Source organism: Arachis hypogaea, chromosome 5 (assembly GCF_003086295.3).
Source record: "Arachis hypogaea cultivar Tifrunner chromosome 5, arahy.Tifrunner.gnm2.J5K5, whole genome shotgun sequence".
Classification (NCBI taxonomy): Eukaryota; Viridiplantae; Streptophyta; class Magnoliopsida; order Fabales; family Fabaceae; genus Arachis; species Arachis hypogaea.
The window spans coordinates 26569232-26641320 of NC_092040.1; the positions used below are offsets into that span (position 1 = coordinate 26569232).

Below are 72089 nucleotides of genomic sequence, written 5' to 3' on the forward strand. Positions count from 1 at the left end.
TCCAACTTCCAATCATTGAAAAGAATGATTATTAACTTCATTACCCAATAATGTGTATAATTCTACCATTTATTATGATTAGCTTGAAATAATTAACAAATTTATATTTCATATAACTGCTGCACTAGCATTATATCCTCTAAAATTCAATGCACAAACCTATCTCTGTAAAAAAATGTGAGTGTACTGCGGTCTAAAACAGGGCTCAAGATTTACATAGGTTTTTTTCCTTGTGACAGTAGTTAACTTTATCTTTATATTAACCATACTAAATCAATTTATCTAAGTACATTATATTATCTATCTTAATCTTATAATACTTCCCGAACATTCCTATAAAGGAATCGATTTGGTGCGTGTGTAACTTACAACTTGCAAGGTACCGAAAATTAAATTGGTTATTGAATTGATAGAGTTAAAAGTTTAAAAATTTAAAGATTTAATTGAATTTTAACTCAGGTTTAGTCGAAGTTAAATTAAGTATAATAAAATAATATATTTATTGTTGAGTTTGAGAAACAATAATATTAATTTGATGATAACAAACATAATATTTGAGTTTAAAAGCCCAAGTGATATTTGACGAGTGTTATTTGTAGAGGTCCATATAAAAAAAAGATATACAGCCTATAAAAAAAAGTTAATCAGTTTTGGACAAAAATAAATGAGCATTGCAACTGCAAGTTGGACAGGAAAAACAGGAAGTATTCTGCATCTTAGTCCAACATCTCATATTCGGTATAGCACAATTTTTTACACTAAATCATTTACATCAAAGTATGATGGAGAGAAATGATTAAATTTGGAGACAAAGGAAAAATTTAATGGTGCACATTTGATCAGTACAACTAAGGACAAAATGCTATCAACAAAAGGAAGAAAAAGAAACATCAAAGACAGCACACTCCTATTCGTGATCCTCTGCCATTTTACACCTTCAATATCCTTAGTACTGCACTCATTTTTTGAAGGAGAATGCAACCACGTTTTCGTTGTTGATGCTCAAAAACTGTCCCCAAGAATAGCTTTAAATTTTAGAAGCAATGCACCTATACAAAAAGAACATTCTGCCAAGAGATGAAGGTAAGAAGTGAGAACAATAAATCTGATTTTTTTTATAACATTTTTCCTACATTCATCTTTTATATTTTGTTCATTAAATATTTTGCATTCCTACTTTAACTTTTTTTTTTTATTTTCATGGTAAAAGGCAAATATGTGAATTATTAGTAAAAGTCATTGAGAAAAAAGACAAAGAGAAATATATTTAGAGAAAAAGTCATCACTACAAGAAAGTTGTCAGATACCATCGATTTTACCAGAAGAATAAATTCGATGGTATAAACCTCGCACAGTAACTATTTAACGGCGAATTTTTTCATCCGCTGCTAATTACCAACCAATTTAGTGGGGGATATAAACTTTTAATTGACAAAATTTCTGGAGCTTGTTACCATCAAATTTTTTTCTCAGTAAATTTGACTATCCGAGGGTAATATATTATTTATTAATAATTAAATTAATAGTTACCAACGAATTTAACCGACGGTAAATTTTAATTTCAATTTTTTTTAATTTGTTTTAAAATTCAATATATAATTTTAAATATTTATATTAAACCGCTGCTTCCACTTTTTACCTAACTTTTGGGCTGAGAAACATAGAATTGTAAATTTTCTGGCTAAGTGGGCTTGACAATTTTGAACCAAAAGGAGCTGGCAAAGCTTGAGAGAATTCCATTTATCAAGCCACAAAATGAGGAGCATGTAGAGTGACTCGATATTGATCTTTTGTACATGGAAATGCTAGTAGTAAAGACTTCGATGGCTGTGTAGTTACTCCAATTTTTGTCAATTGCGCATTGTACTTTTTCATTTTTATCTTTGGAGATCCTTGATGCTCAAAACCATGTTGGACCACATTTGCGATCAACAAAAGGTGCAAAGTTAAGATCTTCATTCTGGAAAAAAAAAGTTGCGTGGTAGAATTTGGTAAACACTGCCCAAAAAAGATCTCTAATTTTGGAACCAGAAAAAGTTGGTTTCAAAGCTGAGAGTTGGATACCTTTAATGGTTGTTGGCTGAGATTGAGATGCCATCGACTTCCATAATTTTTCAAAAATTGTATTCAACCACAATTGGAGGAGCCAGAGTGGTCCTCCTGCACTAAGAGGAGTTTGATTGTGGGGGCTTATGACTATTTGGCCGAGCTCATTGTAAAAATTACCTAAAAGTAATTTGGAGAGACACAAAACTGATGAACTTTCATGGATCAAAGCAGCAAGAGGTTGATAGAGTCATTGCATAGTAACACTACGTGAGCAGAAAATAACAACATTAAGCCAAAAGCATAAGAAAGCTATATGTTCATCATCAGAAACGGGATTGTTACCTTGTCCCATGTTATTTTTTATGAATTTTCTGTAAGATGAGCTTTTCCAATTGATTTTATATTTTTTTGTTGGCTCCATGTTGGGAAAATATTGATCCCTAATGAGGGTAGTCCAGTGATAGCCACTACATCAAATAGAGTCGGATCAACCATTCCACATAGTAAATGCAGATTGTTAGTCGATCGACTCCAAAAATATAGAGTAGCACCAATCATCCAATGATGGTGGTGAGTTGGTATTGAGATAGTCGAAGCAAATCATATATACCACACCAAACCCGAAAATTCTTTTTCTCTGATTCAACCCTTTTGAGCTAGGTTAGGTAGTTGACACTTTTGGATGTTATTTTTAGGTTATTTCGAAATCCTTTTGGTATGATCATCAAAGGGAGCCATGTACATGTATTTCTTTATCAATAGTTCTTGATCAGGAAGAGAAGGAAAAAAAGAAGAACTTTATTAATTTCAGAAGGAGGAAGTATGGGGCTCAAGAAACAATGCATTTGGTTATCAACGGCAAATGGAAAGAGAATTTTTTGTGCATTAGCAGCATCAACTAGGTCTTCAATGATAATGTCGTGGTCTTGAGCTAAAATTTGAAGGTTTACACTCGGATTTTCTTCCAGTGTTTCTTTTCCTTTATTGGAAGAAAAAAGGTTGTTGCTAGTGGCTATGGTGATTCTGAAAAATCACAATAATAATATGAGTGAGGTAAAAGAGAAAATTATTTTCTGATAATATATATATATATATATATATATGTATATATATATATATATATATGAAAACACCCGAGAGAAGAGGAGTTAGTGAAGTTGAATCTTGAGAGTAGTATGAAAAATTTGACAAAAGAAAGCGGTTTTTACTTGGAAAATATAAGGTTATAAAGGGGGAGTAAAATAGTGTTGTGCTAGAAAGAAATGCGTGATGAAGAAGTTTTTGAAAAAGTTTGAAAGATTAGTGAAGTGAGATATTTATAAAGGGAAGCTGAAAAGATAAGGTTGATAAGAAGTTGAATGTCCGGAATTAATAGAAAATGTGCATGATGGGACGCGCATTTAATGGATGTGATGAGTAGAGCAATTTTCTGAGGTGTCAATTATGGACTTCACATATTTCTAGATTTAAATTTTTTTAAAAAAATTATTTTGTATCAATGAACTTTTAATTTACAATAAGTTGAAAGTTATCGATTCAAGGGGCAAACTGTTGGTTAAAAATTTTTGCAAATTGATGAAATGTGTAGATCAAAGAAAAGAGAATCTACCTCAAAGGACGTGGTGTACTTGAGTTGGTCGAAAAGATAGTCATTAAGTGAAATAGGTTTGATCAATAAATCTTGTCAAAACAAGATTATGTAATCAAAGCAATGATAAGGTTAATAATTAAGGTAGTTGAAGGCGGTTATCTATCATTCACGTAGCGTGAACGGTTACACTTAGGTTTCTCGCATATGGAGCACATGAAGGAATTTGGCTGGTCGAAAAGGTCTATAAATAGATAAAGTTTGGAGGGGGATAAATGTTGGAATTCTTCTTTAGAAAATACTCTCACACACTCACATGTCCAGTAACTTTTTGAATCTACCAAGAGCTTCCTTTTTTGTAAGATTCCTTCCATGTCTTTACCTTTTTCTTTTACATTTCTTTGTAACTTTTCATTTCTGCAAATTTATTTTTCTTCGTAAGTTTCTTTTGGTTTTCTTTAAATTCCTGCTATGTACTTGAAATTCAAAGTCCTTCATCTCTGCTGAAGGCATTTTATTGCTTTCTTTTAACTTTAAAGTCATTTACTTCACTTCCTATGTTTTTATTTTCCTTCATTTTTTCTTTATCTTTTCGTCCAAGAATGAAATCTTTGGTGCACGTTTGAAAACTGGTACTCACAAAAGAGGAGTAAATTTCGCTCCCAGATATTAGACATTGAACTAGTCACAAACAACAAAATAACAACAAAGCCTTGTCCCACTAAGTGGGGCCGGCTACATGAATCAAACGACGCTATTGTGCTCTGTCATGTATCATATCTACAAAGAGACCGTTTACATGTAGATCTCGTTTGCCCACCTCATGGATGGTCTTCTTAGGTTTTCCTCTGCCTTTCGCCCCTTGTCCATCTTCCATCTCATCCACCCTCCTGACTAGATGTTCTATCGGTCTTCTTCTCACATGTCCAAACCACCTGAGACACGATTCAACCATCTTTTTCACAATGGGTGCTACTCCAACTCTCTCCCTTATGTCTTCGTTTCTTGTTTTATCCGATCGCGTATGACCACTCATCCATTTCAACATCTTTATCTCTGCCACACTCAGCTTATGTTCGTACTCTCCTTTAGCCACCCAACACTCCGTACCATAAAATATAGCCGGTCTTATACCGATGCCATATAATTTACCTTTAAGTTTTAAAGGCACTTTTTTGTCGCATATAAAACCAGATGCACTCTGCCATTTTGACCAACCTGTTTGGATCCTATGATTTACATCCTGTTCAATCTCTCCATTATCCTGTATGATGCACCCAAGGTACTTAAAACTTTTAACTTTTCGTAGGATATTTTCTCCAATCTTCACCTCTATATTAGGGGTTTTCCCTTCTCAAACTGAATTTACATTCCATATATTCCGTCTTGCTACGGCTTATGCACAACCCATACACTTCTAGAGCTTCTCTCCATAACTCCAACTTCTTATTTAGGTCTTCCCTTGACTCTCCCATAAGGATGATATCATCAGCAAAAAGCATGCACCATGACACAGACTCTTGGATGTACTCTGTAAGTACTTCCAAGACTAATGTAAAAAGGTATGGGCTTAAGGATGATCCCTGGTGTAATCCTATACCAATAGGAAATTCCTCTGTCACACCACCTTGAGTCTTCACGCTAGTTGTGGCCCCATCATACATGTCTTTAATTGCAGGAATATATGAGATCCTTAATCTTCTATTTTCTAAAACCTTCCATAAGACCTCCCTTGGTACTCTATCATACGCTTTTTCCAAATCAATAAACACCATATGTAGATCCCTTTTATTACTATGATACCTCTCCATCATCCTTCTTGATAGGTATATCACTTCAGTGGTAGATCTGCCTGGCATAAATCCAAATTGGTTATCTGTTACTTGTGTCTCGTTTCTCAACCTCCGTTCTATCACCCTTTTCCATAACTTCATGGTATGACTCATAAGCTTGATCCCTCTATAGTTTTCGCAACTTTGTATATCCTCCTTATTCTTGTAGATAGGTACCAAGGTGCTCTTTCTCCACTCGAATCCTTTAATAGTAGTCAAAGTTTTGATCTTCTTCCCTTGTGCATAACCAACCAAGGCTCAGAAGAGTCTTCTGTCCCTCATTAAATAACTCATAGAAGTAGCTCTTCCACGTTTCATTAATCTTCCCCTCTTGGGCCTACACCTCTCCATCCCTATCCATTATGCACTTAACTTGATCGAAATCTCTCGTTCTTCTTTCACGGCTCTTTACGATTCTATATATGCCTTTTTCTCCTTCTTTCGTGTCCAAAGACTGGTAGAGACCCTCATATGTTGCTTCACTTACAGCCACTTTTTTCTCTTTCTTAGCTGCCTTATATTTTTTCCTGTTATCTGCGTTGCGGCATAACGACCACTCTTTAAAGCACTCCTTGTTTATCTTTATCTTTTCTTGTACACTCGCATTCCACCACCAGGACTCCTTGTCTCTTGGTCCTATTCCTTTAGATTCACCAAAGCTTTCTTTCGTTGTTCTTCTAATAACTTCTGCTATCTCCCTCCACATCTCTTCCGCGCTTCCATTCTCATCCCACTTTGTCTCTTTTCCTACCAATCTTAGGAAGCTTAATTGTTCGTCACTTTTCATCCGCCACCACCTCATCCTTGGGTTCTTCGTATGATGTCTTTTTCTCAACTTTTGTTCAACGCAAAAATCCATGACGAGCACCCTATGTTGTGTTATCAAACTCTCTCCCGGGATAATTTTACAATTAATGCAAAATTTTCGGTCAACTCTCATCAACAAGAAGAAGTCGATTTGAGAGCTTCTCATGCCACTCTTATAGGTCATAAGATGTTCATCTCTCTTTTTAAAACATGTATTTGCAATGAGAAGATCAAAAGTTAGGAAAAATCCAAAATAGTTTTACCCTTGACATTGATCACCCCGAAACCATGGCCTCTGTGAATACTCTCATATCTAGTCACTTCTCTCCCAGCATGGCCATTTAAATCTCCTCCTAAGAAAATCTTATCTCCCAAAGGTATGTCTTGAACCAAACTCTCTAGATCCTCCCAAAACCTTATCTTGTGTTGTTCGTCCGAACCTACTTGCGGTGCATAGGCGCTAATCACATGGAAAACACCTCCCTCCACCACAAGTTTGATAGAGATGATTCGATCTCCCACCCTCTTGAGATCCACTACGTCCTTCTTCCACTGCTTATCCGCAATTATTCCAACCCCATTCCTATTATTCACCTTTCCTATATACCAAAGTTTGAAACTAGAAGTATCCAACTCCTTAGCCTTCGCACCAATCCATTTTGTTTCTTGTAGGCACATAATATTAATCTTCCTCCTTGTCATGGTGTCCACCACCTCCATGGACTTTCCTGTTAGAGTACCTATGTTCCATGTCCCAAATCACAACCTTCTGTCGCTCCGACCTTTACCTTTTACTTTGTGAACTAGCTTATTTACCCTCGTCTGTTCACAAAAACGCGAGAATCCTTGCTCATTTAACACTACATCCGGGCACCGATGCAGCGGCTCTTGCTCATTTGACACTGTACTCGAGCCATACAGCGCGTTGCTTCCGGGCAACGACCTAGCTTTAGCGCAATAATGTCTTTGATTCATGTCATGGGGATTCAACTATATTTTTATGTTGGTTATCGAAGACCTAATACAACCCTCCTCCTTTATCTGCGCTTGGGACCAACTATGTACTGCAAGTATAACATAGGTAGAGTTAGATATCGAACTAGTCAGATTTGTTAAAAATCTACATAATACATAGCAGAGTAATTTATTTGCCGTTCATTAGGTCTAACTAATACATAACAAATATAGCTAACTAGTTTGACGTGAGGGCATTTCTCTTTTGAAATTGTAAGTATAAATTACTCTTTGCTTAAAATTTAAGTTATAGAATGATAAGGAATCTTAAGAGAGAGGAAGTCAAGTTTAATTAGTTTCAAAAGCAACTTCTTACCAAATATTACAGAAGGATAACTTACCATGACCTAAAATATTCTCAGGAAACATAAGTAGAAAGAAAATTAATGTACAATATAATGTTAATTAGACCATCAACAGAATTTTCAAGTGATGCTCGAAGTTGATTCTGTCACGAGAAACTGAACCTTGGAGGAACTCGTGAAATAAAAGATGTAAGAGCTTTAGATTGTGTAAATTATAATATATTCTAGGGAACAAGTTAAACTTTAGAATACTCGATTCTCTCCATCTGAATGTAACAGGGCTATTGTCAATATCACTTCCATTTTTTAGTGTTCTATTAACAAAAGTGACGTGTTTCTTAGTATCATTATCTACAGAGAGCTTGAACTCAAAACCAACGATAATGGCAGGAGAACTTGGAAGGTCAACAAACTGCCATGAAATATATATATGTTATAAGGGATTAGCATCGCGTTGTTTTAGTCTCCACTCTCCTGGAATGTATTTGTCTCTGGACCTTTTTTCTATACCTTTACATAAGAATCATAATAGACATAACAATTTCTCTCTCTGTCAGCAAAATTCATTACATTTTTTAATTTTAAATCTACAAAGGATACAATATCAAGCATTTTGAAAGATAGGGAAGTTAGATGTATTTTCTGAAGGATTTAAATGTCCATAAACAAAAAGGTTAAGAATCCATTTATTTTTTACTCTAATTTTAATTGTATGTTAATTTTAATTCTATTATTTTTCTATTTTTGGCATCCAAGTTTTGTATTTGTGAATTTTTGTTGCTTCTTTTGGTTAGCAACTAAAGTTTTTGAAAAAAGAATTCACTTACTTCTGTTTTTGAATACATTATTTTTTAGGTAATTCGGAGCATTCAAACATTAGTAATTATTAGTTGTGGTGTTTATTTATCATTCAAACAAGCTTACATATTAAAATTAACTTTTGTTTTCCTAAGGTAATACTTGAACAATGTATATCACACTTAAAGAGCAATTAGTTTAACTGTTTAACAATGTAAATTGAAAATTAGGTGTAGTTGAAAGCACGGACCAGTAACATTAAAAATTAAAAGAACTTTGTAACGCCCTAACTATCGAAATATCACGCTTACGGCTGCGTCACTCTAATAGTTCGGATATTACGACGACTCTTATAATATTTAATACTAAAATATGAGTTTGTTTAAAACTTAAATCGTATTACCACTCAAAAGACTTTTTAATAGGTAACATACATCCATACAAAAATCAATACTTACAAAGAATACCTATATATGTACATATTAATAATTTTACAAACATTACCTAATACAATTCCTATCCCTCTTACAGAATGTATAAAGATAAAGACGAGAGAAAACATAATATCTAAAACAATACAATACATCATATAAATGGAAAATAAAATAAACTCTTTGTGACTTCCTCGTCGATATCCTGAAAAGAAAACACCTGTAGGGGAATGAGAACATCGTCCTCAAAAGGGTTCTCACTATAGGGTTGCAGAATTACTATAATAAGATACATGAAAATAAAACTGTTACAGTGATTAATAACCGCCTTATGCATCTTTTCAAAACCAAAGATTTACCATTAAAAACCTGAAATCCTTTCTGAAAGAGGAAACTGTTATTTATTCAAAAATTCAAAAGCCTTTCAATAGATTTTTCCTAAACAGCATGAATGACCAACCTGTTCCAAGCATAGGTTCATTAAGTTTATACTGAACTAGTTTAGTTTTTCATACTTTACTAAACTAAAAACATAAACCAAACACAGCCTCCAGCCCATCTCATAATCAACCACGGCCCTAGGCCCATGCAACTCAATCAATAACCAATTCATCACAATCCAACCAATTTTCAGTCACAAACACAAGTAAGAAGGTTCAAACACAATCAAGCAGTTATATCAAGTAGAGCAATTAGCAATTAAACATAACTATTCACAAAGGCAAACCAATTACAATATGCACACTCAAACAATGTCATATAAATGCATATGATGCATGCCTGTCCTACTGGCCATGAGCTCACACGTCAATTATGTTGCCAGACCCGACTCGGATAAGCGGGATTAAACCACCATCCTTATCCGTAGGTTCCACAAGCAAGCGGAATGAAACCACCATCCTTGCCCGGAATACGCAAGCGGGATTAAACCACCGTCCTTGCCAAATAATTTATGAATATGTGAGCGGGATAAAACCACCATCATCACTGCAGGCGGGATAAAACTACCATCCCTGCACAACGGTTTACATATTGAGCAAGCGGGATTATACCACCATCCTTGCCAGGCCAAAAATCCTGATCATATTCTCAGTAATATCCACAATCAATCAGACTCAAAATCTTATATCAATAATCATTCTTGGCCCACTTACTTTCAAATCACAAACGTATTCAGTTCACATCTTGCCAAGAACCATTTTACTAAAATAAGTTTTCTTTTCAAAACTTTCAAACCACTTCAAAACCATGCCAAATTAAAAATCTCTTCTAAACTACTCAAAATCATTCATTTTCAAACCGTTCGCTCAATCACTTTAAAGTCAAAAGTTATTAATTAAAACCCATGGCAAGGTCTCAAGACTTTAGGAAAAAAACAACCGACCTCATTTCCATAAATTCAGTAAAAATTCTTTAAAAATATTGCTTCTTTAATTTGAGTTATTCGAAGGAAGTTTCTAAACCAAATCATGTAATTTCAAACCAAGTTAAAATCCAACACCAATCTCAATTTCATTCTTAAAAACCAATTCTTTCAACTATTTCCAAAAACATCACAAAACAACATCATCCAATCACAGACCATTTTCTTGTAAATTCATTAAAGCTCTTCTGAATGAATTCCTTAAGTCCAATTCAAAACATAAACTCTTTTTATAGATAAAATCGACTTTAGGACAATACTTTTCTTAAGTGATTTAAAATTGTAAAGCAATTCTTTTTCTGAATAAATTGAACTCAAGACACACATTTTTCTCAATTAAATTAAATTCGAAACATATATATTTTCTTAATAAATCAAATAATACAATTTCTCAAATTCAAACTTTCTAAATAACATTTCAAACAAAGTTTTAGATTTTATAGAAAATTCGGCAGTACCTCTCCTAAAACTTGGACTTTGCCACCCTTTGCGGGTCCCAACCAAACCATTCTGCTAGGGGTGTTCATAAAAAAACCAAAATATGGTTAACCGATTAAAAAACTATAACCATATTTTGGTTAACCAGTTTAATAAAACAATTTTAAAAACCATATCCATATCTTTTAAAATTGGTTAACCAAAACCAAATTAAAAAAATCGGTTTTTAACCGGTTAACCAAAACCAAAATCAAATTAAAATCAAAACCTAATTTCAAAACCGAATTACATACTCTTTCTCTCTCTCTCTCCCTCCCTTCTTTCTCTTCTTCTCTCTCCTCTTTCTCTTCCTTCTCTCTCTCTCCTTCTATCTCTCTTTTTCCCTTCTCTCCCACCTCTCTCTCTCTCTCTCATTTTCCTCTTTTTTCTCCTCCTCTTTGTCCTCTCCTTTTCTCTCTCCCCCTCCTCTCTCTCTCTCTCCCCCTCTTCTCTCTCTATTCTCTCTCCCCTTCTCTCTCTTCTTTTCCCCCATATTTCTCTTCCCTCTCCCTTTCTCTCCCCCTTCCTTTCTCCCTTTGTCTCTCTCTCCCTTCTCTCCCCCACTCATTTTTCTTTTTATCTCCTCTCCCCTTTTCTCTCTCCTTTCTCTCTCTGCTTCTCTCTCTCTCCTTCACTTCCATCATCTCTTCCTCCTATCTCTCTCTCTTTCCTCTTTCTCTCCTCCTCTCTCCCTTATATCTCTCTTTCCATTTCTTCCTCTCTTTCTCTCTCTATCTCTCCCCTCTCCCTCCCCTCTCTCTCCTCTCTTTCTCTCTCTATCTCTCTCCTCTTTCTCCACTTTATCTTTCTTTCTCTGTCCTTTGTCTCTCTATCCTTCTCTCCCTCTCTTTCCCCTTCCCTCTTTCTCTCTCTCATTCTCTCTCTCTCTCTTTCTCTCCTTCTCTCTCTGTCTCTCTCTCCTTCTTTCTGCTCTCTCACTAACTATCTCTCTCTCTCCTTACCCTCTTTCTCCCCCTCCATTCTCTCCCTTCCTCTCTCTCTTCCCCTTCCTCTCTCTAATTATCTCTCCCCTTTTTCTATCTCTCTTCCTCCTCTCCTCTCCTTCTCTCTCTCCTTTCTCCTCTTTTTTCCCTTCTCTCTCTCTTCTCTCTCCTTCCCCTCTCTCACTTCTTTCCCTCCTCTTTCTTTCTCTCTCTTTATTTTCTTTTCTCTCTTTCTCTCTCACTCCTCTCTATTTCCTTTTCTTCTTTCTCTCTCTTCTATTTTTTCTCTCTCTTCCTCTTCCTCTCTTCCTTTTTTCTCCTTCTCTTCTTTCTTTTTTTACTCTCTCTTTTTTCTTTCTCTCTCAACCTTCTCTCAATCTCTATCCCTCTTTTATCTCTTTTCTCCTCTTCTTTTTAAAGCGAGAGAGAAGAGAGAGAGGAGGAGAAGTTAGAAGAGGAGAAAGAAAAAATGGAGAGAGATAAGAAGAGAGAAGAAGGATAGGAGAGAGAGAAAAAAAGAGAGAAAAAGAGAAAAAAAAGAGGACAAAGAGAGAGAAAAGAAGAGAGAGAGGAGGAGAAGTTAGAAGAGGAGAAAGAAAAAATGGAGAGAGATAAGAAGAGAGAAGAAGGATAGGAGAGAGAGAAAAAAAGAGAGAAAAAGAGAAAAAAAAGAGGACAAAGAGAGAGAAAGAGAGAGGGGAGAGAGAGATGATGGGGAGAGAGAAGGAGAGAGAGAAAAGAGAGAAGGGGAGAGAAAAGAAGAGAGGGAGAGGAGGGAAGAGAGAAAGAGGGAAGGGGAGAGAGAGGGAGAGAAGGATAGAGAGAAAGAAAGGGGAGGGGAGAAAGAGGGGAAGGGGAGAGAGAGAGAGAGAGAGAGAAGAATGAGAAGAGGAGAGAGAGAGAAATGGGAGAGCGGGGAGAGAGAGAGGAAGAGAAAGAGAAAGAGAAGGGAGGGGGAGAAAGAGAGAGAGAAGGAAGAGAAAAGAGGAGGGGGAGAGAAAAGGAGAAAGATGAACAGAAGGAGATAAGAAAAAGTTACTCGTATCATTTAGAAAGAAAATTATTTATATTAGAAAAAATTATTTATAGAAAATACTGAAAAGAGATAAAAAAGAAAAATGAACGAAAGCAATGGAAGGGATTTCATTATTTACAAATGTTAAAGAAAAAAATTTAGATTAAAAAATTCAATTAAAAAAATGTTTAAAAATTTGGGGTTTTGTATGTAAAAATATTAATTTTTGTGTAAAAATTTATTTTTACATGTAAAAACCAATTTTATGGTATAAAAACCAATTTTTTTAGTGTAAAAACCAATTTTTAGAGTAAAATCGGTTTTGAATTTTACTAACCGGTTAATAACCAGTTTCATCATGTAAAACCAATTTGGTTAATTAACCAATACTATATTTTTGGTTAACCAAAAAGTTGGTTTAATTTTTGGATTAACCAAACCATGAACACCCCTACATTCCGCAACCCTCTTCAACGGGTTCAAAACCAAATCAGTTCAAAATCAAGTTGGTTCCAAAAATGCATATCATTTTCAAATTTCAAGAACACCAATTCAACTCAAACCAACCTCCAACGGATTGAACTCAATTTCAAGACTTTAGAAGAAATAACTTTAAAGAAACACTTTGAAAACAATTTGTTTCACAAAATCGAACGACAATCCAACCAAACAAGCATTCATATCCATCCAAGACAACCAAACAACACATAAGACTTATATAATCACTTAAAAATACATTTCTCACATGGATATCCATATATAATAATTCCAATTTATAAAGTATAATTTTCTGAAAACGGCTCCTACCTCGATAAGTCGAAACCATAACCCACACGTGTCAACTGAACTCTTTTCGCTCAGCTCGAAATCAACGGCAACTTAGGCCTCAGTCCCTAATCACTTTCTCAGCAAATACAACAACTTAAAAGCGACATGCAATGCCCAGAACACGATCCTACGTTACCAGAACATCAGAGTTTATAACAAAACATAACAAAATACTAACACAAGGGTTTTCGAAACATAAACACTTATTGTAATAAGAAAATGAAACAACGACGGTTGTTGAATCGGTTTGGCGACATCCCCGGTAGCCACCTCAAGCAACAGCGGCGAGCCAAAACCTCAGTGACGGCGACTGTAATAACCACGTAGCATAAAAAACTATTCTCAGAATCCAAAAGAACAGAAGCCAGCTTAAAACCTTACCGACAGTGGCGGTGGCAATTCCTGGAACGGTGGCTTCCAACGGTGACTGCGACAGACATGAACGGCGATGGTGGCAGCTGGCGTTTCCTGGCAGCAGAGACTCGGCCACGGCAGTGTGACTTTTAGCAATAGCGGCGACGGAGCACGCGACGACGGCGCCTCCTCTTTCCTCCACATGACCCAAACGGCGGTACGGACAACAGCGGCGGCAGCGAGCTTCACGGATGGCAACCCGCGTCCTCATCTCCTTCGTGTCTCGCTCTCTCTTGTGCGGTCTCCTCGGTCGGTGGCACGATGGCACGGGACGGTGACGAGCTAAATGGCGGCAACTCCCTCTCTTCTTTCCTTCTCCCCCGTCGCAGTTCTCTCATCCCCGGCACCCTCTCTTTCTCAGCTCCTTCTTCTCCCTTCTCTTCCTCAAGCCCTCTTTTCCCTCTTCTACTCTCTCTCTCTCAGATTTCATAATATATATATAAATAATTAAAGGTAACTATTGAGCCAGTAAAATTCATCAAAACTCTTCCACAATAGAAACTTTCATCGTCATCATCGCAAGCACAAACAGCAACACCAAATTTAGTGCGTGTGTGTGCGACTGGATGGAGTACTCCTATATAATAATAATAATAATAATAATAATAATAATAATAATAATAATAATAATAATAATGATTAAATCAATGGTGCAAAAAGGCTATTAACAAAATCCGTTTCAAAAGCTACGCATAATGTCTATATAGGCAATATAGTTAAGAAATCTAACCGTTTAGAATTAGGGTGACCGGCAGTGAAGCGGTGGGATAAAAAGGTTAAGGTTAGAGTAGTTTAGAAAATTTTAATAGAATTAAAGATATAGAATATTAATTAAAAATTTAATTTAATTTTTTAAAATTATTTTAAAAATATTATTTAATTATTAATTTACTAATTGATTTTTCATCAAATATTTAATTTAAAATTAAAAATAAGTAAATTAATTCTTCTTTATTTATAAAATAAGATTAAAAATCTAAATATTTAAAATTAAGACATAAAAAATATTTATTATTTTTCAATTATAAAAATTTTAAATAATAAATAAAAATTTACTTAATTTTATATATAAAATTCTCTAAAAATATAATTTTAAATAAATATAATAAATCATAAATAATTTATTAATAACTTTTTAAAATTCGAGATCTTACCATTATTATTATTATTTTTTTATGAAAATAAATTATGATAAAGTTTGTAGTTCATATGTGATCTTAGATTCTTGGTATAAATTATGACCACTTTTGACGAGTGATGTATTTTTCTAATAGTTTAGTTATTTTGTAAATTATAATATTATTTTTAATATATGCAATATTTAATCTTATCAAATAAGTTCAGTTATCAACAAATTAAATGTGTATTCATGCGGATCTACTTTTGTGCAAATACAAAAAATAAATAAAATAGAATTATCAAATCTACTTTTACTCCAAAATCTATAAAAAAAAATGTTGATCAATCACTACAAAATTAAATTGAGCTATATTTCATTTAAAATGAAAAGCTAAGTTTAATTATTAACTCATCAAAATAAGAATTACATTACAAAGTAAACTATTCAAATTATAATTTTTATTATTATTCTTTTTAAGTCCTTATATCAGTTACAACCCTTCTTTATAATCAGTAACTATATTTGATTTTTAGTGATTTTTTAAATAAATAATAACCTCCTCCAAAATTTATGTCTAAGATGCAAATTATTTTTTCACCCTGTCCATACGCATGCGAAAATTTCTTCTAGTGTATTTAATAAAAGTATAAAACTCACCAAACAGAAGCTTAGAACATACAAGATACAGAATAAGAATCACTTATTATTGGATGGAAGAACAATTATGTTGGTATACACAATTAATTATCTTTATAAAATATATATTAAAATATAAAATTTATATTAAAATAAATAAAATAAAATAAATAATATATAATAACTAATTTTTAATATACACTTAATATTTTTATACGAATAATTTGAAGAATTATTCAAACATTCAATAATCTTACATATAGGCTTTGAAATCAAAATATAGTGTTCCACTCTATTAATATCACAGTACATCATCATATATATAAGCTGCATGCGAAGCTCTAAACAACATATATTATTTAATGAAATTTACCAAACTCACAAGCATAGAATAGACGAAGTATAACCAATTTAGTTGGTTGAGTGGTCAGTTCACTCTTCTATTTAGGTAAGTATTTGGAATTTAAATTCCACTTAAATAAGTGCATAAAATAACTCACAGCAATAAATCCTTAAATAAAATTCAAATCTGTAATTGTTACGGTCCAGCCCAGTTGGTACCTAGGCCGACCGATTCACAGTCTGGACACACCTTCACTACTAGCTGTATGACAGCTGTGAAAAAGGAAGCTTATAGGAAGGAGGCCTTTTTCTGTGGGACCCGTCCTACTGACAGGGTATTTAAGGGGAGGGTCCTACCCCTCCTCCAAGGTACGTCACTCTACCCTCAGCCTTCACATCACCTATACACGTTACTGACTTAAACGTCGGAGTGTCATTGCAGGTGACACTCCCCTCTCCACTTGAAGTGCTCGGAAGCTCGGCTGCTCTTTCGTTCACACCACCAGCTGAAGACAGGCGGGAACCCACCTCCCCATCCCGAGACTTCTATGAATAGTCCGCCACCCGACTTACTGCACATTGGCACCGTCTGTGGGGACTGCCTAAATGGACTTCATACTGGGTCCCGTAGAGCCTGGCGGTGGAGCCGAACCCAGGGGGCAGCCTCCGTGGCTTCTTCCCGGGACCGCACGAGGTCTCCTCTGCGACAACCCAAGCCATCCTCACGATCACAAGAGAGAAGCCCCTTTGGGGGAATAGGCAGCGATAGCGCCAAAATAATGCAGGAACCGCCACATAGGGTGCAGAACCTGGAACGCCAGCTGGCAGATCAAGAACGTCGTCAACATACTCCCCAACCAACCTATTCACGATCTCCCGATAGAAGGGGGAGAACTCCCTAGGGAAATCGTTCTAGGCGTACTCCAAGCCCGCGATCTGGATCGGATAGTCTCCAAGGGAAGAATCGGAAAGCGCCAAAAAGGCGGCGTGACCCCGTAATATACGCCCGACCTGAAAGGAGACCAGCCCCCGAGCGGCATCGGGAGGACAACGAAGAAAGGCCGAAGAGAACGCGACGCCCCGTGATCATGGGTGCAACCCCTTTCCATCATTCAATCCTCGAAGTCCGGCTACCAAAGCACTTTGATAAGCCAACAGATATGAGGTACGATGGGACCCAAGACCCACAAGAGCATCTGACGGCCTTCGAGGTCAGGATGAACTTAGAAGGGGTAGGCGTAGTAGGCTTGGGCGACCACTTTATCAAGACCGATGGGATAATCTCCCTACCAGTATCCATAGGATTGGGACAGGGCAAAAGGCCGGTAATGGCGGAGTTTGTGGTTCTGCGAGACTCCATGGCCTACAACGTCATTCTAGGAAGAAAGACTATCAACGATCTCGGGGCAATGATCAGTACAAAGATGTTGATAATGAAGTTCATCGCGGATGACGGATCCGTGGGATCCATCAAGGGAGACTTGGAGACGACAGTCGCATGCGACAATGCTAGTCTCTCCTTAAGAAAGAAATCCAAAGAGGCATCGGGAGTATTCCTCGTCGACCTAGATGCTAGGGTCGACGACAAGCCTAGACCCGAGCTGGAAGGAAACTTAGAAAAGTTTCTGGTTGGCAACTCCGAGGAGAAGTTCACCTTCGTGAACAGAAACCTCCCTCACAACCTGAAAGAACCTCTAATGGAAATGATCAGGAATAACGGCGACCTATTTGCTTGGACACTGGCCGACATGCCGGGGATAGACCCCCAACTCATGTCGCACCGCCTGGCCGTCAAAACGGAAGCTAAGCCGGTAGCTCAAAGGAGAAGAAAGATATCACAAGAAAGGGCAGAGGAGGTAGCCAGGCAGACGGCCAGCCTTCTTGAAGCAGGATTTATACGAGAACTCGACTACTCGACTTGGCTATCAAACGTAGTTCTAGTCAGAAAGCACAATGAAAAATGGAGGATGTGCGTGGATTATTTCGATCTTAACAAAGCATGTCCCAAGGACTCCTATCCCCTCCCCAACATAGATGCGCTCGTCGACGCAGCGAGCGGGATATCGGTATCTGAGCTTAATGGACGCTTATTCTGGCTAAAATCAGATACTGATGCACCGGCCAGACGAAGAAAAAACGGCGTTCATAACGCCAGGGGAACATACTACTACAAGGTAATGCCGTTCAGGCTGAAGAACGCAGGGGCCACATACCAAAGGTTGATGAACAAGATATTCAGCAATCTTATATGCAAAACAATGAAAGTATACGTAGACGATATCCTGGTAAAGACCACCTGACCAGAGGACCCCATAAGCGATCTAGAAAATGTATTCGCCTCCCTCCGACAACACGGCATGAGGCTAAATCCGCTCAAGTGTGCCTTTGCCATGGAAGCAGAAAAATTCTTGGGGTTTATGATAATCCAAAGATGGGTGGAGGCCAATCCCGAAAAGTGTGGAGCAATACTCTAAATGAAGAGTCCAGGGTGCATCAAAGACGTTTAGAGGTTGACAGGAAGGCTCACCGCATTGTCTCGCTTCCTCGGGGCGTCGGCCTGCTAAAACTCTACCATTCTTCAACTTAATGAGGAAGGGGATAGCATTTGAATGGACCCCGGCGTGTGAAGAAGCGTTCAAGTATTTCAAAGAGATACTTGCAACACCACCTGTTCTCGGGAAGCCCAAGAACTGGAAACCATTATACCTGTACTTGGCCATAACCGATGAAGCGATGGCGGCGGTACTAGTACGAGAAGAAGGAAAGATCCAACAACCAGTCTACTTTGTGAGCAAAGCACTGCAAGGAGCAGAGTTAAGGTACAGCAAATTAGAGAAGCTAGCACTTGCGCTCTGACCTCTTCCTCCAGATTGCGACAGTACTTCCAAGGTCACCAAGTGATCATGAGGATGGATCAGGGATTCTGCCAGGCACTACAGAAACCCGACCTAGCGGGAAGAATGATGACTTAGGCCATTGAACTGTCCCAATACGACCTGCGGTATGAACTTAGGCATGTGATTAAAGCTGAGGCCATGGCTGACTTTCTGGTGGAAATCACTGGAGACCCAGCCGAGACACCGAGTACACGGTGGAAGCTCCACGTGGACGGAGCTTCCAACCAGACATTCGGGGGAGCCAGGATAATCTTGGAAAGCCCGACGAGAGTCGTATATGAACAGCCGACCAAGTTCGAATTCCCAGTAGCAAACAATTAAGAAGAATATGAGGCCCTTCTGGGCGGTTTAGTCCTGGCTAGGGAGGTCGGATCCACGAGATTAGAAGTATGTGGTGATTCACTGGTCGTGACCTCACAGATCAATGGAACATATCAGGCCAGAGACTCGTTATTGCAAAAATATCTGGAGAATGTCAGAGAGTTAACCAGGCAATTTGAGGAGGTTTTGGTGTAGCACATCCCGAGAGAAAGGAACGCGCGAGCAGACCTCTTATCAAAGCTGGCAAGCACAAAACCAGGAGCGGAAAACCAATCTCTCATCCAAGGCTTGATAAAAGAACCAGCAGTCGCCCTCCATTTAACAAAGGTAGATCCTTCTTGGATGGACCTAATCACTGACTTCTTGGAAAGCAGTAAGCTCCCCGAAGACGAGAAGTCGGGAAGAGCATTAAGAAGGGAGGCAGCCAAGTATGCAATTATACAAGGCCAGTTGTTTAAGAAGGGACTCAGCCAACGCTTGCTGAAGTGCCTGCATCCTGACCAAACGGACTATGTGCTCAAGGAGGTCCATGAAGGATGTTGCGGTCACCACATTGGCGGCAAAGCCCTAGCAAGAAAGCTCATCAGAGCCGGCTACTACTGGCCGTCGATGATGACGGATTCTAAAGACTTCATGAGAAAATGCATCAAGTGCCAGGAGAACGCCAATTTTCACAAGGCGCTAGCAATCGAACTAAGTCTGTTGACGTCTTCCCGACCTTTTTCGCACTGGGGAGTCAACCTCTTAGGACCCTTCCCAGTCGGTCCAGGGTAAGTCAAGTACTTAATAGTTGCTATTGACTATTATACCAAGTAGATAGAGGCCGAGCCACTCGCTAGCATATCCTCGTCTAATTGTCGGAAGTTTATGTGGAAGCAAGTAGTAATTCGGTTCGGTATCCCTGAGGTCGTTATCTCCAATAACGGGACGCAATTTACCGATAAGAAGTTCGGAGAGTTCCTCGCTGGTTTGGGTATAAAGCAAAAATTCTCATCCGTGGAACACCCTCAAACCAATGGCCAGGTCGAGGCCGCGAATAAGATCATCCTGCTAGGCCTCAAAAAATGACTTGATAAGAAGAAGGGGACATGGGCTGACGAGCTTGCTTCAGTCCTCTGGTTGTATCGCACAACTCAGCAATCATCTACGGGGGAGACACCATTTCACTTGACATACGGAGTGGACGCAATGATACTTGTAGAAGTCGGCGAACCGAGCCTGCGGCTACTCTTGGGAGAAGTTGAAGAAGCTGTGAAAAAAGACCTAATAGATGAGGTTAGAGAAATGGCCCATTTGTCGGAAGCGACGCTAAAGCAAAGAATGGCCTTGCGCTACAACACCAAAGTGCTCAGGAGAGAATTTGAACAAAATGACCTGGTTTTGCGGCGCAACGACATTGGACTACCGAGTCAAGGGGAAAGTAAGCTGGCGGCGAACTGGGAGGGCCCGTACAGGGTAAAAGAAGTGGTCGGCAGGGGCGCCTACAAGTTGGAAAGACTTGACGACAATGAAGTCCCGAGAACGTGGAATGCGGGTAACTTAAGAAGATTTATTCTTAGACCAAGTGCGCCGAATAGGCGACCTGCCAAGCTCAGTAAGACCCAAGTTGCTTTATGATTAAATAATTTACTTTTGTCAAATACTTATTATCGCTATAGGTCTAATCAACTGCCAATTAATGTTCACTTGTGATTAAATTCACTTTTTCCCTTTATATTCCATGTTAACGAATTTCTTATGATAAGTGATAAATACGGAGACAGCACAGTAACTCGGGACTGATCACCCCTGGGAACCACCCAAATTAACACCATAATAAGCGGCTATAGCAACAATAAAGCCACGACTTGGCCTCGTCAAGTTACCAACGCAACGGTAAATAAACACAAGTGACAAGCCAATACCAACAAAACGGTAACAAAATAGAGCAAAAGTGCATTGCCGACTAAGCAGGGAACAAAAAATAATCATAAGCCGACCAAGCGGCTACCGTATTCAAAACTACAAGGCTCAACATGTAAAATGACAAAGTTCACGGAACTACACGACAAAGTTCAAAAAACCATAAAATTACAAAATTTATACAAGAGTACAAAGATCACTTCTTCGGCATATTGACAATTTTACCATCCCTAATGGTCTTAAAGACCCCAATCGCCGATGTGTCGAAGTCAGGAGCCACGAGCTTCACTTGGGCTTTAAGAGCCTCTTCAGTCATCAATATGGCTCTTTTCCCTTGCTTCACGGTTTCTTTGTACTTCTTCTTAAATTCAGCTGCCTCAGTTTGAGCAGCCTTAGCCGATGAGGCGGCCTCGTCGCGTTCCTTCTCCAATGCAGCCACCCGACCCTGAGCAGCATTGAGTTGACCCTCCAAAGCCAGCTCTCGTTCGGTTAGCCAGAAAACGACTGCATAAGAAGTCTTCAATTTGTCCTCGGCAGCCTTGAGCTTCTTATCTGCGCTGGACAGCGGCTCCCGTAGTGATTCAACTTCCACTTTAAATTTATTATTGGCTTGAACAGAAGGCTCGAGTTTCTTCTGAACAGACTGCATCCTCGCTAGAGCAAACTCTGCCTTCCTCGCTATGGCTGCCTCGCAAAGAAGAGTTCGGTACATCCACCTTGTTTGTGAAGGAAGATCCCCACCATGGAAGAAGTCCTCCATGCCGGAAAGCAGTTGGGTATCATTAAAGTTCCCGGTATCAAAGTTTCTCTCCATCACAGTGAGGGCTCCTTCGGGGCTAGAGGACGACCTCTTCCTCTTCGGGTTGCTCACAACAACCACGTCATCCTCCTCAAAGTGTGGTTGAGAGGTCGAGCCCTCGCCACTACTGACAACTTCACCTTGGGTAGGAGAGGCATGCACCTCGGCAGCATTATGAGGCAACACCTCGACAGCATGGGGGGAAGGCACCGCCCGGTTCTTGTTATTTTCGGGAGGGGCCTCCCGGTTCTCATTGGCCGGCTCTTCGTCGCTATCGCCAGCCAGAAAGGTGTTGTATAAAGCGTCAAGTCCTGTCACCTCGGCAGACATTCCCACTACAACAAAATGACGAAACCTGTTAGTCGTGAAATCGGCATAGCAAATTAAAGCAACAGTAGCACAAGAAACTCAAAGCCACTCACAAATATAATTTCTAGCGACGTCCTGATTACCCATGAGGAGGTGGGGGTTCATATAATTTTTTGAAAAGATGGCTAGCAACACGTCGACAATTTTCTTCTTTTGGGGAGACAACCCCTTATAGGTCACTTTAGTGAAGGCGTTGGCCCCCACCCCGAAACTCCAATAGGTCGGGATGCGCCGTTGCCCTTCCAACGTCAGCCAAAAGGGATGCCGACCTTTAGCGGGACGAACCTTGAAGTATTTGTTTTTGAATCCATGGTATGAATCCTCGAACAAACCAAAGATCCACCGACCTTGAGTAGATCGAAAAGACATAAACCCATTTTTGGCCTTCCCTTCCTTGGAAGGGTTCGTTAGGGTGAAAAGATAAAGGAAAACCTCCACAGAGACTGGCAGGTCTAGATACTCACACACCATCTCGTAACAGTGGATGGAAGCCCAACTGTTCGGATGTAATTGAGACGGCGCTACGTCGCACCTATTGAGCAACCTTATCTGGAAGAGGGAGAAGGGGATGCGAACCCCCAACTGGGTAAACATTGCCTTATAGAACCAAATCAAATCGGCAACCCGGGGGAAGTGTAGGTTAAGCTCATATATCCGCTCGTGAGAAACGGGGACGTAGACCACATAGTTGGGTTCCTCGTCGGTCCCACCACACAGATACTCGGCTTGTCAGAACTCTGAGCTCCTCTTTGCCCATTTGGTTGGGGGAGTCTTTTACGTCCGAGGTTACCCAGGCGTACCGATCGTAGGCCGCTCTCGCGACGGGAACCCGAGCAACAGGGCGTTGGTACCACTCAGTTAGTCTAAGTGACCAGGAGATCGGAGCTAGCCCAGAAACTACATCTTGCCTGCTTTATGACTACAATCAAACAAGGAGCAAAATCTATCGCCAAAGTAAATCCTAATGGAATGGTAACCCCCTAACACGCCTATCTAAATGCTAATAACGCTCGATATACAGAAGCAGCATGCACACAGAAGCAAAGCAAGGAAACGAATGGCATAATAGCAAGGTAAACCCGCAGGGATTAAAAGACAAGAAATAAAGCTTACCAAAACGATTGTATTGATCTGGAGAAGTAGGAAGAACTAATGCAATCAACCCAAGGAATGGCAACAGGAAAGGGGAGAATGTAGAAAGCAAATGCAGAGAGAGTAGGATGATGGTAAGGGGATAAGAAACACAACTGAATGGGGAACTAAGAAACTGACTCAAGAAGCGCGAAAGGCAAGGGTAAAATGGTCTTTACTCGTGGGGTTTTGAAATAACCCACTATAAGCATTAATGGTCTGCGCGAAAAAGCGAGGCGTCAAACGACACACCCCCGCATCGAAGACGCTCACGGCCGTAGAGAGTGCGTCCCGAGCATGAGTAACCGGCAAAGCGGCGACACACCCACAATAAAGTTAAACGCGCCAACTACGGCGCTCACGGCTATAGCTGGCGCGTTGGGGGCACTGTTACGGCTCAGCCCAGCTAGCACCTAGGCCGACCCGGCCCACAGGCTACCCGATCTTCTTGGTCGGGTTCACGCACCTGACTCGACCGGTCCGCAACCCGGACACACCTTCACTACTAGCTGTGTGACAGCTGTGAGGAAGGAAGCTTCTAGGAAGGAGGCCTCCTCCTATAGGGTCCGTCCTACTGACAGGGTATTTAAGGAGAGGGTCCTACCCCTCCCCCAAGGTACGTTACTCTACCCTCAGCCCTCACATCACTTATACACGTTATTGACTTGAGCGTTGGAGTGTTATTGCAGGTGACACCTCCCTCTCCACTTAAAGTGCTCGGAAGTTCGGCTGCTCTTTCGTTCACACCACCAGCTAAAGACAGGCGGGGAACCCACCTCTCCATTTTGAGATCTCTACGAATAGTTCGCTACCCGACTTACCGCACATTAATAAATTAATTATTGACTTGTTGAATTAGAGAATACTGTGGACAAAAAAAAAATAAAATAAATAAGGTATAATAAAAAATTCAGGATCACTTATTGTTTGAAGAATTATTCAAACATTCAATCGTAGAGGAGACATAGGGTTTGAAATTGATAAAAGTGTATGTTCCACTGTATTAATATCACATTATATCAAAGACATCTAATTTAAATGGATCATTTATTTAATTTTATCATTTTTTAACAAACTAATAACCTTAGAAAAGAACATGAAGTGACGACACGTAGCAGTATACAACTGGGTTGTATATTGATGTAAATAGATAGTTGTAAGTAAATAGATTTATCTATGTTTTTAATAATCAACTTACATGTCTAGAGAGCGGAGTTCTAGAGACTAGAATGACTGACATTTGGTTTTTTCATGTTTTTGGACGGCACATTTTGTTTGTATTTTTATTTTTTTTGTTTTTTTGTTTTTTAATTTTGTAAAAAAAAAATAAAAAAATAAACCAGAAAATAGAATTTTATTATTTTTATTTTTAAAATTTTAAAAATAAAAAATACTGAAAATAAAAATAAAAAATAAAAATGCAAATCAAAGGCACCTTTGTATTAGTTGTTTTTTTTTAGTTGCCCACGGTATCTCCCGCTGGGCAATGGATTGCTGCATGCACAAGACGGGATTCGAACCCCGACACTTAGTTAAGCGGACGAGTGAGCTGACCACTCGCCCAACCCAAGTTGGTTTATATTAGTTGTTTTATTGGAAACGTTCAATACTACAAAACGGGCTTTTTATCCAAAAATTGTTTGGTAGATTGGCCTGGACCTAGCGTTATGGCATCAATTGGGCTTGAAAATTCTTTAGAAAAGCGTTTACTGGCCTCAAATATATAGCCATCTTGAGCCTTAAAAACAATTTCCCCATTGATTTTAAGGGTTACAAACATAGACCAAAAACATAAACAGTTACAAACAAAAATTATATCACTCACAGTCTCTGCCATATCAAAAAAAAAAAAACACTCCTCTTCCGTCAGCCAAGAGAGTCCATCCCCAATCACAAACTCCGATTCATTAACACCACAATCCTAACTCATAAATCAAAATGCGTTCTCTCCAAAAAAAAAAAAACCCCATAAAATTGCGTCTGAGTGTTCTGACAAAAAAAAAAAAAAAAGGCGCTTGAGAGTTTATCAAACAACAATGACAATAATAATAATAATAATAATAATAATAATAAATAAATAAATAAATAAATAAATAAATAAAAGATTATTCATTCAGTCAAAGTTTCTTATTTGCATAATCATAATCATTTGTCTTGTATCGTTTACAAATTATAAATGTAAATGTGTAATAAATCCTACAAAGATAACTTCAAAGTCACAATTGACAAAAAGATGTTAAAAGAGAGAACATGACATTAACTATATCTTCTTTTTCTCTCACTATCTGTTAGACCTAATTTCATCATCATCCATCTATATAAAAACTTGGAAATAAATCTTGCAAATATATATTATGTTCACCACACCACCAACAATAACTACTACTACTCCTCACAAGTCACAAATCCCACACCAAACAAATACAATTTTTAAAAAAAATCACAAAATAGCCAAATTGCTAATCAAAATCACCCCTTTGTGAAAAGTCGAAGAACCAAACACGTTCGTTATTAATACAGCCCAACAGTCTTGCCCTAATTTTTCATCTCAAATTATAGATAAAACGATTAACCGCTAACAGGCGGTAAACACAGGAATTGGTAACCGGATAAAGAAGGTCAAATATTACTACCGCCACACCCCTTATGTTTTCTTTTTATTTTTTTCCCCGTGTTTTTTCTTTTATATATATCACATTGTGAACTTCTATTTGTTTGGTTTCTATTTTCTTCGTTCTCTCGTTTATTTTCTTTTCTCTTCTCTCAGTTCTGTTTGTTTGCCCAGAAAATCTTAAGAGAGAAAATAAAATTCTCTACTTCGAATTTCAAACTCTGAGGAAACACTGCTCAACAAAAGCCTTCGTTTTTTCTATTAGCCTTCTCCAACGTAACAAGTTTGCTTCTCGAAGAATCACCGAGGCTCAGGAGAAGCATTCATTCGCTCAAAGCTTTTCCGATATTTATCTTCTTTTATTTTTTTTTCGATTTTTTCTATCTGCTGCTTCGAGACTCGACGATCACTGTGTAAATTCTCTGCTTCCTCCGTTTGAATTCGTCGCTTACGTTGCTTTGCATTGAAGTTAATGCGAATTTTCGCTTTTTCTGATTCCTTTTCTATTCTATTGTAGGATTTTGCTCCTCCTTGGTGATCTCTTCGGGAAGGTTGGAATTCTCTTGCTCCAACGTTAATCCGCAGATCTGCGGTGTTTGCTCGAATGAGAAGCTCAGGGTTGAAGGATTTTGAATTGTAATCGAAGTTTCAAGAAGCATGATTTGGTGCTGATTGCTGAAGAGACTGTGCTCTTGTGTTTGGGTGTTTTTTCAATTTCATGGTTTATTGAATAGGAATGAAGAGGTCTAGGGACGATATTTTCGCGAGTCCTCAACTTAAACGGCCTATAGTGTCTTCTCGAGGAGAAGCGTAAGTTGTTGGTTGTTGGTTTTCGTTCTCATCTTCAACTTTTCCTGTGTTTTGAACTGTACTTGTGCTTTTGTTTGTGCTTTGATCAAGTAATTGCATCTTCGACTTAGTAATGGAGCTTCTCGAGTTTTTACTGCGGTGAAAAGTTTTACTAGTGCCCTCGTGTGTAACCCGGGAAGTCTAGATGATCAATCTTTAGCAAAGCTGTCTCTTTTTTGGTAAATTTTTTGGGTTTTGATGTTTTGACCTAATAAAATGAGATCGGATATTTGTTATCTGCAATCCTGAGTAAATTCTTCTTTTAATGGGTAAATTTGTATTTTTTATGGAAAAAAAATTACTTTCAATTTCTTAAGGTTTTGATTATCATGTATGATCATGTGCTAGAAATTGGGAATACTGTGTCGTTGGTTTATCAATTGTCTAATTGTATTTTGGAATATTTTCGAACGAAGGTCCGGGCAACCCCAGATGATGAATGGAGGTGCTGTTATTCAGAAGCTAACTACAAATGATGCATTGGCATATCTCAAGGCAGTGAAGGATATATTTCAGGATAAGAGGGACAAGTATGATGACTTTTTGGAAGTCATGAAAGATTTTAAGGCTCAAAGGTTTGATCATGTCGTACCACATTGTTGGCATGCTGCTCCGAATGTCTTTTTGTATTATATTGGGGGAGGGGGATACTGTTTTTGCCAGTGGAAACTGACTTGTGTCTGCTTTTGATACTTGTAGAGTTGATACTGCAGGCGTGATAGCAAGGGTTAAACAGCTCTTTAAAGGGCACAGAGACTTGCTTTTGGGATTCAACACCTTCTTGCCAAGGGGTTATGAAATCACACTTCCACTGGAGGATGAACAACCTGCCCCAAAGAAGCCTGTTGAATTTGAAGAAGCGATTAATTTTGTGAACAAAATTAAGGTAAAACGTTCTTGGGCCTGATTGGTTTTCTAATACAGACTCAGTTTCAATACAGAATGGCAGTTCTAGTTGAATCTAATTCATCATTTTCATTCAGACCCGGTTTCAAGGTGATGATCGTGTTTACAAGTCATTTCTGGACATATTAAATATGTACAGGAAGGAAAGCAAGTCTATAACAGATGTCTACCAGGAGGTTTGTTTTGTCTATGCATGTGTTATTATGTTATAGCTAGGAAAATTGTTATATTTGTCTTTCTATCATTTATATTAGTCTTAATATTTCGTTCGATGTTCATTTCAATCATATTTTGGACTTCTTCAGGTTGCTGCACTTTTCCAAGAGCATCCGGATCTTCTTGATGAGTTTACTCATTTTCTCCCGGACACTTCCTCAGCAGCCTCTGCTCATTATATTTCTGCTAGAAATTCTATGCTTCGTGATAGGAGCTCTGCAATGCCAACTGTACGGCAAATGCATGTTGAGAAGGTTATCTCCATATTTTTCTGTCCCTCTTGGTAGTATAAAATGAGATGCTAAGTCAAGGTGCCTGGAGGTTTCAGCACCTTTTGGTGGCTGCATTATTGCCCCTTCCATGAGATGCATACTTCTAGTGTATTATTGTTCAGGCAACATACCTGTAGCACTTAATGATAGCTGTAGAAAGTTAAAAAAATCCATCCCTCTAACTTGCTATGATGTTACATTGGGTAAAATATTATGTTGTTGAGAAGTAACTATTTCTGGGTCATAAGGAATTTTACGGCTAGCAGTTTAGGGTTTTGTAAATTGAACATTGCAGTTGTTTACTTTTTCTTAGGATGTTATGCTGACGTAGTTATAAGTCTTTGGCTGATCTTTCTCCAAGGGATTAAAACCCTGAAGCCAAGTAGCCTTTTGTCTTTTACTATCTTGGTGACTCTGGTCCCACTGATTGCATGTTTGGTTATCAAGCTTACATTCTACTTATCTTGTGTGCCAGAGAGAAAGGACTATGACCTCACATGGTGATCGTGACCTCAGTGTTGACCGTCCTGACCCTGATAATGACAGAGGTTTGATGAGGGCAGAAAAGGATCAGAGGAGACGTCTAGAGAAGGATAAGGAACGCAGAGAGGAGAGAGATAGGAGAGAACGTGACAGAGATGATAGAGATTATGAGCATGATGGTGGTCGAGATAGGGAAAGGTTCTCCCATAAACGGAAATCTGATCGTAGGGCTGAAGACTCTGGAGCCGAACCATTGCTCGATGATGAACATATTGGTATGCGCCCTATGCCATCCACTTGTGATGAAAGAAATACTCTTAAAAGTGAGTATGTTGTCATCATTTTGATCCTGAATCTACTGGTTTTTTTGTTATATTTGTTACCTTTTCCAACCAATGCTATGATAACATTATTTAAACAGTGGAAACATATGCTTTTATGTTTGGTTGAAAATAAATAAATTGATAAAATAAGAAAAAGGTGTCAAACGTGAAACTTCATTACAGCAACTAATGCAAAATATTTCTCATCACTATTCTACTGCATATATTGCTAAAGTTTATAAAAAAGAAGAGTATGGTGTCTCTTGTTGATAGGGTTATCTGTATTGAAGAAGTGTTAAATATTTTCCATTTATGAGATGATTTCATAATCCATTGTCCTTGTTATAAGGGAAAAATAAATTTATTTCAACTTCTTGTTTGTCTTCTATCCTTTGTTGCATAAAACTTTTAACATCTTATTTTCCTTTAGCAGTTTTTTACTTATGTCAAATTTCATTATCTCAGGCATGTATAGCCAGGAGCTTGCTTTCTGTGAAAAGGTCAAAGAGAAATTACGAAATCCTGATGACTACCAGGAATTTTTGAAGTGTTTGCATATTTACAGCAGGGAAATAATTACCAGACATGAATTGCAGTCATTGGTATGGCTTATTATTAATTTTTCTTGTCATCCGCTTTACTGATTTCATTGTCGGATTCTATAAATGCATGTCTTTTATTCAATCTTGCTTTGTTGGTTTAGCTGGATGTGGGCATTTACCGTTATTCCCTAAATAAAATATGTTAAAATATGTAAAAAGAAAAGGGATATCCTCCTATAGCATTGGTGCTTAAAATCGAGTTTATTTGCATGCATTCAATTTGGATTATATTTGGCTCAGCCAGAGTTTAGTTTGGGCCAGAATAGCCTATGCCCTATGGAGCCTCTAAGCCAATGCGGCCAATTTCAAGGAATGACGGTGTCAGATAATGAGAATAGGCATTCAGGTAATTTAAGGCAAGATCAATTTCTCAATATGATACTGCCATGTCTTATATTAAGCAATAGATTGAAGGAGGATCATTTTGGATGGTACATTTGGAGGATCTAATGGAATGAAGGACTTAAAGTGTGTTTTCAGAAATATGAAATGGCTAAAATGGGGGTATTGTGTTGGCATACTAGTATGCTTTAAATGCTGCAGAGGCCATCATAATCATACTTGCAGCAAGTATATGGATAAAATCAGAAACCAGAAACAACAGAATAGCCAATTTCCTTTTCATAACGCCAAAGCAGCAGCTTTCTGTACCACCTATTAAAGTGATCATCTTCCCAGTATCATCTTGATCAATAAAGGAAACCACAAGATTTCACCAAGTGTTTGAGCTTGATTGCATGTAACCAAATCACTTTGTTCATTTTATCAAAACAAACAAGAAGATATGAGCAATGCAGATTGCAGACGGAACCATATTTTTCAACCTGTTTGAGATCTTCCTTCCAATTCACATTTGTTCTTCCCTAATAACCTTACCTGTGCGAGAGCTTATGGTAGATAGTCAAGCAATTTTTGCACTCGATGTAAAGGACAATGGTTCAAGTTGCTTTCAGCAAAGCTGGAAAGGATAACTGCCTCCATCAAGGATTCAGAAGATTTGGTGATTTTTGGATTTTGTATTGTCTGTGAGGGGGCACCTGGCACTCTGTACAATTAGAGCTGTGAAGGAAGCAATTACAACAATTACGGCAGGAATAGATGGTCTAGAATAAATTATGTTTCTTCTGAAGTGTGATAATTGGCCAGCAGTATTATGTTTTTGGTCATTTATTCTTGACAAAGTCTGGTGGCATCCCGTTCTAAATTCTTCACAGATGACCCTGCAGCTGAGGCACCATGAACTACTAATCTTTTCAATGCTGATGATGTCATCTTCAATAATTTGATAAATTTTGATTTAGCTGAAATTTTCAATTAAAAAAACTAGAAGTAATAGAATATATATCCTCTTCGCCGGAAAATCTACTACATATAATGTGGTGTTGCGATTGTAGTTAAATAATTTGGTGCAAGAACTTATGTCCTTGAAGTTAATTATACACTTTATCTTGGCCTACTTCCATTATATTTCTTAGTGCTGCCTATAGATCATATTAAATAACATGCTCTGGAATATAATTGCTAACTCATGGTCACTTATTCTTCAAGGTTGGTGATTTACTGGGGAAATATCCAGATCTTATGGAGGGGTTTAATGAATTTTTGATACAATCTGAAAAGAATGGTAATGTTCAAACTAATTTCATATTTCTATGTTGTTACACTTCCAAGATATTTCTAATCAGTTTCTGTGATACAGATGGTGGATTCCTTGCTGGTGTCATGAATAAAAGTATGTAAAATGGCTTGGAATTTTCTGTTATTATGATAGATTCTACTTATTTATTTTGTAATCTGATACCATGTTTAAGTTTCTTAGCTTTGTCTTTTCGCACAAAACTCACCTTTTATTTTGTGTGTGTGTGTATGTGTGTTTTCATCAGAGTCCTTATGGAGTGACGGACAAAGGCCGAAATCTGTGAAGGTTGAAGACAGAGATCGTGATCGAGACCGTTGTAGGGATGATGGCATGAAAGAAAGGGATCGTGAATTCCGAGAAAGGGACAAATCCACTGCCCCCGCCAACAAGGATGTTTCAGGTCCTAAGATGTCCATATATCCCAGCAAGGATAAGTATTTGTCAAAGCCTATAAATGAGCTGGACCTTTCTAACTGTGATCAATGCACTCCGAGCTATCGTCTATTGCCAAAAAATGTATACTTGATTTACTTGTCTCTCGGTTTTATATTACTTGAATGTGATATCTGTGATTCTCTTGCTGATTGCGTTTCATATGTGTTACCTGTGCTTATGCAGTACCCAATACCTGTAGCTAGCCAGAGAACAGAACTTGGTGCAGAAGTATTAAATGATCACTGGGTGTCTGTTACTTCAGGAAGTGAGGATTATTCCTTTAAACATATGCGCAAAAATCAGTATGAAGAGAGCTTGTTCAGATGTGAAGATGACAGGTCAGACTTGCAGTGATGCTTATTTGATTGGTTGTATTTGCATCAAGGTTATCAAATTGTAATTCAGAACTTGAATTGCTAAGGTTAATCATTGAATTGTGAATCATGAACTGTATTGAATTCCAGGATTCAAGGATACATGCAAAATTAATGCCATACCATAAACTTTCATAAGACCAATAACATATAATCATCACTCATCTCCAAAGTTTTCAAAAACACAATCCTCACAAATAGAAGTCTTACAAAGTGCATAAAATCTTAAGAAAGTAACAGTGTAGTTTCTCTCATATAAGCCAAGACAACAAAGAAAAAAGATGCAGATGAAAGGGAGCTGAAAAAACTGATGTCTCTGTTTGAGGAAAGAATGAAAAAACTTTTAAGGTCACTTATGTTTGCCATGTGAAGACATTGTAGAATCCTGCTAGTGGATTTTTTTTTTTTTGCATTTTTGTTCAAACAATCTAGTTTTAACAATATATTGGTTATAACTAAGAAGTTCTAAATGCACTCGGCTGCCTCTGTTTCTTTCCTAAAAATTGGCGTTTGGAGGATTTTTTTTCCCTTTTTTCTTGGGGTATTGGAGCATATTGGGTGATTCGTGATTCTGAATTGCACAATGATAAGCATGTTTGCCATATCATTTTACCTCTTTTTTAAAATGTTTTTGTCAAGTTATCTACCATTGGCACTTATTGATATCATTTTAATCTATGTTTGCAGGTTTGAACTTGATATGTTGCTAGAGTCTGTAAATGCAACTACTAAGCGAGTGGAAGAGCTGTTAGAAAAGGTCAATAATAATATAATCAAAGGAGACAGTCCAATTCGTATTGAGGAGCACTTAACAGGTTAAGGGCTTTTCTGTTCATCAATATATTTTCATATGGCACAGATGCAATATGAGGTAATTTGATGTTTTCCATATTCTGATGGGGACTTTCTTGCATTACTTTCAGCCTTAAATCTTAGGTGCATTGAACGATTATATGGTGACCATGGGCTAGATGTGATGGATGTGTTACGGAAAAATGCATCTCTGGCTTTGCCAGTGATATTAACCCGCTTGAAGCAGAAACAAGATGAATGGGCAAGGTGTCGTGCTGATTTTAATAAAGTCTGGGCTGAAATATATGCCAAAAATTATCATAAATCTCTTGATCACCGTAGCTTCTACTTTAAACAACAGGATACAAAAAGCTTGAGTACTAAAGGTAACAACTTTTCAGTTCATTTACTTCTAGTAATACAGGGCAATGAGGCTTTTAATGTTCAAAAAAATTAGATGATTTTTTTTTTTATATCTTCTATACCTCTATATCTATACTTCTATACTTCTATACTATATATAATGGGAATATGAGAAACGTTGGTGTCCAACTCTTTTCCCCCCTAAATACCCTTCATTAAATATAGTCTATAAAAACATTTTTTTTTTTTGGCTGTATCAAAGACTTAGAGCTTGTTTGGGTGCCATTAAGTTGTTAGGAAAAGTTTTTTATTTTTTTATTTCTTAGTTTGTTTTGAAAAATTTTAATAGTAAAAATAATTTTTTTTTAGAAGCTACAATTTACATTTCTTTTAATAGATATATATATTTTTTTAATATTGTCGTATCCAGAACATAATTATTAGATAAAAAGATATTTTTACACGAAATAGTGAAACATAAAATTACTTTAACTTTTTTAAAAGATCTTTTAAAAAAAGATCACTTGAAAAGAGAGTGTTTTGTAGAAACTCACTCAAACAAGTCCTTAAACCCAAGACCTTTTGGTTAAGTTATAAACAATTCACCATATCGACAAATTCCATTTTTATTATTTTTACATGCATTTAATAAATAAAAGTGTCATAGTTCTCCATTATCTTGTCTACAAGTTTTCTGCACTCTATGCTTCTCCCTCATTTCACATTTATTTGTAGTTTTTCTAAGGTTGGGAATAAAGTCATGCAGAATAACAATGTGTGTAGTCATAGTCATCTGGGTTAATTTTTGACTCATTGATAATAACATCCCATCTAATACAAAACGACGCTTGCCTATCACCTCGCAGAACTAAAATGCTAAATCATTGATGAGCTTATCATGATGCAGGAATTCATTTTGTTCTTCTGACTCATTCCTTTTTCTAATCTTTTTACAGCATTACTGGCCGAAATCAAAGAAATCAGTGAGAAGAAACGCAAAGAAGATGATGTTCTTCTTGCGATTGCTGCTGGAAATAGACGTCCTGTTCTTCCAAACCTTGAGTTTGAGTACACTGATTCTGATATTCATGAAGATCTGTATCAGCTTGTAAAATATTCTTGTGGAGAAATGTGTACAACTGAACAATTGGATAAAGTTATGAAGGTTTGGACAACATTTTTAGAACCCATTCTGTGTGTTCCTTCTCGGCCTCTGGGTGCCGAGGATACAGAAGATGTTGTCAAGGATAAGAATAATTCTGCCAAAAGTGGCACTGCAAGTGTTGCCGAGAGTGAGGGTAGTGCTGGTGCTGGTGCTGGTGCTATTGTAGTGAATCCTAAGCATATTAACACTTCTAGAAATGGGGATGAGTGTATGCCATTAGATCAATCAAATTCTAGCAAAGTATGGCAATCAAATGGTGACAGTGGTGCAAAAGATGATAAATGTCTTGATTCAGACCGCACTCTGCATAAAACTGAAACTTCAGGCACTAATACACAGCATGGTAAAATTAATACTAGTTCATTCACACCTGATGAAATGTCAGGAGTCAATAAGCAAGACCACTCCAGTGAGCGGTTGGTGAATGCTAATGTTTCACCAGCATTAGGAGTGGAGCTAAGTAATGGAAGAACAAGCATGGATAATGCATCAGGTTAGTATCTTTCTTCTGGGATGGTGATTTTTCTCAAGTCTTACTTCATCTTTTATTTTTGATAATGTCATTTGATGTTACACTTTTACATTCTGATAATGAATGGAACTAAGATACAGCCTTTTCCTTGAAGGAATCATTGCCACTAATCCGTCTAGACCTGGTAATATTTCTGGCGAAGGTGGAGTTGATTTACCTTCATCAGAGGTATGGCTCAATCCTTTGTGCTTCTTGTCTTACTCTCAACTTAAAATTTGTTTTTGCTAGCTTCATGTTATGGATCAACTTAAATTTGCTATCAGTATAATAATTTACAGTATCTGATAACAGTTGATGCCAACCTACTGAAACATGATGAAATACTTATAGCATATAATGCGGGTGAAACATCATAACTTTCTTAATAATGTGGCACTTTCTTGTTCACTTATAGCATATAATTATTATGTAAGTTATTTCTTGAATATGTATGTTTGATGTTTGATCGTTCTGTACATTGCAGTTGTTTGCTTTCCTGAAGATAGTGTTAGGGATACCATTTCCTTGCACTTGTGTTCTGGGATTATTCATGATAACGATTGTTTGAAGTTTTGTAATTAATACTTTCTTATTTATTTATTTTCATGACTTAGGGTGGTGATTCTACCAGACCAGGTACATCCACAAATGGGACCATCACAGAAGGGACCGAAGTTCACAGGTACCCAGAAGAATCAGTTCGGCAGTTAAAAAGTGAAAGAGAAGAGGGCGAGTTGTCCCCAAATGGAGACTTTGAAGAGGATAACTTTGCTGTTTATGGAGATACTGGTTTGGATGCAGTCCATAAGGGGAAGGATGGCGGTTCGAGTCAGCAATACCAAAACAGAAATGGAGAACAAGCTTTAGGTGAAGTTAGAGGAGAGAATGATGTTGATGCTGACGATGAAGGTGAGGAAAGTCCACACAGGTCATCTGAGGACAGTGAGAATGCTTCCGAGAATGTTGATGTTTCTGGAAGCGAGTCTGCTGATGGTGAGGAATCTCGAGAAGAGCATGAGGATGGGGAAAATGATAACAAAGCTGAGAGTGAAGGTGAAGCTGAAGGAATGGCTGATGCCCATGATGTTGAAGGAGATGGAACCTCCTTGCCATTTTCAGAGCGCTTCCTATTAACTGTAAAGCCACTGGCGAAGCATGTTCCCCCAGCGTTACACGAGAAAGAAAGGACTTCTCGAATTTTTTATGGAAATGATTCCTTTTACGTCCTGTTTAGACTTCATCAGGTACGAAATTGTCTTTTTATGGAAATAGGTTATTTTTCATTCATTTTTTGTCATGACTTCAAATATGAAGATGTCTACTTCCCATTTTCCCCTCAAGGTTTCTAAACCTATGTTGATGTCATGATGGTTTCTAGTAGTATAAACAACTGCCTATAATTAAATATTGATATAGCAACTTAGCAAGTTTCGTGTTGCTTTTCTGACAGACATTGTATGAGAGGATACAATCAGCAAAGATTAACTCATCATCTGCTGAAAGGAAATGGGGGGCTTCAAATAATACGGGTTCTACTGATCAATACAACAGGTGATATGCTTTGTAAATTTTGCACTCAGTTAAAAATTAAAATACGAGTATATTTGCGGACTAAGGGACTCTTTTATGTGACAGGTTCATGAATGCGCTCTACAATTTGCTGGATGGTTCATCTGATAATACAAAATTCGAGGATGATTGTCGAGCCATTATTGGAACTCAGTCATATCTCTTATTCACTTTAGACAAGCTGATTTATAAGCTTGTTAAACAGGTCAAGCTCATGAATTGCTCTTTCTCTCATCTATTTTGTTCTATTCTAACTTTCTGTCCCTGAAAATTTCTCCTTTTTATTTCAGCTTCAAAATGTTGCCACTGATGAGATGGATAACAAGCTTCTCCAATTATATGCCTATGAGAAATCAAGAAAACCAGGAAGATTTGTTGACGCAGTTTATCATGAAAATGCCCGTGTTCTTCTTCATGAAGAGAACATATACCGAATTGAATATGTAATGATTTTTGTTTTTTCTTTCTTTTTCTACTTGGATTTGCTGCTGAACTAAATTCAAAATATTTTCTGTTCTGTAATCTTATGTATTGGATTGCAGTCACCTGGACTTAAGAAATTGTCTCTTCAACTGATGGACTATGGACATGATAAGCCTGAAGTGACTGCCGTGTCAATGGACCCCAACTTTTCAGGCTATTTGTACAACGAATTTTTTTCTGTTGTCTCTGACAAAAAGGAAAAGTCTGGAATTTTCTTGAAGAGGTATTTGACAAGCCCAAAGAATTGTTTGGTGCCATTCTTGAAGTAATATATTTTTAAACAAAACTTATTTATTTTACTTTATTCATTTCCGTAGGAACAAACGTAGATATGCCTGTGGTGATGACATTTCAAGTGAGGCTGTGGAAGGACTACAAGTTATTAATGGTCTTGAGTGTAAGATATCTTGCAGTTCATCCAAGGTAATAATCGTTCTACTTTTGAATATTGTTCTTATTTTGCACATTCTGTTGGGTTGTGTTTCCAAAGTTCCACTCATACATTTCCTTGGTATCCATTGCATGTTGTCAGGTGTCATATGTTTTAGATACGGAAGATTCTTTGTTCCGGAAGAGAAAGAATAGGGCAAAGTCTTTAACCATTAGTTCGAGAAGAGCACAACGGTTCCACAAATTGTTTTCCCTTGCATGCTGACATCCATTTTCAGCTGGATAAGGTTTGTGATTTCATATTACTAAATGTATTGTGCTAGACCGACACCTTATTCGTTTCCAGATAGATGCATAATCCTCACGTCCATGAGAAAAACCTCCTAGTTGATATCCTTCTCTTAGAGCTATATCATATCTTAATTCAAAATGCTAGTTTTGTTCCGTAAAAGCAAAAGTTTTAGTTGATGTATGAAGTTCAAGCAAACAGATGATCTAATTAATAGTTGCTCTTCGGTTGTCCTTTTAACTAGCAGCTTTCAATCGTTGCCGGCAAAGCCGCGGTACATGACATTACAACATGATGAGAAAAGCAAAATATGATTTACTGAAATTATTTTTCTCGTGTTCTCACGTTCACTATACGAGCAACCCAATAAAACCTTATAGAATGGAAGGCTCAGGTTGGAGCGTAGTGGAGGAGGAGGAGGAGGAGGAGGAGGAGGAGGATTGTAGAATACTGTAATTTGATGGCCGATAACTCAATAATGTAAATAGCGATAATTTGTGATGTAGTACGAACACATTTTTATTCCATTCATCCATAGTGTTTTTTTATAATTTCAATTGCAATTTTTTTAGTGGTTTCCTTTTTGTTCTTAACCATTTTGCTGCTACAACTTTGTAGAGGTTGTTGATTGTGGGAAGAAAATTTATATCTTCATAGGCTTTTGGGTAACTAAGGCTGCGAATTCAGTGTCTTTAGATACAATGTCTATGTCTTATCTTTCGAACATAATTTTGTCTTAGTATTCCTGCCTCAGTGTCATGTGTTTATAAACAAAATTAAGTCTAACAGCCACTATTCATAAATCTGATACAACTCACAGGCCCTACTTTATATATGTGCTTTGAATGTTTATAGTCAACTCTGAAAGTCTTATTATTTGCGACACTGCTGAGGATAGAACGCTTTCTCTTTCCTTCAATTTTTCTTATGCAAACCAGTTATCTGTTGTGCATCGAATGTGAAATTAAGGAGTTAAAACACATTCTAAAAGTAAAATTCAAGAAGATATTAGATTATATTTTTAAACAATATTAAGGTGCAAGTTATTTTAGCAATGTCATAAATCATGTGGCAAAAATTCAGCTATAGTCAAAGGTATATGAAAAAAACACCTACAATACAAACCGATTTTACATAAACTTGAGTGGGACTTAGAGTGTGGAGTTTTTTTTTTTTTTTTTCTCGGAAGACAGTGGTGGTATTTTATTCAACGGAAAAACAAAAATACAATGACCAAAAATAAAAAAAGAGAAATAGAAAAAGGAGGATTTCCAAATATTTACGAACAAGCAAAATTATAAAGAAAAGTAAACACAACGAAGTAAATAGTGCAAAATATTTTACGGTATCATACGTAACGCAAAATAGGTAGTTTTTGGTTTAATTTAAACGATGTCACTAACTCTTCTTTTGAAAATTCCTGAACATGTTCGAAATTTGCTGACACTTTTCATTTTACATATTCTAAGCTATTATTAAAACCAGCCAAGCTTTATAAGAGCTTATCTCTTGAAGTCCACCTTGTAACACTGAGTTCCTCCTTTAAAAGTAGGTTGACATTCTGGTGTTGAATTGCAAATTGGGTAAGTTGTCAAAGTGGATGAAAATCGTTGGAGAATAAAAAGCAGAACACTAAATTTATTATGTAAAATTTTTCATGCAAAGAGCAGAAACTTGTGAGACATTTTTAGCTTTTATGGTTAGCTTCAAATTGGTATCTATTGCATGAAGTTTAGGCAGGATTTAATGCAAGCGTGATAGCAATCTTGTATGTTAATACAACATTATATGTTTTTGCTCTGTTCATCAACCATCTAGTATCTTTATCTTTTTTTTTTCCAAGGTAATAAAGAGGATTTGCTAAGCAATTTGTAAATAAAAAAGGTCTGAGATTAATGCTTAGTTCTACTGTTTATTTGACAGAAACATGTCTTTTACTCATAACAAATGGTTACTATCTGATAGCAATATCACAGATGGTGGAACATTAAAGGAGTAGCGAAGAGAAAGTCATGGTTCAATGAAGGTTCAGATATCGCTAAAACTTGCCTTCCAACCAACGTCTTTCTCTACAACTCGTTTTCCTTTAAAAATACTTTACCAATTCAAGAAGACAAGGTTCCTACTGCAGCATTATTTACCCAAAAAAGCCTGACATTTTTTAAGCCCGCCTCCTTTGTTAGGCTTAGATATCTTATCACAGCTAATCCACACCATTCACTTTTTGGAAGTTTGCTGCCCCATTAAAATTGAGTTAGTGCACAATGAATTTCATTTAATAAACTGTTTGAAAGTTTAAAACATGACAAAGTATAGATTGGTATGGCTTCACCAATTGCTCGTACTAATACTTATGTTCTTCCATTAAATGACGAGCGCTTTTTTTCTCTTTATGTATTTTTGAGAATCTTATTTTTGATTGAGACGAAGGAGGCTTTCTTAGAGCGGTTGACAAGAACAAGTAAGCCCAACCATTTATTCTGTGCAGCTACGTGAGAAATATTCAGTTGGACTGCTAAACAGGTTTTAATCTACCCTGGAGTGTTATTATTGAAAAACAAGGATGATTCATTAGGATGGATTGTTTGTCCATTGAAGCTCTCATAAGAATCTAATAATTCTAGAAGAGGCACAACTATTTTTCGAGACTTTACCGAACAAAATAAAAATCATGAATAACTGACAAGTAAGTTACAGTTGGGCATCTTCTGTTTGTTTGAATTTTTCAAATGAGACTGTTTTGCTCTATTTTGTGTAGCAAGAAAAAAAATCTTTCTGCGCATAATAACAAAAGAAAAGGGGCCAGACAATCACCTTGACAGATGCCTCTATTTGGTTAAAAAAAATCATAGAATTGACCTTCTATAACAATAAAATAAGAAACGGTTATCATCAATTGGGGAATCCAGTGAATGATTGTCGATTTAAAGCTCAACTACTTGATAATATACTATAGAAAATTCCATTCTACTTTGTCGTAGGCTTTACTCACATCAAGTTTCAGTGTCATTTCATATTCCAAGCTTGCTTTTGTTGTTAAGGTAGTGCATACATTCGTGTGCTATAAGAATGTTATAAAAAACACGCTTATCTTTTAGGAATGCAATCTGAGTAGGGGTTATCATCTTGACCGTACACCGATGGAGTTTCTGGACTAGCACCTTTGAAATGATTTCATAGACAATAGAGGACAAACTTATGGGCTTTACTTGAGTCATATTGCTCGCATCTGGGACCTTTGGCACTAAACAGATATTGGTGTGGTCACCTCTAGTAAAAAAACTCATCACAGTCTGGAACACGTCTTCTTCCACTATATCCCAGTGGAATATAAAAAATTCAACAATTGTACCATCCTCTCCTGGTGTACTTTGAGGGTGGATACTAAAGGTAACTCTTTCCATTTCATCCATAGAAACAGATCTTCTAAGCTTATGGTTCATGTTAGCTATAACCTTAGGCTCAAAGTCTGTGACAAAAGGCTCATGATCCACCTAATTGGAAGACGTGAAAATACTCTTAAAGTGGCCCTCAGTCACCCTAACAATATCTTCTAGTTCTAGATTTAAATTTTTTATGGAAGAAGTTAGTATTTTTGTCTCTTTTCTTTAGCCGTTTGGATCTAGATTTTTCTTTCCAGTAAAGTCTTTCGTACAAATATACTTTTTCAAGTTGCTCTTCAAGCTCAAGTAATTCAGTGCCTCCTATGATGCCAGATGACTGTTTTTGTTCTAGGAGAGTAGTAACTTCTACAATCCCTTTTTCAAAATTAGTAAAGCTATTCTTTTACCAGAGAACCAATCGGTGTCTAACCAATTTAAGATTCTGAAATAATCTGAATATCGCTGAACCTTCTATATGAGTTTTGGGCCTCGCAGATGGAGTTACTAATTTGTTCTTCATCACACTAGTAGGATTGAAACATGAATCTCCTCTTTGATATTTTTTATTGGTTGTTAGTGTCAAAAAAGAGGGGGTGTGATCAAAACCTGATAGTCCAAAGACCGTAGGTTGAAAGTATAATTGGGACCAAGATTCATCAACAAGCACCTTGTTAAGTCTTTTCTGAATTAGTTCACCTTTCCTACGCTTGCTATTCCAAGTGAATGGTCTACCCACCATTTCAAAATCAATCAATGAGTTATCTCCAATAAAGTAATTAAAGGCAACAATAGAAAAATGAGAAGTAGAATTACCACCAAGTTTCTCACTTTGATCAACAATGAAACTGAAATCACCAACAATAACTGATTTACTTTGGAGTTGGGAGAACACCAAAGAGATTTCTTAGAATTGGGATAGCTGAATATTCTCATTGTAGTTTAAATAAATACCTACAAATTTCCATTCAATGTTGAAAGGAACATCTTTTTTCAAAGCAGCAATATAGAACTCAGAATAACTGATAATCTAAACAACAAAACCATCCTTGCATGCCAATGCAAGTCCACCCGCATTACCTGAAGGATCAACAATTTGCCAATTAGAGTAGCCACAAACCTTAAATTTCATTTCCACATGTTGAGATTGGTCTTTTGTTTCGTAAAGAAAAAATAACTCGGAAGAGTGAGATTCAACAATCCCTTTAAAGTTGTGAACTGTTAGGGGTCTCTTTAAACTCTGACAATTCCATGATAACATTCTGATGGGTCTTCGGGTGCCATTTACCGGCTAGCATCCTCCACTCTCTTATCAGCAATTAGCTCTTGTTCAACTTGCATATTCTTGTACACAAGCTCATTTTCTTTATTAGAGACTCTTCGCTTTGTCCCACCTGATTGGTTAAGCGAATTATGACTCTATTTTGCCATCTATTTTAGATGTAGTCTTTTGCTCATTTGATTATCTTCTTGGATTTTATTCATATTCTAACATAATAGGAGAACAAGATTTTGTCATTGACTGCCAAGCTAACTCTGAAATTCGGCTAGGGGACCATATACTCCTTGTTGGGGCTTCATTCCTTTCATGCTTCAAATTCATCTTAGAAAAGCTTTCAAACAACTAAGAAAGGGCAGGTTTTTTCCTTGGTTGTGAAGGCATAGATTATTGATTGCTAAAATTGCTTGTATTATCACTACCGTAATTGTCAATTCTTTTCCCTATCTAATCAGTCTTGACCCAGTTGCCAATGCTTTCCACTTTAATATCACCTGAAGTAGAGTTTGACATGAAGATCTGATAATGCTTTGAATGATGTCCAAGGTGAGCACAATAGGTGCAGAAGACCTCAATACACTCATATCCCAATCCAATTCCCAGCACCTTACCTCCTGGAGCAGCCATCTGAATCGAGTCCTTCACCTTTTTATCACTATTAATCAAAACTCTAGATTTAAGGATTATGGATTCCTTTTCTCTGACGAAGAAAAAGTTAATATCAATAATCTCACCAATTTTCTCAGTCAATTTACGACCAACTTCAGCAGTCTTGAATTTTTCTGGAAGCTCCCAGAATTTAATCCAAATGGGAAAAAACTAATTCCCTCGTAGTCTTGAGAGTTAGCATATGTCCACTTTCGAACATGTAAAACATAATCCTTATAGAGCCATGGGGATCCATTTTCAATTCTAATGACATCTAAATCATTCTCAAAGAAAAATTGGAATTAGTTTGATCCTAACTTCATTGATCTAATCCATCCAGCCTCCCCCAGATAGCTTTCAATGCATTGTCAATGGTTCCTATTGAAAACACCTTATCAGCAAACACATGACCAAATAGACTTTTAGTACATGCCTCCAGTCTTTTAGGTAGCTTTTGTTTTGAGATACTGAGACTAAGACTGAGGGACTGGGACTTAGTATTATGTTTGGTGGCTAGAGATTAGACAGTTAAGTCGCATCTTCGCATCTGCATCTTCTTCTCCTCTTTGATGCTCTCTCTTGTCTTCTCTTCTCTTGTGTGTTTGAAGTTTTCTTCTCGTTTATGGGTTTAGGAATTTTTGTGATTTATGGGTGGTCTTCTCTTCTTGTGCCTTATACTTGTTTTTGTATTATTTTGTATGGTTTCTATTATTACATTATTTGTTCTATGTTTTTATGATTGTTCTTAAGTTTGATTTATATTCTGAATAACATGTTTAGGATTCAATGAATTAGCATTCGGTTGTTTTCATTTCTTTCTAAATTTTGCTTAAGAGAGATACATATTTTAATAATTATTAAAATGAGGTATAAAAATTATTGATGACCTAGAGTGTTTTTCCAACAATGAAACGTTCTAATTTGTAACAATCTCAAATAATAGTTTTTAATTTCGTTATATTTTCAAGATGAGAAATGCAGGAAACTTGTTCCTGATAATGCAACATCCAAGAGTGAAAAGTTTACAATGTGGAATTGCTTTGACATAGGATATGGAAGTCTAGCATGCAGTGTGAAAGAAAGTACGAAGTTGTATTTTCACAGCTTGAGAGCTCCACATATTGAGAAAGAAAAGAATGAAGCAAATGAAATTTGCACTGACTGATACAAAGTCACAGGGCATGGCACAGTCATTAGCAGAGAAGCATGCTGAAAAAGAAGGCACAAAGATAGCGAAGTTGGCTTCACAGAAGGCTCAGTGCGTGATAGGTCCCATGATATCTGTTGGATGGGACTTCTATGAGGCAGTGTACTATGGTGGGAATGATAAAGAGGGTGCAATTAGGGAAGGTGGCTCTTTTTTTGGTTCATTTGTTGGTGGCTTCTTTGGGGAACAAAGGCTTGGCAGACTTGGTTTTCTAGTGGGAAGTAGGAAGTTGGTTTGGTGGTAGAATTGGCCTAATACTCTATGATACTGTTAATGCAATCCATTTCTTGATCAATCTTAGAAATTGAAACTTTTATATTTTAAGCAATAAGTATCAAAAACAAATTTCATTTCACTACTTTATGTAATTTCTCTTTTAAATTCTTGTCAAGGTTAGGATAGAAGATATAAGGGGAAAGCTAAGTATGATAAGAATTTGTTAGCAATAAGATTTTATTTCTCAAGTCCTACTCTACTGATGATTATGTATTTACAAATGTTGATGTAATAAAAATTTATGAAGTGTTGGCAATAAGAATTTATGATGATGATGCGTTTTATTTCTCAAGTCCTGCTCCACTAATTTTATTTATTAGCAACAAGAATTAATTAGCAATGTAGTTCAAATTATTTGGCAGAAGCCAATATATCATTCATTAAACCCATGACAACATTTTATTTAAAAGTAAAATGTTCAACAATTCAATGTTCAACAAACCAGCCAATCTAATTTTATTCATATGATTGTTTTTACAATATGTTCATATGTCCAATACAATCCAATGCTCTTACTAAAATTTAAAAAACAACACTAGAACTTAATCCATAGTGTAATACCTTCATCACCAGAATGTCACACTTCCAGCTGCGCCACTCTGATAGCGAGGATATTACGACTACTTCTATATTTTACTAGTAGGAGCCTTTACCTAAAATCCTTAGAAACTTTTCTTTTAAAGACAATATTTTTTTTGTACGGTTTATTTTCTTCTAAAAATAAATCATATATATATATAAATTCACATCATTAATAGCATTCTTTATTTACAACCATAGTCTATACAAATAATATACAAACATATATTATGATTACAAATTCCTATCCCTCTTTATAAAAGCATAACCAATAACAAAGGCGAGGAAAAATAATAATAGATACGAATTAATCCTCAAAATAAACTATTGCACGTCCAATGCTTAGTAAGCTTTTCAAAGGCTTCCTTGTACATTTCCTGAAAAATATAGGATTGTAGAGAGGTGAGAACCTAACCTGAAGGTCCTCCGTAGGAGAAGGGAATAACACAAATTTAATAAAAATAAATGCATCTGATCAACGCACATCTCAGAAAAGTTTAATAAAAATAAATGCATCTGATCAACGCTCCATTACAACCTAAGAAAAGACCTTATGATATATGTATGCATGCATGAAATAATTGTTGATTGTTAGATGAAAAACAAATCTTAAAAAGCATGATTAGGGGAGAATTGAGTGAATCAACCCTAAACACTTGAGCGACTAGAGTGCAAACACTTCTGGTGAGGGTTCGATTGCTCAATTAGATGTTTTCACCTATGGTCATTACTTTTCGTGCAAGTTTATAAAATGTTTAATAACTCAATTCAATTGTGGTTTGGCTTGGTTGTTAATACCTTTAGCCTTTGTTCATATTTTCTTTCTTGGAAGTTGATTTACTTTGAACAAGCAATTGCATTCATTTAGATAGTTGCATGTAGGTAGATTGCATTTAGTTAGTTTACAGTTCAATAAATGATAGTACCCTTTGTTTCTTTCTTGACTTAAGCATGAGGACATGCTTGGTTTAAGTGTGGGGAGATTTGATGCACCACTATTTCGTGGTACATTTTGGGCTTAATTTGGGTGAATTTTATCTACTTTTCCCACATTTATTCAATGAAATGGCATAATTTCATGATTGTATCCTAATTTGTGCTTAAGTGTGAAAACATGCTTTTTAGGCCTTTAATTGATTAATTTTGATTCACCTTTGATTCCATTAGATGCCTTGATGCGTTTGTTAAGGGGTAGATCAAGGGAATGAAGAGAAAAGCATGCAAAGTGGAGAAATCATGGAAAACTAAGGATTTGGGATGCTGAGATCGACGCGCAAGTGCAGCAGACGTGCATGCATGAATTTGAAGGTGCATGGCGACGCGTACGCATACATAACGTGTACGCATGGATGGGAAATTTCCAAGCGACGCGTACGCGTGACCTATGCGTACGCGTCGATGCTCGCACGTGACTTCATTAAAGTGAAAATGCTAGGGGCAAATTCTGGGCTTTCCAGACCCAAATCCAACTCACTTCTGAGCCTATTTCATGCAGAAATCAAGAGGAGTCAAGGAGGGGGGGAAGTGATAATTGAATTTTGGAGGGAATGCTTTAGGATAGTTTATAGAGAGAGAAGCTCTCTCTTCTCTCTAGAATTAGGTTAGAGGTAGATTAGGATTTCTTAGATCTAGGTTTAATTCATGCTTTGATTTACTTTTTCTTTACCAATTCTTGTTCATCCACCTTTTCTCTCTCTAGTTTAGCATTCAATTCTTGTAAGTCTTTACTTTTATGTTGATGCACTCTTGTTCTTCTATTTCTCTTTAATGCAATTCATGTTTTGATTTCTCTTATTGCTTAATTGCTTTGTTGTTGTTGATTTTCTTGCAATTAGTAGTTGTAGATATACTTTTCTTGTAATTTAACTTTGCTTTCCTTTTATACCTTCCAAGTGTTTGATTAAATGCTTGGAAGGATGTTAGAGTAGATTTTTGTGTTCTTGTCTTGGGATGGTAACTTAGGTGAACTTGAGTTGCTAATGTCCAAGTGTTGATAATTGGTGTCCATTGACTCTAGCTTTCCCCAAATTAATTAGTGAGAAGGTTAGGACTTATGGATTAGGATTAGTGTAGCTCATTTGACTTTCCTTTATTCGTTAGAGGCTGACTTAATGGGATTAATCTTTACAATTATCATATTGTGGTTAGTGACAAGGACAAAGATCCTTGACCATCATTCCTTGCCAAGACCTTTTTACATTTGAGTTTCATTTACTTTCTTGCAATTTATCTTTCATGTCTCCTATTCAAAACCCAAAATACTTGTCCCATAACCAATAACAAGAACACTTCCCTGTAATTCCTTTGAGAGATGACCCGATGTTTGAATACTTCGGTTATTATTTTTAGGGGTTTGTACTTGTGACAAACAATTTTTTTTGTATGAAAGGATTGTTTGTTGGTTTAGAAGCTATACTTGCAACGAGATTCTATTGTGAAATTCTAAACCATCAATTTTCTGTTCATCAAAATGGCGCCGTTGCCGGAAAATTGGAAATGTGCGCTTGTTATTGGTTATTGTATATATGTGAATATTGTGAATATGTTTGCCTTTTGTTTCTTAGTTAGCTCTTGCTAGTTTTAGGATTTGATTTTCTTATTTTTTATTAGTTCTTATTTTTATTTTCTATTTTCACTATGAATTCTCACCCTTGTGGCTATGAGTTTGGTTACAACTATGTTGTAGGAAGAGGAGATCACAATGAAAATATACATCAAAGATGGAACAATCAAAGGTGGGAGGAGCCTCAAGCTTATGATCATTCTTCATGGCAACAACCTCCGATTTCCTATAGGTATAATTCCCATCCTAATGCATGTCAATTCAATGGCTATGGTGAATTTCCTTGTGACTATCAAGAACCACCACCATATGCCTATGAGCCATATCCTCAACATAGCCATCAACCATACTCACAAGCCCTTTTCCACCAAACACTTCCATATGACCCTAATCCACATCCACATCCACCATATCAACTACCTTTTGAGCCATATGAACCATATATGGAACTACCACAATATCAATACTCCCAAAAATATATACACCATCACCACACCCTCACCAAGAAGAACCACTTCCTTATTATGAACCCTTTCTCCAAGATAATGAACCCTTCTATCCATCCCAAGCCCCAATAGATGATTCTCTCACTTTGCTTCTTCAAGGGCAAGTAGATATGCAGAGGAGTGCACTAGAATGTGTGGCTACCTTGACCGAGGTGGTAAACCTATTAGCCTCCCGATGCTTAAACACTCAAAGCAGCCCCATGGCCACAAATGGGGGATCAAATGAAGAGCATAGCATAAAGGAGAGATTGGAAACTCCGATGGAGAATGAGGGATATTACTTTGTGTTAGAACAATTGGAGGAATCGATGATTATTGAAGAAGAGGAAGAAGTGGTTGAGGATTTAGGAGATGCGAAACCTCCATGGGAACCTAGAGTTATAGAAAACCCCTCCAAGGAGATTGAATTTGATGTTGAGGAGGAAAATGCACAACCTCAAAAGCAATTTTTGAATGGAAACTTGGGAGGAATGAAGCAAGAATTTTGTTCCCTTGGTGATAAAGACAATGCATCGAACCTTCTTGGTGATGAACCCTTTGAACTTGAAGAACCTTCTCTCGGTGAACTTGAAAGCAATGAGGAGGTAGATTTCTCTTATGATTTGAGTGATGGAGAAGAGATAGATGAAGTTAATGAACAAAGGATTTAAATGGAAAAAGTTTGTAAAGAGGTGGAGGTAATCAAGGAAGAACACAAGGGAGTAGAGCTTGCAAGGACGTTGGAAACACCCCTCCCCAAGCCATCACCATCCATTCTTTCATTCGAGTGGGTAAATCTCTCATCTCTAAGCTTTAAGATCCCACTTGAATATGGGATACTTGAGACGGATGGGCAACTTAGAGCTCTTTGCGGCTTTAAGAGCAAAAGGGAGATGGTTAGTGGTAGGCATTGTAAGTCAAAGTCCATGATGGTTATATGTTTAAGACTTAAAAGCAAAGGTTGGTGTAGAGCTAGATTGCTTGGGTCTAGGATGGTGCTTGGTCACTTCATTGAGAATTCATCTTGCTTATCACCCAATTGGAATAATGATGATCAATTTGAAGATGGGTATAGAAACAAGATATGGGATCCAGGAATACATGAGGATCAGTTTTGGGAGCCCTTAGCTTGTGAAGAACTCCAGCAAAGCTTGATGGCATTAATTTTGAAGAATGGAGCTTATTGGAAGTCCAAGCATTGGTGGATGTTCAAAGATGGATTCAAACACAAGCCACCTTGAAGAGGAGCTCCCCATAAGTCCAACTTAATGACAATAAACAAAAGTGCTAGGTGGGAGACACCTCACTGTGGTAAAATCTTTTCATTTTTTCTCTTTTGTGTATATATTGGTAATTGGTTTAATTTCATGTTTTGTTTAGTTTGTTGAGTTTATTTGGTAGTCTAGTATGTTAAATAAGATTTTATGGTGTCTTGGTAGCTGTTTGAGGGATTTGAATGCTTGGTTTGGTGCAAGAACTTGAAAAAATTTTGAAAAATAGAGCACCAATCCACATGTACGCATTACACACGCGTACGCGTGGATCCAAGTTTTTCGACCATCCACGCACATGCGTACTCCACGTGTACACGTGGATCCAGAAGTTTCACTCCTCCATACCTTTACCCGAGAGTTGTACCTGACGTGTGCTAGACTTGTGCCTGAGGCACAAGTCAACTCACGCGTACGCGTTACATACGCATATGCATTGTCGCTCTTTGGTTTGCCATGCACGCATATGCGTAAGCCACGCGTACACGCCACTCCTATTTCACCTTACCCACGCGCACGCGTCACTCCACGCGTACGCGTGGCTCGCCTTGTCTCAACATTCTTCTTTTCTCATCTTCTTTCCATTTCTTTCCTTCTCCTTTCTTCTTCCCTTCTCCTACCCCTCATCCAACACTACCAAACACCAATTATACTCATTTCTTTTAATTAGTCAGTTAGTTGTTTAGTTAGTTTAATTCTCATTTTATTTTCTCTTTTTCTTTGATAAGTGTTGGATTATTAATCTTGTTTACTGTTTATTGCTGCTAATCACTGATAAGATGTTATTTTAACATCATTGTTGTTAATTTTCATTGTTGGATTCTCTTGTTGAGATTACAATTCATTACTTGGTTTTGAATTTTTCATGCTTAACTTTTGTGAATACCAAGTGAATGACATTGCCTTTAGAGCTTGTTAAATCTTTTTGAATTGCATGATTTGACCACCATGTGATTTGAATCTTCTCTTCAATTAGGCAATTTCTTGATGGATGTTGAGCATTTATTTTAATGCATTGTGTTTCATGATTATTTGTATCCATATGTTTTTTAGCTTGAATGCTTTCATGCTTCTTTGTTGTTTGTTTAGTTGTCCTAACCTACAAGTTAGAAGTATTTCAAGCACACTAGAATGAGTAAAGTTCATGCTTCTTTTGTGACATAGCTTTTTATACTAGTATGTGTTCCAGACCGCATGCATCTTAGAACCCACACACTTAATTCATTAATGTCATACTAATTTACTCACTTCATTCTAGTGGTTTTTACCCATTCTAACAATATATGCTTCCTTGCTTTTACATTTACTTTTTTTACTATCCTGCCTTCTACTTTCAGGATGAGTTATCTTAAGCAAAAATGGAAGTGGGAGAAAGAACATGCAGCAACCAGTTGACCTACTAGCTGAAGGTGGCAATCTAGACAGTCGCTGTACCCCTTTGCTCATCTTTGGATGCACTGAGGACGGTGCGAACTTTTAAGTGTGGGGAGGTCGTCTGACCAATCGGCGTTTTTGGGTGACAAGTTTCTAATCCCAACACCTTTGCATTTCATTTTTTAGGTCTTTTAGGATTCTAGTTGTATTTTCTTATTTTGCATATATATATATACACAATAAGCTTTGTCAAAATGATGAAATTTTCTAAGAAATTACTTATAGGGTACCCCAATTGATTTGAGTGAAAACTTTTCATTGAACTTGCTTGAATTATATCTTGTGAAACATGTTTTTGAGCTAAGAACACAAGCTTGTGAGTTTTGAGCCTAATGGTGTGGTTACATCTTATAACCACTTATTTTCCTTCTTGTGTGCATTATTCTCTTTCTATGATTGTGATCTTTGATTTGTTTGATTCTTTATGTCTATTATTTTGTGTATACATGCATTTATATGATTGAGGCCATCATTTTATTTATCTCACTTACCCAAATAGCCTTACTTTTTATCTTCCATTGTTAGTCAACTTTGAGCCTATGATTAACCCACTTGTTCTTAATTTTAGCACATTACAAGCCTTAAAGCGAAAAATAATAAATGTCCTTAAATTGGATCTTTGATTAGTTTAGGCTAGTGAGTGTGTGTATCATTCAAATGTGGGGAAACTTGGGACATTGGTTGAGGTAAAAGGGCGTTTTTATTTTTGTTGAAGATATTGGAAATTGGGTACATGCTCATGTGTTCATTAAATGTGAAACCATATGCATTGATGCTATTGTATATGCTATATTGTAAAAAGAAAAAAAATGAGAAAATAAAAAGAAAGAATATATATATATATATATATATATATATATATATATATATATATATATATATATACATCAAAAGAAAAAAATAGAAAGAAAAGAAAAAGAAAAGAAATAAAAGGGGACAAAATGCCCCAAAGTGAAGTTCAATAATAATCAATGCATATGGGTTGTGAGCAAAAAAGAGAACGCATGAGTATGTGAAAAAGTGAAGAATGGGTAGTTAGGTTAGCTTTGAAATTGTATAGGTTGTCATATAGGCTAAGTGGAAAGTTTAAGTTGATCAAAGATTCAAATCTCAAGCTCACTTGATCATATGCATCCTACCTTGACTCTAGCCCCATTACAACCTCAGTAAAGACCTCATGATATGTGTATGCATGCATTGAATAGTTGTTGATTGTTAGATGAAAAATAAATTTTGGAAAGCATGATTAGAGGGGAATTAAGTGAATCAACCCTAAACACTTGAGTGACTAGAGCGGATACACATCCGGTGAGGGTTCAATTGCTCAATTACATGTTTTCACCTAGAATAATCACTTCTCTTGCAAGTTTGTAAGATCTTTAATAACTCAACTCAATTGTGGTTTGGCTTAATTGCTATTTCTTAGCCCTTGTGCATATATGTATTCTTGGAAGTTGATTTATTTTGACCAAGTAGTTGCATTCATTTAGATAGATTGCATTTAGATAGGTTGCATATAGTTAGTTTATATAGAATAAATGATAATACCCTTTGTTTCCTTCTTGGTTAAGCATGAGGACATGCTTGGTTTAAGTGTGGGGAGATTTGATACACCACTATTTTGTGGTACATCTTGTGCTTAATTTGGGTAGATTTTATCACCTTTTCTCACATTTATCCAATGAAATAGCATGGTTTTTGTTATTCTCCTTTATTTGTGTTTAAGTGTGAAAACATGCTTTTTAGGTCCTTAAATTGGTGATTTTGATTCACCTTAATTCTATTCGATGCCTTGATATATTTGTTGAGTGATCTCAGGTTCATAAGGCAAGTATTGAATGGAAGAAGTGAAGAGAAAAACATGCATAGTGGAGAATCCATGAAGAAACAAGGATTTGGGATGCTGAGATCGGTGCACGCGTGAATTTGAAGTTGCATGGTGACGCGTACGCATACATGACGCATACGCGTGGATGGAAAATTGCCAAGCGACGCGTACGTGTCGATGCTCGCTGATGAGCAGATATTTTATACGCTTTTTGGTGGTATTTTCATGTAGTTTTTAGTATGCTTTAGTTACTTTTTAGTATATTTTTATTAGTTTTTATGCAAAAATCACATTTCTGTACTTTACTATGAATTTGTGTGTTTTTCTGTGATTTTAGATATTTTCTGGCTGAAATCGAGGGACCTGAGCAAAAATCTGATTCAGAGGCTGAAAAAGGACTGCAGATGCTGTTGGATTCTGATCCTCCTGCACGCGAAATAGATTTTCTGGTGTTACAGAAGCCCAATTGGCGCGTTCTCAATTGCGTTGGAAAGTAGACATCTTGAGCTTTCCAGAAATTTATAATAGTCCATACTTTGCCCGAGATTTGATAGCGCAAACTGGCGTTTTAACGCCAAGTTTCTACCCTTTTCTGGCGTTAAACGCTAGAACTGGCATAAAAGCTGGAGTTAAACGCCCAAACTGGCACCAAAGCTGGCGTTTAATGCCAGGAATAGCTTATGCACATGAAAGCTTCAATGCTCAGCCCAAACACACACCAAGTGGGCCCCAGAAGTGGATTTATGTACTATCTATCTTAGTTTACCCATTTTCTGTAAACCTAGGTTACTAGTTTAGTATAAAAACTACTTTTAGAGATTCATTTTGTATCTCATGACATTTTACATCTGAATTTGTATCTTCTACGGCATGAGTCTCTAAACCCCATGGTTGGGGGTGAGGAGCTCTGCTGTGTCTTGATGGATTAATGCAATTATTTTTGTTTTCTATTCAATCACGCTTGTTTCTATTCCAAGATATTCATTCACACTTCAACATGATGAATGTGATGATCCGTGACACTCATCACCATTCTCAACTTATGAACGCGTGCTTGACAACCACTTCCGTTCTACCTTATATTGAGTGTGTATCTCTTGGGTTCCTAGTTCACGAGTTTGATTGCCTCTCCTGACAACAGAGTGTTCAAATCCGTGAAACCAGAGTCTTCGTGGTATAAGCTAGAATAAATTGGCAGCACTCTTGAGATCCGAAAAGTCTAAACCTTGTCTGTGGTATTCCGAGTAGGATCTGGGAAGGGGTGATTGTGACGAGGTTCAAACTCACAAATGTTAGGCGTAGTGACAGTGCGCAAAAGGATCAATGGATCCTATTCTAGCATGAGTGAGAACCGACAGATGATTAGCCCTACGTAACCCATAGTCGGACCATTTTCACTGAGAGGACAAATGGTAGCCATTGACAACGGTGATCCACCAACATACAGCTTGCCATGGAAGGAGCCTTGCGTGCGTGAAGAAGACAACAGTAGGAAAGCAGAGATTTAGAAGACAAAGCATCTCCAAAATCTCAACTTGTCCCTCATTACTGAATCACAAGTACTTTTTATTTCATGTTTTTTATTCTTCATAAACAAAAATCATTTTTATCATTAATCTCCTGACTAAGAGTTACAAGATAACCATAGCTTGCTTCAAGCCGGCAATCTCCGTAGGATCGACCCTTACTCACGTAAGATATTATTTGGACGACCCAGTGTACTTGCTGGTTAGTTGTATCGGAGTTGTGTGGTCACAATTCCGTGCACCACTCGCACGTGACTTCATCAAAGTGAAAACACTGGGGGCAAATTCTGGGCTTCCCAGGCCCAAATCCAACTCATTTCTGATGCTATTAAATCCAAGGATTGACGGAGTTAGTTACCAATTAGCACATAGTTTAGTTTTAACATGCTTTAGTTAGTTTCTAGAGAGAGAAGCTCTCTATTCTCTAGAATTAGGATTAGGTTTAGATCTAGATCTACTTCTTCTACTTCTTCTCTTTTGCTTTGATTATCCTTTTTCATCTTTAATTGCTCTCTTGTAGTTGTAGCATTCTACTTCTCTTGTAATTCTTTTGTATTGTTAGTTGTAGTTTATGAATTCTTTTGTAGATCTACATTTCCTTTCAATGCAATTTATTGTTTTAATGTCCTTTGATGCTTGCTTTAGTTTTCTATTGTTGATCTCTTGTCTTGATTAGTTGTAGTTCCTTTAATTCTTGCAATTTATGATGTGTACTTTTATTGCCTTCTGATGAGTGGATAGTTTATACGCTTTTTGGCATTGTTTTTAGGTAGTTTTTAGTATAATCTAGCTACTTTTAGGGATGTTTTCATTAGTTTTTATGCTAAATTCACATTTCTGGACTTTACTATGAGTTTGTGTATTTTTCTGTGATTTCAGGTAATTTCTGGCTGAAATTGAGGGACCTGAGCAAAACTCTGACAAGAGGCTGACAAAGGACTGCTAATGCTATTGGATTCTGACCTCCCTGCACTCGAAATAGCTTTTCTGGAGCTACAGAACTCCAAATGGCACGCTCTCAATTGCGTTGGAAAGTAGACATCCAGAGCTTTCCAGCAATATATAATCGTGATTAGATGATGTAAACTGGCGCTCAACGTAAGTTCCATGCTAAATTCTGGAGTCAAACGCCAGCAACACGTCACGAACCAGAGTTGAACGACAAAAACACGTTACAACTTGGCGTTCAACTCCAAAAGAAGCCTCTGCACGTGTAAAGCTCAAGCTCAGCCCAAGCACACACCAAAGTGGGCCCTGGAAGTTGATTTCTGCACTTAGACTTATTTCTGTAAACCCTAGTAGCTAGTTTCGTATAAATAGAACTTTTAACTATTGTACTAGTGTCTAGTCTTTTGACCATTCGGTCTTTTGATTACGTTTGGGGGCTGGCCATTTGGCCATGCCTGAACCTTCATCACTTATGTATTTTCAACGGTGGAGTTTTTACACACCATAGATTAAGGGTGTGGAGCTCTGCTATACCTCAAGTTTTAATGCAATTACTACTATTTTCTATTCAATTCAGCTATTCCTGTTCTAAGATATTCGTTGCACTTCAACATGATGAATGTGATGATCTGTGACACTCATCATCATTCTCACCTATGAATGCGTGACTGACAACCACTTCCGTTCTACTTTAGACCGGGCGCATATCTCTTGGATTCCTTAATCAGAATCTTCGTGGTATAAGCTAGATTGATGACGGCATTCATGAGAATCCGGAAAGTCTAAACCTTGTCTGTGATATTCCAAGTAGGATTCAGGGATTGGATGACTGTGACGAGCTTCAAACTCGCGATTGTTAGGCGTGATGACAAACGCAAAAGAATCAAGGGATTCTATTCCAACATGATCGAGAACTGACAGATGATTAGCCGTGTCGTGACAGAGCATTTGGACCTTTTTCACTGAAAGGATGGGATGTAGCCATTGACAACGGTGATGCCCTACATACAGCTTGCCATGGAAAGGAATAAGAAGGATTGAAGGAAGGCAGTAGGAAAGCAGAGATCCAACAGGGACAAGCATCTCCATACACTTATCTGAAATTCCTACCATTGAATTACATGAGTAACTCTATCTTTATTTTCTGCTTTATTTATTATTCAAAAACTCCATAACATTTACTGTCCGCCTAACTGAGATTTACAAGATGACCATAGCTTGCTTCATACCAACAATCTTCGTGGGATCGACCCTTACTCACGTAAGGTATTACTTGGACGACCTAGTGCACTTGCTGGTTAGTTGTGCGGAGTTGTGACTAAGTGTAATTCACGTTTGAGAGCGCTACCAAGTTTTTGGCGCCATTGTTGATGATCACAATTTCGTGCACCAAGTTTTTGGCGCCGTTGCCGGGGATTGTTCGAGTTTGGACAACTGACGGTTCATCTTGTTACTCAGATTAGGTAATTTTTCTTTTTTATTTTCTTTTCAAAAAATTTTCAAAAATATTTTTCAAAATTTTCCCTTTGTTTTCGAAAAATCCTTCAGAGTTTTTAAAAATGAATTCTAGAGTTTCAAAATGGTATGCTGAAGCTTGGCTGGCCATCAAGCTTTAGACTAACCTGGTGATTCCTGGAATTTTGATTGAGGACTTTGAATTCATTACTTCCTTTTTCCTATATGTTTTCGAAAAAAATAAAATAAAATCCAAAAAAAATTATAAAAATAAAAAATATTTTTGTGTTTCTTGTTTGAGTCTTGTGTCATGTTTTAAGTTTGATGTCAATTGCATATTCATTTTGTTCTTGCAACTTTCGAAAATTCATGCATTCATAGTGTTCTTCATGATCTTCAAGTTGTTCTTGGTAAGTCTTCTTGTTTGATCTTGATGTTTTCTTGTTTTGTATCTTTTATTGTTTTTCATGTGCATCTTTGCATTCATATTGTCTAAGCATTAAAGATTTCTAAGTTTGGTGTCTTGAATGTTTTCTTTGTATAAAATTTTTTTCAAAAATATGTTCTTGATATTCATCATGATCTTCAAAGTGTTCTTAGTGTTCATCTTGACATTCATAGTGTTCTTGCATGCATCATTGGTTTTGATCCAAAATTTTCATGTTTTGGGTCATATTTGTGTTTTTCTCTCTCATCATTAAAAATTCAAAAATAAAAATATCTTTTTCTTTTTTTTTTCTCTCAAAATTTCGAAAATTTGGGTTGACTTAGTCAAAAAAATTTTAAAAATTAGTTATTTTTTGTAAGTCAAGTCAAATTTTCAATTTTAAAAATCTTATCTTTTTAAAACTTTTTCAAAATTCAAATATTTTTCATTTTTCTTTCATGATTTTCGAAAATTTCAAAAATTATTTTCAAAATCTTTTCTTAATTTTATTTCATAATTTTCGAAACTTAACTAACAAGTAATGTGATTGGTTCAAAAATTTGAAGTTTGTTACTTTCTTGTTAAGAAATGTTCAATCTTTAAATTCTAGAATCTTATCTTTTAGTTTCTTGTTAGTTAAGTAATTAATTTTAATTTTAAAAATTAAATCTTTTCTAACCATATCTTTTTAATCATATCTTTTTATCTTATCTTTTATATCATATCTTTTTTCAAAATTTTATCTTTTTCAAAAATTTGATTTTAAAATATCTTTTCTAACTTCTTATCTTCTTATCTTTTCAAAATTAATTTTCAAATCTTTTTCAACTAACTATTTGACTTTTTGTTTGTTTCTTATCTTTTTCAAAACCACCTAACTACTCCCTCTCTAATTTTCGAAAATACCTCCCTCTTTTTCAAAAATTCTTTTTAATTAATTAATTATTTTAAATTTAATTTTAATTTTATTTATTATCTTAATTTTCGAAAATCATTAACTCCTTTTCAAAATTATTTTTGAAAACTTCTGTCTCTCATCTTATTCTATTTATTTATTCATTCACTAACACTTCTCTTTATCTCAAATCACTGCCCCTATCCTCACCTTTGTGTTTGTATTCTCCTTTCTTTATTCCCTTTCTTCTTCTACTAATAATAAGGAACCTCTTTACTGTGACATAGAGGATTCCTCTTCTTTTTCTATTCTCTTCTCCTTCATATGAGCAGGAATAAGGAAAAAGACATTCTTGTTGAAGTTGATCCAGAACCTGAAAGGACTCTGAAGAGGAAACTAAGAGAAGCTAAATTACAACAATCCAGAGATAACCTTGCCGAAATTTTCGAACAAGAAAAGGAGATGGCAGCCGAACCCAACAACAATAATGCAAGAAGGATGCTTGGTGATTATACTGCACCTACTTCCAAGTTTGATGGAAGAAGCATCTCAATTCCTGCCATTGGAGCAAAGAATTTTGAGCTAAAACCTCAATTAGTTGCTCTAATGCAACAGAACTACAAGTTTCATGGACTTCCATCAGAAGATCCCTACCAGTTCTTAGCTGAGTTCTTGCAGATCTATGAGACTGTTAAGACTAATGGAGTAGATCCTGAAGTCTACAGGCTCATGCTTTTCCCTTTTGCTGTAAGAGACAGAGCTAGAGCATGGTTGGACTCTCAACCTAAAGATAGCCTGGACTCCTGGGATAAGCTGGTCACGACCTTCTTGGCTAAATTCTTTCCTCCTCAAAAGCTGAGCAAGCTTAGAGTGGATGTTCAGACCTTCAAACAAAAAGATGGTGAATCCATCTATGAAGCTTGGGAAAGATACAAACAGATGACCAAAAGATGTCCTTCTGACATGTTTTCATAATGGACCATGATAGCTATATTCTATTATGGTCTATCTGAGTTCTCCAAGATGTCATTGGACCATTCTGCAGGTGGATCCATTCACCTAAAGAAAACGCCTGCAGAAGCTCAAGAACTTATTGACATGGTTGCAAATAACCAGTTCATGTACACTTCTGAGAGGAATTCCGTGAATAATGGGATGCCTCAAAGGAAGAGAGTTCTTGAAATTGATGCTCTGAATGCCATTTTGGCTCAGAATAAAATGTTGACTCAGCAAGTCAACATGATTTCTCAAAGTCTGAATGGATGGCAAAATGTATCCAACAGCACTAAAGAGGCATCTTCTGAAGAAGAAACTTATGATCTTGAGAACCTTGCAATGGCAGAGGTAAATTACATGGGTGAACCTTATGGAAATACCTATAATTCATCATGGAGAAATCATCCAAAGTTCTCATGGAAGGATCAACAAAAGCCTCAACAAGGCTTTAATAATGGTGGAAGAAACAGGGTCAGCAATATCAAGCCTTATCCATCATCTTCTCAGCAATAGATAGAGAATTCTAAACAGAGCACCTCCAACTTAGTAGACTTAGTCTCTGATCTGTCTAAGGCCACTTTAAGTTTCATGAGTGAAACAAGGTCCTCCATTAGAAATCTGGAGGCACAAGTGGGCCAGCTGAGTAAGAAAATCACTGAAACTCCTCATAGTACTCTCCCAAGCAATACTGAAGAGAATCCAAAAAGAGAGTGCAAGGCCATTGATATAATCAATATGGCCAAACCTAGAGAGGAAGGAGAGGACGTGAATCCCAATGAGGAAGACCTCATGGGACGTCTTTCAAGCAAGAAGGAGTTCCCTATTGAGGACCCAAGGGAATCTGAGGCTCATATAGAGACCATAGAGATCCCATTAAACCTCCTTCTGCCATTCATGAGCTCTGAAGACTATTCTTCCTCTGAAGAGGATGAAGACGTAACTGGAGAGCAAGTTGCTCAATATTTAGGAGCTATCATGAAGCTGAATGCCAAGTTATTTGGTAATGAGACTTGGGAAGGTGAACCTCCATTGCTCATTAGTGAACTAGAGACATGGGTTCAGCAAACCTTACCTCAAAAGAGACAAGATCCTGGCAAATTCTTAATACCCTGTACCATAGGCACCATGACCTTTGAAAAGGCTCTGTGTGACCTGGGATCAAGCATAAATCTTATGCCACTCTCTGTAATGGAGAAGTTGGGAATCATTAAGGTACAGCCTGCCATCTTTTCATTGCAATTGGCAGATAAGTCAGTAAGACAAGCTTATGGATTGGTAGAGGATGTGTTGGTAAAGGCTGAAGGCCTTTACATCCCTGCTGATTTCATAATCTTAGACACTAGGAAGGAAGAGGATGAATGCATCATCCTTGGAAGACCTTTTCTAGCCACAGTAGGAGCTGTAATAGATGTTAACAGAGGAGAATTAGTCCTTCAATTGAATGGGGACTACCTTCTATTTAAGGCTCAAGGATCTTCTTCTTTAACAATGGAGAGGAAGCATGAAAAGCTTCTCTCAGTACAGAGTCAAACAAAGCCCCCACAATCAAGCTCTAAGTTTGGTGTTGGGAGGCCACAGCCAAACTTTAAGTTTGGTGTTGAATCCCCACATCCAAACTCTAAGTTTGGTGTTGGGACTCTACAACATTGACCTGATCACCTGTGAGGCTCCATGAGAGCCCACTGTCAAGCTATTGACATTAAAGAAGCTCTTATTGGGAGGCAACCCAATTTTTATTTATCTAATTTTATTTTTATTTTTATTGTTCTTTTATGTTTTATTAGGTTCATGATCATGTGGAGTCACAAAAAAATATTAAAATTAAAAACAGAATCAAAAATAGCAGAAGAAAAATCACTCCCTAGAGGAAGGACTTACTGGCGTTTAAACGCCAGAAAGGAGCATCTGGCTGGCGTTCAACGCCAGAACAGAGCATGGATTTGAACGCCAGAAACAAGCAGCATCCTGGCATTTGAAAGCCAGGAATATACCCTGAGGAGAGCTGGTCCTGAACGCCAGAAACAAGCATGGAACTGGCGTTCAACGCCAGAAACATGCTGCAGTTGGGCGTTGAACGCCCAACATAAGCATCACTTTGGCGTTTAAACGCCAGAATTGTATGCAAAGGCGTTTTACATGCCTAATTGGTGCAGGAATGTAAATCCTTGACATCTCAGGATCTGTGGACCCCACAGGATCATCTCAGGATCTATGGACCCCACAGGATCCCCACCTACCTCAACTCACCCTCTCTCCTCTTCTTCACATTCATCCTCTCTTCCCCAAAAACCCTTCACCAATCACCTCAATCTCTCTTCCCAATTACCCACCTTCACCACTCACATCCATCCACCCTTCCTCATAAATCCCACCTACCTTCAAAATTCAAAAACACATTCCCACCCAACCTACCCAATATGGCAAAACCTTAACTCCTCTCCCTCCACTATAAATACCCCTCCATTCTTCTTCATTTTCACACAACACAACCCTCTCTTCTCCACCTTGGCCGAAACACAACCTTCTCTCCCTTTCCTCCATATCTTCTTCTTCTTCATCTATTCTTTCTTCTCTTGCTCGAGGGCGAGCAATATTTTAAGTTTGGTGTGGTAAAAGCATAGCTTTTTGTTTTTTCCATAACCCATAATGGCACCTAAGGCCGGAGAAACCTCTAGAAAAGGGAAAGGGAAGACAAAAGTTTCCACCTCCGAGTCATGGGAGATGGAGAGATTCATCTCCAAAGCCCATCAAGATCACTTCTATGATGTTATGGCTAAGAAGAAGGTGATCCCTGAGGTCCCTTTCAAGCTCAAGAAAAATGAGTTTCCGGAGATCTGACATGAGATCCAAAGAAGAAGTTGGGAAGTTCTGACCAACCTCATTCAACAACTCGGAATCTAGATGGTTCAAGAGTTCTATGCCAATGCATGGATCACTAGGAACCATGATCAAAGTATGAACCCAAATCCAAAGAACTATTTTACAATGGTTCGGGGAAAATACTTAGATTTTAGTCCGAAAAATGTGAGGTTGGCATTCAACTTGCCCATGATGCAAGGAAATGACACCCATACACAAGAAGGGTCAACTTTGATCAAAGGTTGGACCAAGTCCTTATGAACATATGTGTTGAAGGAGCTCAATAGAAAAGAGACTCCAAAGGCAAGCCGGTTCAATTAAGAAGACTGGACCTCAAGCCTGTGGCTAGAGGATGGTTGGAGTTCATCTAACGCTCCATCATCCCCACTAGCAACCGATCTGAAGTTACTGTGGATTGGGCCATCATGATTCATAGCATCATGAATGGAGAGGAAGTAGAAGTTCATGAAGTCATCTCCCTTGAATTCTACAAAATAGCCAAAAAGCCCTCTACATTGGCAAGGCTAGCTTTTCCTCATCTTATTTGCCATCTATGTTACTCAGCTGGAGTCATCATAGAAGGAGACATCCCCATTGAGGAGGACAAGCCCATCACTAAGAAAAGGATAGAGCAAACAAGAGAGCCCACTCATGGAACCCAAGAGACGCATGAGGAAGCTCATCACCAAGAAATTCCGGAGATGCCTCAAGGGATGCACTTTCTTCCCAACAACTATTGGTAACAACTCAACACTTCCCTAGAAGATTTGAGTTACAATATGGATCAATTAAGGGTGGAACATCAAGAGCACTCCATCATTCTCCATGAAATTAGAGAAGATCAAAGAGCAATGAAGGAGGAGCAACAAAGGCAAGGAAGAGACATAGAAGAGCTCAAGGACATCATTGGTTCTTCAAGAAGAAAGCGCCACCATCACTAAGGTGGACTCATTCCTTGTTCTTATTTCTCTGTTTTTCAATTTTTAAGCTTTATGTTATCTATGTTTGTGTCTTTATTACATGATCATTAGTATGTAGTAACTATGTCTTAAAGCTATAAATAATTCCATAAATCCTTCACCTCTCTTAAATGAAACATGTTTCTAATTCAAAAGAACAAGAAGTACATAAGTTTCGAATTTATTCTTGAATTTAGTTTAATTATATTGATGTGGTGACAATAATTTTTGTTTTCTGAATGAATGCTTGAACATTGCATATTTTTTATCTTGTTGTTTATGAATATTAAAATTGTTGGCTCTTGAAAGAATGATGAACAAAGAGAAATGCTATTGATAATCTGAAAAATCATGAAATTGATTCTTGAAGCAAGAAAAAGCAGTGAATAGTAAAAGCTTGCGAAAAAAAATAAAAAATATTTTGGCGGAAAAAAAATATAGAAAGAAAAAAAATAAAAAGCAAGCAGAAAAAGCCAATAGCCCTTAAAACCAAAAGGCAAGGGTAAGGATCCAAGGCTTTGAGCATCAATGGATAGGAGGGCCCAAGGAAATAAAATCCAGGCCTAAGCGGCTAAATCAAGCTGTCCCTAACCATGTGCTTGTGGCATGCAAGTCCAAGTGAAAAGCTTGAGACTGAGTGGTTAAAGTCATGATCCAAAGCAAAAAGAGTGTGCTTAAGAGCTCTGGACACCTCTAACTGGGGACTTTAGCAAAGCTGAGTCACAATCTGAAAAGGTTCACCCAGTCATGTGTCTGTGGCATTTATGTATCCGGTGGTAATACTGAAAAACAAAGTGCTAAGGGCCACGACCAAGACTCATAAAAGTAGCTGTGTTCAAGAATCAACAAACTTAACTAGGAGAATCAATAACACTATCTGAAATTCTAAGTTCCTATAGATGCCAATCATTCTAAACTTCAAAGGATAAAGTGAGATGCCAAAACTGTTCAGAAGCAAAAAGCTACAAGTCCCGCTCATCTGATTAGGACTAATATTCATTGATATTCTGGAATTTATAGTATATTTTCTTCTTTTTATCCTACTGATTTTTAGTTGCTTGGGGACAAGCAACAATTTAAGTTTGGTGTTGTGATGAGCGGATAATTTATATACTTTTTGGCATTATTTTTAGGTAGTTTTTAGTATAATCTAGCTACTTTTAGGGATGTTTTCATTAGTTTTTATGCTAAATTCACATTTCTAGACTTTACTATGAGTTTGTGTGTTTTTCTGTGATTTCAGGTAATTTCTGGCTGAAATTGAGGGACCTGAGCAAAACTCTGACAAGAGGCTGACAAAGGACTGCTAATGCTGTTGGATTCTAACCTCCCTGCACTCGAAATGGATTTTTTGGAGCTACAGAACTTCAAATGGCGCGCTTTTAATGGCGTTGGAAAGTAGACATCTAGAGCTTTCCAGCAATATATAATAGTTTATACTTTATTCGTGATTAGATGACGTAAACTGGCGCTCAACGCCAGTTCCATGCTGCATTCTGGAGTCAAACGCCAGAAACACGTCACAAACCAGAGTTGAACACCAAAAACACGTTACAACTTGGTGTTCAACTCCAAAAGAAGCTTCTGCATGTGTAAAGCTCAAGCTCAGCCCAAGCGCACACCAAAGTGGGCCCTGGAAGTGGATTTCTGCACTTAGACTTATTTCTGTAAACCCTAGTAGCTAGTTTAGTATAAATAGAACTTTTAACTATTGTACTAGTATCTAGTCTTTTGACCATTCGGTCTTTTGATTACGTTTGGGGGCTGGCCATTCGGCCATGCCTGAACCTTCATCACTTATGTAATTTCAACGGTGGAGTTTCTACACACCATAGATTAAGGGTGTGGAGCTCTGCTGTACCTCAAGTTTTAATGCAATTACTACTATTTTCTATTCAATTTAGCTATTCCTGTTCTAAGATATTCGTTGCACTTCAACATGATGAATGTGATGATCCGTGACACTCATCATTATTCTCACCTATGAACGCATGACTGATAACCACTTCCGTTCTACTTTAGACCGGGCGCATATCTCTTGGATTCCTAAATCAGAATCTTCGTGGTATAAGCTAGATTGATGGCGGCATTCATGAGAATATGAAAAGTCTACACCTTGTCTGTGGTATTTCGAGTAGGATTCAGGGATTGAATGACTGTGATGAGCTTCAAACTTGCGATTGTTGGGCGTGATGACAAACGCAAAAGAATCAAGGGATTCTATTCCAACATGATCGAGAACTGACAGATGATTAGCCGTGCCGTGACAGAGCATTTGGACCTTTTTCGCTGAGAGGATGAGATGTAGCCATTGACAACGGTGATGCCCTACATACAACTTGCCATGGAAAGGAATAAGAAGGATTGAAGGAAAGCAGTAGGAAAGCAGAGATCCAACAGGGACAAGCATCTCCATACACTTATCTGAAATTCCTACCATTGAATTACATGAGTAATTCTATCTTCATTTTCTGCTTTATTTATTATTCGAAAACTCCATAACTTTACTGTCTGCCTAACTGAGATTTACAAGATGACCATAGCTTGCTTCATACCAACAATCTCCGTGGGATCGACCCTTACTCACGTAAGGTATTACTTGGATGACCCAGTGCACTTGCTGGTTAGTTGTGCGGAGTTGTGACTAAGTGTGATTCACGTTTGAGAGTGCTACCAAGTTTTTGGCACCATTGTTGATGATCACAATTTCGTGCACCACCTTCTATGTGTTTGTTGAAATGCTTCTTTTAGTATGAGCTAGGTTTTTCTCCTCTTGGCTTTGGTAGAGTAATTAGTGACTCTTGAGTTAGCAAAGTCTCTTGTTGATTAATAATTGAAAGTTGCTAATTGACTTGAATGACACTAACTCTAGTCTTTCCTTAGGTGTTGACTAGGACTTGTGGACTCAAGTTGATTTATCCACTTGACTTTCCTTCATAGTTAGAGGTTGACTAAGTGGGAGTAATGGACAATTCCTATCACAATTGATGATGATAATGAGGATATGACTTTCAATTCTCATTCCTTGCCAAGATCATTCTTAGCTATTAGTTTCATTCTTGCAATTTACTTTTCTTTTTCCTTATTCAAAACCTCAAAATATACATCTCATAACCAATAACAAGAACACTTCCTTGCAATTCCTTTGAGAAACGACCCAAGGTTTGAATACTTCGGTTATTATTTTTAGGGGTTTGTTACTTGTGACAACCAATTTTTTGCATGAAAGGATTATTTGTTGGTTTAGAAACTATACTTGCAACGAGATTTCATTTGTAAGGGCAATCTGAAATCAACCCGTCTTAACCTCCATCACCTCCGTACGCTAATAAACACAATCAAATCAAACAATTCAAATACACAAAAGCAAACACATGTATAGCACATAACAAATATCATATAGTCAGATAAATCACATAAACACAACAATAAAATACACACCTAAATAAATCAAATAAATGCATATGATGCATGCATATTCTACTGGTCGTGAGCTCATGTGTCGTTTATACTGCTAGACCCAACATATCCGGTAGCTAACTCATATATCATCTCTCTGTCATGCATCCCTAGGAGGAATATCCCAAGCTTATCACAAGCTAGTCTTAGAGGGAGAGTACCCTGTCACCTTCTCACTGGAGGCCACACTATCTGGGATATAGTGTCCACTGCACTTCACAATCAGAGAGAGATTGTGGTGCAACAATAGAAAATTCTTAACCTAACTCGTTCACACCACAATAAAAAACTGAATCGAAGAGAATCTTTAACCTTTTATCCAATCCCCTGATGTAACAAGTGAGGGATCCTCAACCCCACTTGTCTATCATAAAACAAGAGAGAAAATTCTCAACCACAACTTGTTTATCCGTGAGCGGGACAAAGCTACTATCCTCATTGTGGGTGGAACGAACCACCATCCCCATAATATCAGTAACGCAAGCGGGACAAATCCACGTCATTGCCAATCAATAATCATCATCAATTAAAACCATCATAATCAAATTCATTATAATCCTCATCACCCAAAACTATCATCTTAATCGTAAACATATTTCATAATCACGCAAGTGGGATAAAACCTCCGTCCTGCCAATCGATCATCATCATCAAATTCATCATTAATCATAATCGCTAGCATAAATCTCAATCATAACTTTAATCATAAATCTCATATATTCTTACTTTTGTCATAAGCCTCAAGTCAAGACTCATTCTTCATTAATGATCTCATAACAACATAATTTTTGTCATAACCATCAACTCAACTCCACTTTCCACTCACATTTTAATATTCACCAGGTTGGACTTAGGCTGTTACATATGGCTTGCGGGATATAAGGTGTCTAACACAATACTCTATACTCAAGGTTAATGCTGCAAATAAACTAACTCATACACATAATCATTTATAATCTACCTCAAGCTAACTCAAGCACATCACCGATAATCCACCTCAATCTTTTTCTCATTCATACTCGTTATATTTTTCTTTAATTAGTTACTTTAGGGAGCTAACAAACCAAACTTTCAAGATTCTCAAGTTCAAGTTAGATTATAGCTAAATTTCATTTGCTCTTATCTCACAATTCTTTTACAACTTAATTACATCTTCCTCAGTTATCCCTCTTTCCTTCAACTCTTATATTAGCTTCATTTAAATCTCATTTCACACTTCCTATTCCCAACCCTTGAGTTGATAATTAATTAGCTTTTAAAACTTTAATTATTTCATTTATTCTCTTCATTGTTAATTCAATTCAAACAAGTTAACTCCCCAACCAACTTCACAAACTAACACAATTGTTTAACCAAATTTCCAAACTAACTTCAACTCCCTTTTAAGTTTAAAACTTAAAAAAACTCAAAAATAATTTTATTTTCCAATCATAATCTTAATTAAAACATAATTATTTATTCTCAAACAATTACTTTAAAATCGCAAAAACACCCCAAAACATAATTTTCTAATTAGAATTAATCGAATTAAATTCCTTGACAAAAGCCGTTAGCAAGTAACAATAATAAGAGTTGAAGGAAATCAATGGTGGCGAAGCAATACGACACCTAAAAAAAGATTCATACATAATACTAGAGGAATAACAATATAACTAAGAGACAGAGAAGGAAAGATAAACAAAATCGACAGCTATTACCCACACTCAAACCACGTTAACGCAAGAAGCGTCGATATACAGGAACAAAACACACACACACACACACACACACACACACATGTAATATACATATATACATACATACATACATACATAAGTTTGGAATAAGATACATAATAATTACTAGCTTACCCGCGAAGAACAGGTCGGCTAGAATTTTACAAAACCAGAAAGTATACAAAAATAGACATATTGTCTCTCTAAATAAAATCTCTAAGAGAAATATACATAATATACAATAAAGTATCAAAAGTAGAGAGAATTTTAAAATCACAATAAATCTCAAAAGGTCTTCTTCGCTTCACCAACAGAATTCTGTACACTCACGAGGTGCATCACGCTCTGCATCTGAAAAACAGAAAATCCATGACGGATGAGAACTCGAAGGTTTCTAGTAGGATAATAGTTTCAAATAAAGACTATAAAAAGAAACATGAACTCACTAGGCAATCCTAATCTCTAACTTCACAGAAATTCAAGCCTATGGTCTTAACTAATCCCAACATAGTTAATTTGCTAAAATTTCATCTCTATAACTACCTCTACTCTTAATAATTTCTAATACATCATCATCTCTTCTCCTTAATATTACAATTGCTCAATTCAGTATTCAATTCGATAGGATCAATCACAAATAATAATCAAAACAAAACAAATACAATTAGAGAGTATGTATGGCAAGTATTACAATTAGTAATTAAACAGAAATATACAGTTAGGCAAAACAAAACAAATATGCACACATTACAAAAAAAAGGGTAATTTGCAAGGTTTCTTTTTAGATTTACGGCAGTTTTTAACCCTCGCAAATTGCATTATAGAGGTTTAGTAAACCAACATAGTTAGGTGTCCTGCAATAAATTATGATTTTTTTAAACGGACGCTATTTTAAAAAGTAAATTGCGGTAGTTTTTCTTTTGTGGGAGTTGTAAACCACCGTAATTTAAAATGTGCTGCACAAATAAAATTGCAAAAAATTTATATTATGCATATATATAGTTTTTTTAATTTTATAAAATATTAATTAGAAAACAAAATTTAATATAAGTAAAATTTTTTAAAATATAAATCTAATTCATAACCCATTAAAATAAATAATTTCTTCCTTTCTTCGAACTTGTCTTTTTAGTGGTCAAGGCGGTATGTCGATCATTCTAATGAAAAGGGAAGAACAGTGATTGGCAGACTAGACTAAGTATCTTTGAAAAGCATGGGATTGTATTCCCCTCTCATGGAGCTCGTCCCTAAGGCTATAGAGCTCCATTAAGAAGGGTCCCCCTGAGGCCGGTCGACTTAGTGCACACTGCGGTAGGAGGGGCTACGAAACAAAACCAATAAGTGTTCCTTTCATCCTCTTTCTCACGATTTTGTAAACCGATAATCACTCCGGCTTGAAAGCCAGCAAGAGTAGGCTTCAAAGTAATGAGCGGAGCTCCAGGACTTTTGGTAAGACCTATAGTTGGACATTAGGGTCAGATCCGAATATGTGCCTTCACCTCATCATAGCCCCGAAGCGAAATAAGCCAGAGCTTCGAGGTCATAAGCCCATCCGTGATTCCCTCACTCGCTAGCAACCAAAGCAAATGGGATTCTTTGGCTCGAACCTAAAGATTTACGCTTTGACACCTGAAAGCTAAAGCAACATCGTTCCACTGGAATGGAGGGCTTATTGGAATTTGGTGCTTTTTGATCCCCAGTTGCCATGGGGAACAAAGGAGGAAGGATTGCGGGTAGAGAAGAGCGGACGTGAGGACTCATACCGGGGCGCAGTGCAACTAAGAGAGCCAGTGCAACGGCCGCTTTCTCCCCCACCTGGCTACTCAAAGGCTAGGAAAAGGAAGAGGGAGATTTTGTAGCAGAGGTAGACTCTGGGAGTGGATTATAATAAAATGCATAATATCTTAATCACCACTGTCTTTATATATCTAATCCTAAAAATTAAGCAAGCTAAAATTCAATAAATTCACAACTACCACTAATGAGTTCACTACTTGAATAAGTTTTTGTTTAGTAAAAAATGTAATATAATATCCTAAAAAATGTTTAACAATAAACAACTAATCAATCTTTAAAGCAACACTAAATAATGTCTTCACGATTTTTATTGCTTCCACCTGATAATTTTCTTCTTGTTGTTGGTATAATAGTTTCATTCTTAACATCATTAGCCTGAAATAAATTAAAAAAATGTCAACATAAAAATTACCAACATCTATGGCACTATAACAATAATTTAAAGGAAAAAAGTTAAAAAAAGACATTAACATTTTCAAGTGTCAAAAAATTGAACAATAAATTGAAAAGAGTGGGGTGTGAGGTTAGAATATATGAGACAAACAATGTTAGAATAGTAGCTCAATATAACAGTTTTCATTTATCATAATTTTCAAAATGATTAGTGTAACATAAACTCGACAAGAGAAGGCAATTTACCTGAGCTCCTTGGTCAAATGTACTAGTAAGTTCAACAGGAATTCTTCCTTCTTTAGAAAGGAAATAAGTCTTCAGTGCAGTCAATGTCCCATCAAATTTAGACTCCAAATGTTTAAAATCAGTTTGGGAGTAGTTGGTAGAGAACATTGAAGTAGAAGAATTAGCTAACTGGCTAGGACGATTGGCATTTCTAAAAGTATTAGTAGGTGCTGCTCTCATTCTTATGCATCACACCTTACCAGGATGCTCTTCCCCAAACACTTTGCCAATAACATCATTTGTGGATGGTCCATATTCATCTTTCTCATTTTGAGTCATAACTAGTTCAATTTGTTCATACAATTAAGATTTAAACAATGAAAATATAACATTTTAGTGTTGCTTTAAAGATTGATTAGTTAAAATATTGAAAATATAATAAAAACTAACTAAAACATACTATAAACATTTTTGGCATTGTTTTTAGTATGTTTTTAGTATGTTTTAGTTAGTTTTTATTATATTTTCAATATTTTTTAGTTAAAATTCACTTTTCTGGACTTTACTATGAGTTTGTGTGTTTTTCTGTGATTTCAGGTATTTTCTGGCTGAAATTGAGGGGCCTGAGCAAAAATCTGATTCAGAGGCTAAAAAGGACTGTAGATGTTGTTGGATTCTGATCTCCCTGCACTCGAAGTAGATTTTCTGGAGCTACAGAAGCCCAATTGGCGCGCTCTCAACGGCGTTGGAAAGTAGACGTCTTGGGCTTTCCAGCAATGTATAATAGTCCATACTTTGCCAGAGATTTGATGGCCCAAACTGGCGTTCCAAATCAGCTCAAAACTGCCCGGCGTTAAACGCCGGAACTGGCACAAGAATGGGAGTTAAACGCCCAAACTAGCGCAAAAGCTGGCGTTTAACTTCAAGAAAAGTCTCTACACATGAAAGCTTCAATGCTCAGCCCAAGCACACACCAAGTGGGCCCGGAAGTGGATTTTTATGTCATTTACTCATCTTTGTAAACCCTAGGCTACTAGTTCTCTACAAATAGGACCTTTTACTATTGTATTTTCAATCTTGATTCTTCTGGTTCCCTCTCTGGGGCCGAAGCCAATGATCACTATTATCACTTATGTATTTTCAATGGTGGAGTTTCTACACACCATAGATTAAGGTGTGGAGCTCTACTGTACCTCGAGTATTAATGCAATTACTATTGTTCTTCTATTCAATTCAGCTTATTCTTGTTCTAAGATATTCATTTGCACCCAAGAACATGATGAATGTGATGATTATGTGACACTCATCATCATTCTCACTTATGAACGAGTGCCTGACAACCACTTCTGTTCTACAAGCAAACAAGGCTTGAATGTTTATCTCTTGGATCCCTTGATCAGAATCTTCGTGATATAAGCTAGAATTGATGGCGGCATTCAAGAGAATCCGGAAGGTCTAAACCTTGTCTGTGGTATTCTGAGTAGGATTCAATGATTGAATGACTGTGACGAGCTTCAAACTCCTGAAGGCTGGGCATTAGTGACAGACGCAAAAGAATCACTGGATTCTATTCCAACCTGATTGAGAACCGACAGATGATTAGCCGTGCCGTGACAGGGTGCGTTGAACATTTTCACTGAGAGGACAGGATTGTAGCCATTGACAACGGTGATGCTCAACATACAGCTTGCCATGGAAAGGAGTAAGAAGGATTGGATGAAGACAGTAGGAAAGCAGAGAGACGGAAGGGACAAAGCATCTCCATACGCTT

The 72089-nt window shown here is 37.0% G+C and overlaps 1 protein-coding gene and 1 non-coding gene across 7 annotated transcripts; one reads left to right on the top strand and one right to left on the bottom strand.

Annotated features, from left to right (window-relative positions):
- Nucleotides 1–25823: 25823 nt before the first annotated feature.
- LOC112801015 (paired amphipathic helix protein Sin3-like 4) lies at nt 25824–38383 on the top strand. 6 transcript variants are annotated; one of them, XM_025843512.3, is made up of 24 exons: nt 25824–26466; nt 26571–26863; nt 27319–27477; nt 27602–27788; nt 27886–27984; nt 28114–28278; nt 28772–29102; nt 29568–29704; nt 31253–31328; nt 31404–31436; nt 31588–31859; nt 31962–32116; nt 32840–32967; nt 33076–33330; nt 34264–34965; nt 35099–35172; nt 35598–36227; nt 36434–36534; nt 36619–36757; nt 36843–36995; nt 37095–37258; nt 37353–37458; nt 37568–37712; nt 37959–38383. In XM_025843512.3, exons 2-23 carry the CDS (start codon nt 26790–26792, stop codon nt 37688–37690), a joined length of 4263 nt encoding a protein of 1420 aa, XP_025699297.1. In that variant the 5' UTR covers nt 25824–26466; nt 26571–26789; the 3' UTR covers nt 37691–37712; nt 37959–38383. The 6 variants fall into 6 exon arrangements, with proteins under 6 accessions (XP_025699297.1, XP_025699295.1, XP_072093029.1 ...); XM_025843510.3 differs by having other exon boundaries at nt 37962–38383; XM_072236928.1 differs by having other exon boundaries at nt 28772–29054.
- A 20393-nt stretch (nt 38384–58776) lies between these two features.
- On the bottom strand, nt 58777–58880 carry LOC112805129 (small nucleolar RNA R71). Its single transcript, XR_003203739.1, has one exon. It is a non-coding gene; the product is annotated as a small nucleolar RNA R71 (small nucleolar RNA).
- Nucleotides 58881–72089: the final 13209 nt, after the last annotated feature.

Bases quoted from the DNA above. Each gene is read 5' to 3' on its own strand.
- LOC112801015 (XM_025843512.3), top strand. From the start codon at position 26,790: ATGAAGAGGTCTAGGGACGATATTTTCGCGAGTCCTCAACTTAAACGG. The intron at 27,478-27,601 runs GTTTGATCATGT...TGATACTTGTAG, and splicing joins AAAGATTTTAAGGCTCAAAG to AGTTGATACTGCAGGCGTGA. The intron at 27,985-28,113 runs GTTTGTTTTGTC...GGACTTCTTCAG, and splicing joins TAACAGATGTCTACCAGGAG to GTTGCTGCACTTTTCCAAGA.